The following is a 72,089-nucleotide window of genomic DNA, read 5'->3' as shown; positions in this document are numbered from 1 at the left end:
CTGATTTCGCAATGCTTACATGACAGCTGAGGTTCATACTGAGTCGAAACCTTTTTCATAATTAATGAACGCTAAATTTAAGGGCTCGTTATATTCTGAGCACTTTTTTTAACACCAGGTCGATGGTATATGAATATGATCGATAGTAAAGTACCCTTTCCGAAAAGCTGTTTGATATTGCTTGATTGAACTTTAAGGTTGTCCTGATTCTTTTATCGATTACCTTATTAAACACCTTACATGTAATTGACTGTTGATTGGATTGTAATTTTTCAAGTCCTTAGCGCCCCTTTCTTAAGCATTAAGATAATGTTAGCGTTCTTCCATTACTCCGGTACCATCGATTACTCCGGTACCATCGTGGCCAGTTTTTCTACCATGATACCCTCCCCCCCCCCCCCCCCCCCGTCCCGTCCCTCAACAAATATGTAGTTACCTGATCCTCCCCAGCTGTTTTCCTCCTTTTCATAGTTTCTAAAACTTTCTTACCCTCGCCATTCATCACTTGTGGAACGTCTGACTGCTTTTCACTACTGCCTATCTCATAATTCTCCTGACTACTTCGGCTACTATATAGATCAGTATAGATCTCTTCGGCTGCTTTAACTATCCTGTCTATATTCGTGATGACATTGCCCGCCTTATCCCTTAGCACATACATCTGGTTTCTGCCAATGCCCAGTTTTCGCTTCACCGCTTTTTAGGCTGTTTCCGCTCTGAAGAGCATGCTCAATTTTCTCCAAGTTATACTTCCTTAAGTCGGCCACTTACGCTTATTGATTAGCTTTGATCATTAATAGTTGAGACTTCCTCTATATTACTAGCTATATCCTTACTGATAAGGAACCCTACCTCTCGTTCTCGTCTTTTCGGTAAATCTCGATAACAATATTGTAGCGTGTGCAACAGCAGCCGCTAGGCGGCAGCTCATCGAGAGTCTCGTGCGCGGACTGGAAGAAGTGGTCTCGTGGCGTTTTGAGAAGAAGCTGAAGTCGGCTGCTGTCTCTCAGTGCTCTCTGGACCTACTCTTCTGTGCCTTCTAGGTCAACCCCCCTATTAAAACCAACCTTCTGGTTACGGGCCTAAACGGCTACGTGACACTGGTGGAGGTGAGGCCTTGAATTACATGTCTCGGGCCTCTCGCAGCCGCTCATCGAGTCCCAACCGGCTTCCGCTCGTGTCGACACCCGTTCATCGCTGCAGCCGTCGCCTCCGAGGTCTGGCGCCGGAGTTCGCTCCTCTACCTGAACCGACGCCAGCTGATCAGCAGTTCGAGACTTCTGTAATGGCACAGGCAAGTCAGCACCAGTTGCTGCTTCAGCAGCCTCGTACGCCCCCCAGTTTCCATGGCGCTACTGGGGAAGATGTCGACGACTGGATCGAACAGTTCGAGCGAGTGGCGCAATTCAATCAGTGGAGCCCTGCTCAGAAGCTGCACAATGTGTATTTCGCCCTTGAGGACTGCGCAAAAACATGGTATGAGAATAGGGAAGCCAGTCTTCAAAGCTGGGATTCCTTTCGCCAGCAGCTGCGGGACACTTTTTCCAGCCATGACCGCCGTGACCGCGCACGCCGCCTCCCAGAAGCTCGTGTGCAACTACCAAACGAGAGCGTGGCCATGTTCGCTGAGGACGTGACGCGTCTTTGCCGACGGGCTGATCCCGACATGACGGAATCAGCGAAGTTGCGCCACCTGATGCAGGGCGTAAAAGAACCCCTCTTCGCTGGTCTGGTTCGGAGTCCACCTCAAACCGTCGCGGACTTCATCAATGAAGCTACCCTCATTGAGCGAGCCCTGCAGCAAAGATACCGGCGCACGGAGTCTGTCTGTGGTCAGCCCTTCAGTAGTGTGGCCACATTGAACGGATCCACTGACGATCACTCTCTGCGTGAGCTGATCCGCGAGGTAGTTCGCGAGGAGCTCCTCAAGTTCAACCTTGGATCACCTAACCCGACTGCCGTGGCTGTCACCGAAGCCGTGCGGGAAGAAATACGTCAGACATTGTCCCCGCCTGAGTCACCGTCGGAGCCACGTTCTATGAACTACGCAGCGGCTCTTCGTCGGCCTGCAGTGCCTCCTGCGCAACAGCTTCGATTCGAAGCACAACCGCCACCCACTTTGCAGCCACCGTTCTACCAACCGTCCTTCCAGCCGCCATACCAGCAGAGCCTCGTCATACAGCCGTCCGCTCCTCAGCCACTATACTACCAGCCTTCCTACCAGCCACCGCCCCAGCAGAGCCCCGTCATGCAGCCACCGGTTCGGAAGGCAGACGTCTGGCGCACTCCTCGCCAACGGCCGCTGTGCTACCACTGTCGAGAACCCGGCCACTTGTACCGTCGTTGTCCATACCGTGAGCTCGGTCTTCGGGGTTTTTCTCGGGATTCCCCACGTCCCCGGGTCGGCGAACGCCCTCCAGAAATCGAGGAATACCTCGCAACCCGTTCAACCTCTTCAAGCAGCCGTACACAGTCTTCTCCCGCGCGCTACTCGTCACCTAGCCGCCGTGATTTTAATGATGCGCCGAGGAGCCGGTCGCCAAGCCCACACCGGAGAAACTGAAGGCGGCGACCTCAGGGGGGCAGGTTGCTGACGAACGGAACCGATATCCCGAAGACCCCCCCGTGACGACTCAGTCCGATGCTGTGACCAGGATACCGCCGCCGCCACATGAATCCGAAACTCCCAATCAACCTCAAGCCGATCAAGTTGTTAGCGCCGACCTTTCCGTTCTCGTCGACGGACACCCAGTAACAGCTTTGGTAGACACCGGAGCAGACTTCTCAATAATAAGCAAAAATTTCGCAGATCGGCTCTCTAAGGTAAAACTGAATGGCTGGGGCCGCAAATTCGTACTGCTGGCGGTCACCTTATGACGCCGATCGGACGATGCACTGCCCGAGTAACCATCGCCGATTCAGCCTTTGTAGCCGTTTTTGTTATCCTGCCACACTGCTGCAAGGATCTCATACTCGGCATGGACTTTTTACGTGAGCATGGGGCGATTATTAATGTTCCTCGCCGTACTGTAACGTTTTCGACGCCTGAAACGATGACCGCTGACTCAGAAAGACGCCACGCACCTATACGCATCGTTGACGCGGAAGTATTCATGCCGCCGCGTTCGTCTGCTCTCGTCGCAGTCAGGTGCGACGATCAGTCCTGTGCTGCCGGTGTTGCCGAACAGAACACAGAGCTTCTGTTACATCATGGAGTCTGTGTTGCACGCGGTATAGTTCATCTGACTAATGGTCTAGCTCACGTACTGATTACGAACTTCGGGAACGAACGGCAACGCATCGCTAAAGGCACCACGGTAGCTTACTTTGAAGGTGTCGCAGAAGCAGCCCACGGCTGCTTTGTTCTTGAGACCAACACGTCTGCCAGCCAAACGCCCAACTTCAACCCTGATGTGAATCCCGCTCTATCACCGGCAGAGAAGGACAGACTCGTTGGGCTACTCTTTCAGTTTCAAGACTGCTTCTCATCCGCCTCCGCGGTTAAACAGACGCCCGTGACCAAGCACCGCATAATAACCGACGACCGCACCCGACCAGTCCGACAGAACCCCTACCGAGTGTCACCGCGGGAACGCGAAGTCATTGCTCAACATGTAGACGAGATGTTAAATGACGGTGTCATACAACCATCGAGGAGTCCCTGGGCTTCGCCTGTTGTCCTCGTTAAGAAGAAAGACGGAAGTTTAAGGTTCTGGGTGGACTACCGTAAGCTCAATCAGGTCACAAAAAAAGACGTCTACCCGCTGCCACGCATTGATGACTCATTAGACCGGTTGCGCCACGCGCGCTACTTTTCATCGCTTGATCTCAAGAGCGGTTACTGGCAGATCGAAGTCGATGAACGTGATCGCGAGAAGACAGCGTTTGTCACGCCCGATGGACTTTATGAATTCAAAGTCCTACCTTTCGGATTGTGCTCCGCTCCAGCGACATTTCAGCGAATGATGGACGCAGTTCTATCTGGTCTTAAATGGCAGATGTGTCTAGTCTACCTGGACGACGTTGTTGTGTTTTCACCAACGTTCGAGGAACACCTCCAACGTCTCTCCGCTGTGCTACGGGCTATCAGATCTGCCGGCCTCACGTTAAAACCACAAAAGTGTCACTTTGGCTATGAAGAGCTCATGTTCTTGGGCCACGTCGTCAGCCATCGAGGAGTTCGTCCCGATCCCGCTAAAACAGCTGCCGTCACCAAATTCCCTACTCCATGTAACAAGAAGACAGTTCGCCGTTTCTTGGGCCTCTGCGCCTATTACCGCAGATTTATTGAAAACTTTTCACGCATTGCCGCTCCGTTGACACGTCTCACCCGGGATGATGTCACCTTCACCTGGACGGACGAACAGCAAAAGACATTCGACGAGTTACGGCACCGCTTGCAGACAACACCTGTACTTGCCCATTTCGATGCGAATGCCGAGACTCTGGTCCACACAGATGCCAGCAACGTGGGTCTAGGCGCTGTACTCGTCCAGTGGCAAGACGGTGCCGAGCGAGTTATCGCATACGCAAGCCGGACTTTGTCCCGTGCCGAATCAAACTATTCAACCACCGAAAAAGAATGTCTGGCCGTTGTATGGGCGGTGATGAAATTTCGACCCTATCTTTATGGCCGGCACTTTCGGGTTGTGAGTGACCACCACTCTCTGTGCTGGTTAACAAACTTGCGAGACCCCTCCGAACGCCTTGCACGATGGAGCTTACGGCTACAGGAGTTCGACATGACCATCGTGTATAAGTCTGGACGTCAGCACAACGACGCTGACTGCTTGTCCCGTTCACCTGTCGAGGCTGCGCGGGAAGACGAAGAACCAGACTTTCCCCTTATCGCAGCCGTCGACGCGCTCATTGTTTCGCAGCAGCAACGTAATGATCCGGCTCTCGCACCACTTATTGATCTTCTAGAAGAGCGCACTACAGAAATTCCCCGTCTCTTCACCAGAACGCATTCGTCGTTTTGCATGCGAAACAATGTTTTATACAAGATCAACTTCGCTCCGACGGGAAGAGATTATCTCCTCGTCGTACCAGAGTCTCTTCGCGAAGAAATCTTACAGGCATGATGTCATGACGAGCCCACCGCGGGTCACCTGGGGTATGCTCGAACTCTGGCCCGAATTAAGAAGAGTTATTATTGGCCAAACCTTGCGGCCGCAGTACGCCATTACGTGAGAACATGCCATGATTGCCAGCGACGAAAAACACCGCCTGTGAAACCGGCCGGTTTACTACATCCTGTTCAAGTGCCAAGATACCCATTCGAACAAGTTGGCATGGATTTGTTGGGTCCTTTTCCAATTTCTGATTCCGGCAACAGGTGGATAATTGTCGCTACAGATTACCTTACGCGTTACGCTGAAACGAAGGCCCTCCAGCGTGGTACGGCAATCGAGGCAGCGAAATTTTTCATCGAACGCATAGTCCTCAGGCACGGCGCCCCGAGAGTTATAATAACGGACCGAGGCACTGCTTTCACTGCCAAGCTACTGGGATCTGTCATGCAGCTAAGCGGCACTACCCATCGCAGGTCAACAGCCTACCATCCACAAACTAATGGCTTGACAGAACGTCTGAACAAAACTCTCGCCGACATGATGTCCATGTACGTGGATGTTGAACATCGGTCTTGGGATGACGTCCTCCCGTACGTCACGTTCGCGTACAACACGGCGCAGCAGGAAACAACGCAAATGACGCCTTTCTCCTTATTGTATGGCCGTGAAGTTTCGACAATGCTCGAAGCCATGTTGCCCCACGACGGCCTTGACCTCGAAGTTGGCGCCGAGGAGTTCACTCAACGCGCAGAACAAGCGCGACAGCTGGCGAGGGCACGCATCCGGAACCAGCAAGGTCGAGACGCCCAGCGGTACGATCACCGCCACCGTGTAGTGACTTTCGAACCGGGCGACAGGGTGTGGCTCTGGACTCCGATTCGACGTCGGGGACTATCCGAAAAACTTCTGAAACAGTACTTTGGCCCATACAAAGTGCTCCGTCAGCTGAGCGACGTGACTTACGAAGTGCTTCCGGACGGCTTTTCTTCTACTCGTCGTCAGCAGAAATCCGAGGTTGCTCATGTCGTGCGCATGAAACCGTACTTTTCGCGAGAAAATTAGCGCACCGCCTACCGCATGTTTCTTGCTTTATTTTTTTTTTCTTTCTGCTTTTGAATTCATCAAACTCGCATTTATTTTTTTAGAGAGGGGGGTAATGTAGCGTGTGCAACAGCAGCCGCTAGGCGGCAGCTCATCGAGAGTCTCGTGCGCGGACTGAAAGAAGTGGTCTCGTGGCGTTTTGAGAAGAAGCTGAAGTCGGCTGCTGTCTCTCAGTGCTCTCTGGACCTACTCTTCTGTGCCTTCTAGGTCAACCCCCCTATTAAAACCAACCTTCTGGTTACGGGCCTAAACGGCTACGTGACAATATACATGTGTACCGTTCAGTATAGTAAATGCCTCATTCGGCCTCCTAACGTGCCTAAGACATATGATATCCCATTTCATGCTTTCTAGTTCCTCTAACAGCACTGCTAAACTAGCCTAACAAGCTATGGTTCTAGCATTAAACGTTGCCAGGGTCAGTTTGCAATGGCGGCCTCTTCAGAGCCAGAAATTCTTAGCACCCCCTCCTGCTTCACAGTTCTGACCGGCGCCGTGGTCTGTTGCTCCGCAACCACTGGTGACTGAGGGCCGGGGTTTTGTAGGACTAATCATGGGAGGTTGCGGCCAATTACTGCACCAGGGTGGCCATTACCTGCTCTGGTGAGGGAGTGCGTTACCACAGGTGTTGACCGCCATCAGGTTGTACCCTAAACCTGTTTATGCAATTAAATCGACACGCGGATTTTTTTTTTTTTATCCGGCGGGGATTTGCGTGGCACCGGGATTCGAACCACGGTCCTCTTGCACGCGAGGCGGCTGTTCCACCTCTACTCCACCGCTGCGTGCCTTACCTTACTGCAATCATCCCAAACTACGACCAGTGGGCTTAATCCCTCATCGCTACTATGAATGAGTACTCTGAAGCACTACAAACAGACGGCCAGCCTGCGATGAGCACTCATCTTTTCTACTCCTGGGAAGCTGGTCGTCTCACCAGGTGCTGGTGTCGCCAACAGCATAATAGCAAATTCAAGCTCAAAATCACTAAGTTCACGCAACAATTAAACCGAAAACCGCGCATCGACCCTTTCCACAGAGAAGGCTCTGCGCGTGTGGTTTCTTATGCGGAAACCTCTTACTGCACCCGTCACAAACTATGGTCATGCATCATGACTACGATGAAAAAATCATTGCTTCTGTCTGCACCTGGCGAATCCCCCTCTGTGGGTATGGACCGTGTCATCTTGGACAACAACTATAGGAGCGGGTGTGCCAGGTGTTCGTACTGTTTAACACTGCGCTCTGTATCGTCTCTGTCCTTCCAATTTTTAGCTCAAGTTTATTGCGTTTCCACTAAGGCATTATCGTTCGCATGCACGTACCGTTTGATATCAAGGATGAACAAGAATATCACGCATTAGTAAGTTAAAAAGTATTGGAGACAAAACCGATTCCCAAGGCACTCGATTAGTTCGGTAATAAGTTTCCGAAGTAACAGGTCAAGTTATTAATTTTGTCAAGCTTGTTCAAGAGTATGAAACGTTTACACTGTCATATGCTTTAGCGATGTCCGGAGTGATTATAAAATTTTTTAGAGTGTCGTATGCTTTAGCGATATTCCGAGTGACCTATGGAATGCACTAATCTTTCTTGTGCTTTCGCGATATCCAGAGTGACCATTACCGAGACCTCGGCCTTCCTGATTGCGACAGTAATTCTGCGCTCTAATTCCGAGCTATCCAGATCGAGCACTCTTGAGAAAATCCAATCGGCACATCACTGAAGACTCCTTCATAGCCATGATATGATATGTTAGGTATGTGTGTGCGTGTGTGTGTGTTTGTGTGTGGGGGGGGGGGTGCATGTGTGTGTGTGTTCCAAGGCTAATAAAACGCTCCAAGGTCAATATCGTGGGTAAACACTGATGTTACTGTGGTTCGACTGCAAAGGTTTGACCTTGATGTTGACTGAAGGTCAAATTGCCACATAGACCTGAAGCTCGACTTTTGCATTGAGTAGAGTCTCAAAATCTCTGCTGCCATTGTTTATGCTAGCTAATGCAACCGGAATCTAAAACAGTTTTAAAAAATTTGTTAGCACATCTCAAATTGTCCAAATGAGCAACTCGAAGACATCAAATGAAGTCGAAGGCACAGGTACGCTGGACCCGTTTTTATCCTACCCGTTTTTATCCTTTTTTTCTTGAACCAACATTTTTGGTTCATGGCCCCTTTCCCCAAGCATTTCAACCCAGAAGAGCCGAGCACCAGGCCGGGGGAAATCTCGTACCCATTGGAAACCGGTGGGTACCCGGCGGTACTGGGGATCGAACCCCGTACCTCCCGAATGCGAGGCGGATGCTCTACCACAAGGCTACAGCTATATATTCGGGCGGAAAAAGTTCTCAGAAAATGAAAGAGGAGGTTCTAGTAGCCGGGTATATATTTTTTTTCTTTCACGCCAGCTATAGGTGCTGGATACTAAAAAAAAAAACACACAAAAAAAAGACAAAATGACACGCTTCGAAAAAATGTCGACAACGTACAACAATTGGAACGATCCTTGTTATATTTATTACATACAGCGTAATAACGGTTCATCGCTGACTCGTAGAACTGTGCTTTAAAGGGCCATGTACTACAAGCGCACCTGCGGCAGAGTGCATAGGTCTTTGCCCCGCTTCTAGCGGCATAGAGAGAAGCAGAGCCACCTTTAATCAGCTTCGTGCACCTGAGCGCAGCAGTCTCATCTTGTGCCCCCAGATGGCGCTGCTTCGCTAGCAACTTTAGGGTGCTAATCAACTCTCTAAGCAACTTTGAGCAGCGCATGGGAATCTGCCGATGCTTGCGGGTTGCGCTCTAATAAATGTCAGCACCGCCACCATCACCAGCGACTGCACGGAAAGCACCACTTCGCAATGGATATAAATGCACGCTTAGAGCCAAACAGGCAAGGAAGTTTTACAGGAAGAGACTAGAAAAAATGAAATTTTCATTGAAGTGGTTAAATAAGGAACGTAATAAGGTTGCTGAGTGAGTTTTGCAGTTGAAGACAATAAATACTTAGCAACAAGTGTGGCTTTCTCTGGAAAAAAAAATATATATACATGCAATATCCTCAGCAGAGTTTCACGGTCTTGAAAAGCGCTTGTGAAGTTTTTCTGACGATTCAGCGAATTATTTCTTCGTCATTCATAATCGAAAGCATACATTCGGGATGCCTGCATTCTGATCAAGTAGCGTGTGCGTGGAGCCATTCGCCTGGTGCACGCACATTCTCACGAATGGCGCATGGACTTACCGGTTTTCGTGACTGCATTAAAATATTTTTCTCCGCGCCCCCATTCCGTAATCGTTTATTCCACACCGCATGTGTTATAAATGTCTCTTTAGTTTTACCGCATACAGCTGATTATAGAGACATTAGGGGAATTTAAAATAACCTAATACCACCAGACAACGAAGAAAAAATGGGTGAATTAACACTTTACTTTAAGGTGAGAGTTTCGGAAGGATAGAGCAATTGACCTTCATCTGCCCACCTTCTTATGCACGGGGACAACTTTCTCGGGCTATACAGCGAAAGTTACACAGCCGAAACACGTCAGCTAGCTGACTCCACAGCAAAAAATAAAAGATCGCAACTGTTTCACGTGGTTATACAGGCAACTGGCGCGAAAGCACACTGCGCTCGATGCATTTATGTTTGCCAGTTTCCCCAGTACTATTCGCAGCTTGCTTAGAGGAAGTATTCAGAGACTTAGAATGGGAGCAGTTAGGGATAAGGGCAGATGGAGAATACCTTAGTAATCTGCGATTTGCTGATGGCATTGCCTTGCTAAGCAACGCGGAGGATCAACTACAAATAATGATTGATGACCTAGACAGGAAAAGTAGAAAGGTAGGCTTGAAAATCAATCTGCAGAAGACTAAGGCAATGTTCAATAGCCTCGGGAAGGAACAGCAGTTTACATTAGGTAGCGAAGTACTGGAAGTAGTAGGCGAATATGTCTACTTAGGACAGGTAGTAACCGCAGATCCGGACCATGAAAAGGAAACAAGAAGAAGAATAAGATTGGGATGGAGCTCATTTGGCAAGCACTCGCAGATTATGACTAGCAGCTTACCGATATCGCTTAGGAAAGTATACAACAGTTGCATCTTACCTGTGCTCACCTATGGGGCTGAAATGTGGAGGAACGAAAAATGGTAGGAGTAACATGAAGAGATAGGAAGCGTGCAGATTGGGTCAGAGAAATAATTCAAGTTACTGGGCATGGGCAGGGCATGTAGTGCGAGGAGAAGATAACCGATGGTCGCTCAGGGTAACAAACTGTATTCCAAGGGAAGGAAAGCGTAGCAGGGGGCGGCAGAAAGTTAGGTGGGCGGATGAGGTTAAGAAGTTCGCAGGGGTCAAGTGGATGCAGCTAGCACAGAACCGGGTTAACTGGAGAAATATGGGAAAGGTCTTCGCCCGGCAGTGGGTATAGTCAGGCTGATGGTGATGATGATGATGATGAGATTTCGGGTGACCATGCGAAATTTCGTGGTGGCACCGGGCCAAAGTTGAGTGCAATTCTCGAACTAAACTCAGTACTGGAGCAACAATTCTGGCTCATTTTGGCCAAGGCCAATTTTTGGGTGACCCGAGCCATATTTCGGCGGTAGCTCAGGCCAACTAATTGGTGGCAGCCATCGAAATTGGCGTGGTCAATTATACTTGGATATCAGTTTGGTCCGATTTGGCGGAGATGAATTTTCAGGTGAACCAGGCCCAAATTTCGGTGGCGGCCCGGGACAACTTTGGTGGTTACCATCGAACTCCGTAAGGCAAGTTATACCTGATTATACATTTTATCCCGATTTATTCGGGGGCCTAATCCAATGTTGCTCAACCTTAAATTAACTTTAATTAATTAAATAACGTAACCAACGTGTTGCGTTTTTTTTTTTTTTATCATCTGTTTCGAAGTTCAAGCCGGTTGCGGTTTGGTTTCCTGGGTAAAGACATCAGAGTGCTGTTCGTTCAATCTTAATCTCTCCACAAGATTGACAAGAACCTTGCCAGCAACGAAAGCATACACAGTGCCAGTGCCCATTTTGTGCCATGCTAGTAGAACGTTAAAACTTTACGCGACTAACCCATCTGCGTCCCTCCCTTTTAGGGTTGCCCGCACATTTCGCAATATTCTTTTTTATGCGCGTCAATTCATACTTTCATCCTTCCCACCATACCTGACCCGACTCTTCTTATCTATCCGGTCCTCCCCTTTCTAAGGCATGGTCCAGTTGCAGCTTAAACTAGGAGGTAATTTCTAGATTACGTCGCACTTTGCCACAGTTATTCAACAACCCCACATCCATAGCATCTCCTTCCTAATAATTAGTCACTTCCCAAGGTAGTTACGGCTGGATGCATGCTTGAACTCTAAAAGAAAAGAAACCGTCCCATATTCAGCTTGCGATTACGGAACTTTTTTTTTTTTTTTTTTGAATTCTCATGCTAGCTCAGACATGCACGCTACAAGCCCGTTACGCTGAAAAGTGGTTTTGACATAGTACGTCGAAGGTACCCGATACATTATTATTATCTTTTTTTTTCTTTTTTTTTTTTTACGGGCACGTCCATTTTCAAAGTCGACGCATCTCTCAATAAGACTAGGTTCCTAGTAGGTTCCGTTTATACCTGCTTTTTACATGCATTTTCCCATGTCTGCCAACCTTCCGCAATATGGCGATTGGCATTCGATGCGCCTACTTCGAGTGTGACAGCAAAATGGTGCTACGTACGAAGGCACGTTTCACTAGTTTACCTGTTCGCGCATGTCGTCAAGTGAAGGCATAACCACACTTACTTTTGGCTCTTTCCACGCAAACGTGAGGCACATATGCGACTTTCTGCCGTTTATACCGAAGGGCAGCGCTGCGTCTTTCAGGCGGTTCACTGTAATCCCCAAACTACAGGGTCTTAAACTCCATGTACATGACTTTCCTAAGGAGTGAATTCTTCAGCATTAACCTTACCTAATCTTCAGCTAAATACAGAAGAAACGTTGCTGTTTATCCGGAAGCGGATCGCTCACGCTTTCGGCTTCTAGTTTTACACGCGTTGTAGTGCAGCACGCTTTCGCCTCGTCAGGCTTGTCGGCAGGTCATCGCCCCTGTATTCGCGATTCCAGCGATACATGTGGCCCCTGGCGACGCAGCCAGGAACGAGCTAAAGATGTCCAATTAACAGCGCCCCGCGCTCGCGTTATAGCAACCCGCTATAGCACAGCGCTCGTAGCACTCCGAAAAAGAAAAACAACCACAGACAGGCAACCGGAATTGCAGCATTCCGCAATACGTGTCTGCAAAATGACACTTTTTTCATGTATTTCCTTCGTGCTCGGCTCCGGATAAAAGATGCTTTTCGATTTATGAAGGTGTCGTGGGCAATTCATCTCTCTTTTGTCCACTTTGTGTTGTACGATTTCTTGCGTGGTATAAACTGCCTTACTTACTTTCCTAAGGTAAGGAACACCTACACATAAGTTCGTGTAACAACAATACCAACTACGCAGTTCGATTTCTCGCGTCGCGTACAAGGTCGATCGGCGCACGCATAATTATAAAACTAACTCCCAGCTGCGACAGCTTGATGATAGCTCTTTCAGCTAAGAACGCACTCAACAAAAGATCTCAAATGCGAAGCCCGCGTTGGCAGGCGCTGGCATGTCACGAGGTCTCGTGACGTCACTAAACCTGATGACCAGCGATTGTACGGACATGACACCTGCCAAGAATTTCGGGCCAAAGTCCCTGATTTTCCGCTAACAACGCTGAAGCCAAAGTCAGAAAATTGCCATTTGTCAAGGAATCGCGAATTGCGACAACGCGCTGTTGTTGATATATCCCACAGCAGCACTCATTTTTTTACTCTGTGTCTGTCGTCGTATTTTGCGTGTTCTTTCGCCCCGCTACACAATTTACAAGCAGTTGATATTATAGGTCTGGGGAACGAAATGGCGGCGCAGTGCCATCTCTGTTCTCTCCCCTAAAGCGTATAGCTATAGCCGCCCGCAGCTGAAATTTAGCCCCGCCGGGGTGATGCAGTGGTAAGACGCCCGACTACTGTGCCGGAGTACCCGGGTTCGAACCCGGCCTTCGCGGCTGCGTTTCGATGGAGGCGAAACGAAGAGGCGTCCTTGTGCTGTACGATGTCAGCGCACGTTAAAGATCCCCAGGTGGTCGAAATCTAGCCCTCCACTATGGCTGGCTCCTCTTTCTCTCTTTCCACTTCCACTCCCACCTTCCTCCCTTCCCTTACGGTGCGGTTCAGGTGTCCACAGAAAGCAAGTGATACAGTTACCGCGCCTTTCTCTTCCTATAAATGAATCAAATCAATCAGTCAGCTCATATTTACCGATCGGATGTAAGCGTTGCTTCACATTTATTGTTAATTTTAATTAAAGTTTTCTCTACAGTTTGCGACTACTGATTTACCCTGACCCTGCTCTTACGCGGCATGTTTGTGGAGGTGATTGTTTTTGTTGTTTTTAATACTGCGACTTTACGCAGTGTCATAGTGCGGATTAAGTTAGAAAAATACACAAAGTTTCCAGCTAATTTTACACGCTTTCGAGTCAATTGATCTTGATAAATAAGATACAGAGATAAAATTATGATTACTGTATTGTATGCAGGCTCCTCGTGTTTGATTCGTAGCGTGTATAGCAGTTCGTATTCATTTAGATGGCACAACAACATGTAATATTTACCTAACTTGAGATTTGTTCCCTTAAGGCCAGAACACTGAGGAGGACTTCAGTGTATCTGCTCGTGTTTTCACAAGGAAACGCGGAAGAGATACTGACGGCCCCTAAGAAAAATTGGTGGGGTTCAACATGGTCTAACCTTGTTTATCCAGCGCAAGCTCTGTTGCGCATGGTTTGGCAATAACTAAGCAAAGGTGTAACTATAACGTGCTCGTCAGTAGCTATCAGCGATATACTGCACAATGAATCATATTTGAATGTCAAATAATTGCATTAATATCGCTAATCAATAATAATAATGGTTTACAGAAAGTAAAGGCGCAGTATCTGTCACACGTTTTCTGTGGACACCTGACCCGCGCTGTAAAGGAAGGGAGGATGGTGGGAGTGAAAGTGAAAAAAAAAGAGGTGCCGCAGTGGAGGACTGCGGGAAGATAGCGACTACCTGGGTTAATTGGCTAAACTGTCATATTATAGTAGCTATATAGTAGCTATACAATTACATACTACACTACTGATTTTAGACTGCACAATTTGGCACTAATTATTAACTGTCAGATTACCGTAATATTCCAAGCAAGCGCCCTCCTGTTACGCAGCGGAATCGCAGGAAACGGCGTGGAAATGTGCAATTAGCAGTGGAGTAAGAAAGAGGGAGGGAGGGAGGGAGGGAGGGAGGGAGGCGGGGGGGGGGGGCGCATACACGGATGGTGACGCCTGCTTGGAATTTTACTTGCTGTCAATACCAGCTATCCAGGGATATATCACATGCTTCAATAATTATATTTTACATCTTTAGATATACTTGATTGCCTTGTCGCTATCTAAATATGCTTGCACTCAACGTTAAATATACACAAATATATACCTACAACACATCTGACAGACACTAAGTCCGATTGGACATCTCCGGGCTTCAAGATCACAGCAGGATAAGGATTCCATTTCCGAGTTTACCCGTGAAGCAGTAGTGCTTGCGCTATAAAAACAACTGGTGAAAATTAACAACGTCCATATGCACCAGACAACAGATCAAGAAGGCCGTATGGGTTCTTGCTATTATCTGTCTAGTTGTATTAGGCAAGAAGAGTTGGAGGGAAACCTACTAGCAATCTATTATTCTTGTGTAATGGTTCAGTTAATTTCTGTGCATTAACTGACCACTGAAGTGAGTTATATCTCTGGTAAAGTAATTGTAATTGCAAGCAGTGAATTTCCTTGCCCATCGTCTACTCACAAAGGCCACCGCTTCAAGTTCACGCTTTTTGTAACAAGTGACTATTACTGCAATACGAGCTGCAATATCTGCTTGTATTGTTCATTGCAGTAAAATAAGCTATGAAACAGTGATACAGAAAGGTTAGCATCACTACCTGATTTAAAGAGGTAGGATAGCTGAATGCAAACGAAAAAATAACATGACTAAACAACGTACTCGAGCTGTCAGGCAGGCGGTGATGCAATTCAATAAAGCTTTCTGCTCCGAAGCCGGCGAGTGTTGCAAAGTTCCCGCAAAAATGCAAGGTTTCTGTTGCCAGCAATAGAAAACGAATTATGATTCCACCGTTACCTGTGATCCTTTGGCTATAGGCCCACGTACTGGAGCAACCACATGGTGACCTCCCGATCCCTGTTTCTCAGCACGGTTATGTGACCCCTTTCTTCGCACTGGGCACTTCACCCGCTCGAAACTATTTTCGGCGTCTGGAGTGTGGTCACTGCGCAGCGTGTCGTAAATCACGACATAGCCCACGTGTCCAGCTTCAGTTCCCACGGACAGCATGCTCAAAACTAGATACACTCACCGAGTGAGATGCCGTGGACCAGCAAGCGCGGCGGTTGTGAAGCAGTAATAACCCCTGCCTCAAAGCGACACTCAAACGATAGCAACCTGGCTACAACTATTGCTCACGCGGCACGCATCTGGAGCTCTAAAAATACCCGTATAGAGCTTCTTTCGTCAGCATAACGAGCACGACTGCCCAGCGAGCTGCTGCATAACTCGCTGATTCAATAGCTTGTCAGCGAGGCAATCTGTTTCGTGTTGGTGCCCTGACTGAGTGATTGCCGCGAGAGTCATCATCGCGGCGAAACTTGGGCGGTGAAAGGCAGGTTTCGGGTTTGCTTTGTGTTCCTGGTTCGCGTCTGCCATTGTGCTCCATGGATCTCAAGGGTAACCCAGTTTGGCAAGGTCAAGAGTGGAAACGGCAATGATGACCTAGGACGGGCTTTTACGGCCGTTATAATGCGCTCCGCCTGTGTTTGTTGAAGACCCGTCTGGAGTATGAGGGTTGCGCGAGCGCCTTCTGGATCGGTCATGGTCTCGGAAGATACAGCGCCGCCTAGTTCCACGCTATAAGCCCTAGAGCTTTCACAGCCTAATAAGATACTGGGAGGATTGATCGATTAGATTCGAGTATATTCTGGTCAAGAGGAGAAATGGGACAGTCAATATTGTTTTGAAGCCTGTGCCGTAAATCAACGTCGCCAAAGCTTGCAACTCAAAGTACGTTTGTGACGTCTATAACAGAGGCTATAGCGACAAATCTTTTTGTTAGAGCTATGAGCTCACTAAACAGATGTGTACATGCCCAACGGCTGCTTTTCAAGCAGGTGCTCAAAGCGATATAAACAATGTTATATCCTTTCTGTCCCTGTCAATTTGTTTCTTCTAGTTTCTCCCTGATCCCGAAAATTCTGCCGTACTACAGACGCTTCATGAGGTGCCAATATTGCTCGGTCATAGGACGCATCTCAGACATCGTTGCCAGAAATCATCCACGAGAATGCCAATTAAGGTAGTGCCATGCGCGTTTAAAGCAAATGACAAGTCCAGCTTTCTCGGACATCCTTTAATTGTGATGCAATTGGGGGATGTTATACGAAAAATTTATTTTTTTATTGCTTTAAACCGGTATCTAGTTACTTATGGCAACTTGCGTATTTTATAATAATTAGAACAATAAATAGAGCGGCAATGGAAATAAAATGTATTGATCACAAGCTTTACTCCGCTAGAGAACTTCAACAGTGACCTTTGCTCGCGTGTTCACATAACTCGTGCGTGCCTCTCGGTCTTGTTATTTCTACGGCAGCCGATGCGCTGGCGGTTCTAAGAACAAAAAGCGGTGTTCCGCCTTTCAGCATGTTATGGCTTGGGGGGTTTAATGTCCCAAAGCGACTCAGGCTATGAGAGATGACGTAGTGGAGGGCTCCGGAAATTTCAATCACCTGAGGATCTTTAACGTGCACTGACATCGCACAGCACACGGGCGCCTAGCTTTTCGCCTCTATCGAAAAGTGGCCGCCGTAGCCGGGATTTGATCCCGTATCCTTGGGCACAGTAGTCGAGCGCCCTAACCACTGCACCACCATGACGGTGCTTCCCGTTCCGTATTTCGCAGTATATATATACTAGCTTGAGGGTTAGACAACTACGTTGTACAAATACAGATAAAAGTGTCAAAATATTTTATTTGACCTCCTCGTTTACTCCTTTCCTGCTTGCAAACACCATCATCATTATCAGCTGGACTATACCCACTGCAGAGCTTAAGCCTGTCCAGTATTCCTCCAATTTACCCGTTCCTAGGCTAACTGCGTCTACTAGACCCCTGCACGTGCGAACTTTTTAACCTCATCCGCTCACCTGACTTTCTTCGCCCCCTGCTACGCTATGCTTCCCTTCGTAACCAATTTGTTGCCCTTAGCGACCACCGGTTATCCTTCGTACTACATGTCCTGCTCATGTGAATTTTTTATTGATTTCCACGAGAATATAATTAACTCGAGTTTTCTGATCCACTCTGCGTGCTTCTTATCTCTAAACTACACCTATGGTTTGTCGTCCTACAGCTTTCTGTGTTCTCATAAGGCTCGTCTACTCCCTGATTTCGCAGTGCCTGCATCACTGCCGAGATTTCGACTAAGTCAAATGCTTTTTCGTAATCAATGAATGCTATGTATAAGGGCTGGTTGCATTCCGAGAATTTTTCTATGACTTCTTTGGTAGTATGGATATGGTTGATAGTAGAGTACCCTTTCCAAAAACCGGCTTGATCTTTTGTTCGATTTCAGCCTAAGGTTCTCCTAATTCTACTAGCGGTTACCTTGGTAAATACTTTATATGTAACAGACAGTTGGCTCAGAAACAAGGATTTACTGATGCGATCGCAAGTTATTTCTACTTTTCTTCGTGTCTGTCTTTTGGATTTTAGTTACGAAGCGCACCTTTACAGCACACTCCACTAACAAAGGATGTTCTGTCACGTCCAGCATCAGTGCATTGCTTTTGTAGCCTCCCGCTCACGCATGTATTCGGGTTAGTCTGTGGACACTGAAGCCCCGCAACAGCGCTGTCGAGAATCAGTTCTCTAAAACTAGTGTCTGGACGAGAGCTTGCATTGCCCGGTATGGCTCGACGTTTGCGCCAGGCCTGCGGTCTTCAATGTATCCTCTGCCGTCCAACTCCGTCTGCCTGGGCACGCGTACGCACACCATCTTGGAGCTGAAACCAGCGAGGAACTCGCGCCTGGGAGTCGCGTTAAGACCGCGCTGCAGCCTATCATCGTTTGACTGATCATTTCTGGGATCGTAGGCGGCAAGGTGTTGTTCGTGCCGGAGCTCGAGCTTATGCAAAGCTTTCTTGATCCACCTGAAAAAAAAAAGCGCGAAAAATAGTTACATCAGGAAACAACAGACGGGCGCCCTCACATCCGGGCTGAGGGCAATCAATAAATAAATCAATTAATTTGATAATTTAAGCAATCACTCAGTCAATCGACGAGTCGAACAATCTATCAGGCCAATGTAAGAGATCGCGATTCGCAAAACACGAAGTTAAATTAGTTATGCGAGAATTCACTATTCCTTTTTCCCCTTTAAAACAAATCTTTGTGCACAGACTGTTCTAAAGCTGTGAAAAACGGTACTATTCACCCTGCTCAACTGGGAGAGCGTCTACCACCCCATTAATATGAAGTGCACATTAAAGATCCCCAGGTGGTCGAAATGGCTCTATCGCCCTCTACTACCGGCTCCTGTTTCTCTCTTTCCACTTTCACTCCCTCCATCCTCCCTTGGTGCCCAGAGAAACAAGTTTTACAGATACTGCGCCCTTCTCTTCCTGTAGATTTCTACTCCGAATGGAGCAGAAATCAAATGCGGATTCATAGCTGAGGATAGGGTGCCATTAGGCTCCTGCTTAGAAACATTTAAAGCAGACGAGTAAGGAGGTGGGGTAAATACTGCACCATAGGGATGTGTTTAGGCGGTTCCTTCGGTATTGGCTACGATTTAAATGCAGTCTACAGCGATCAGTCAGTGAAAGTAATCTGGTTCCCTGAAATTCTTGTATGACACACTACCGAGTGAAATCGCGCTTTTTTTTTTTTGCCAATTATCAGCCTAAATGACTATGATTCTCGTTGATTCCTATATCTATTAACTTTTTTTTTATTTAAATCTAGGCCGGTACGGTGATCCGTTGCCTACGTTTACCATTGGGGGACTAATAAACCACCGTGCAAGGAGCATGAATAGCGTTCTTCTGCTGGCACGACGACATGTGATCACAGTGGGCAACGTATGAACTCTTTAAGACGGGAAAATAAATTTCATAGCGTGACCTTCGGCTTTTAAAACGGCGCAATGTTTTCCAACATCCACTGCTTTTCTAGCAAGAACAGCGCCATAATCCCCCTAGCGGCACAAGATCGACGCTAGCGCCGTGCGCTACAGACCCAGTAGCTGTATGAGTGCTCGGAGCTACGGACTTCTTAGCCGTACTTGTCACCTTCTTCACCATGCATAAAATAAAGTTAGTTAAAACGGCAGCACCACACTGCATGTTACAAAATGGAGCAGGCTTGTAAGAAAGAAGCTCGTAGTGATGAAACAGAATAAAAGGGTCCAGGTTACCGCTGCAGCTCGGCTCTCGATCACCGTTGTACCATCTGCTCCATGTTACCAACCTTGCCATATACTCTGAAGCATGAGCTGAGGAAAAGAGAACTTGCGCCCAACAAAGTCGGAACTTCAAGGCACCTGGAATTTTACAGATCCTCAGCTCTCAGAACCTTAACCACGACACCTACGGCATATTGGATCCCTCCGTCATCGACATCAGCCCCGGAGAGTCCACCACTTGATCTCACAACCAAAGTTCACCTGCAGAAACATGCCTCACCAACCTGCATGTCTAGCTTTCCTGGACGTACATATTTTAATCGCGAGGCAACAGCAGATTACTAAAGACACGTATTTATGCATACTGCTAGAAATGGTCTAAGCTTCTGATGCGAAGCCGCAGCTTGCTTGTGAGGTTCGTCCTGCACTCACAACGAGTAATTAAGAATGTCAGTGAAAACCAATGAGGTGCAGTTTACAAATAAACATAAAAATCTGCAATACTATAGAAGGAGTATCTGCGAATACATTTAATGTTATGGTGCAGTTGTACAATATTACAAATAATTACTTTTACAAACTGTTTCACAGAATATGTCCAAAATTTTCCGGCATGATGAAACCAACGCTATCACAGTGCCAATAACAAGAACAATTAAAAACTTGTTTGAATCGGCGCACCCACATGCGTCTCCTTCTGGAATGGGTCTCCGGTCATACGGCCACAGAGAGGTGTCCTGTTGCTACACTTCCTTGAGTACGTTGTAAAACAAGCCTATTTCTCGACACCCCTGACTTTTCCCCTCGGTCAGAATATTACACTCCCTAATTATAGCAATCCATGCGAACCCTAAGAAATTAAGAAACGAAAAGCGGCGCCATTCTCATTGCTTTCCTCCTTCCATTCATAGATGGTACATTGAGTTCGTTCTATGAGTTACTTAACAAGGCAGTGCTATCGGCGAATCAGCGATTGCAAAGGTATTCGCCATTAAGTCTTATCCCCGACTGTTCTTAATCCAGGTCTCCGAATACCTCTTATGAACACGCAGTGAATGGCATACCAGAGTACCTATAGCAATAGCATGTATACTTCGAGTGTCCGAATCGCTACTTGTTGTGCTGATCATTTCCGGCCATGTTAAGCATTACTTTGGTTTTCTGTATGTTCATTGTTAGACCGATCCTTCTGATCTGCCTGTCAATGTCATCGATCATGCTTTGCAAATCGTCCCCTTAGTTGCTGAGATAGGCAATACATCCACGAATATTTTATTATGAATGTATTGTCCATCGACTCTAATCCCCGACTATTTCCAACCGAGATCTCTGAATATCTCCTCCTTCATCTCTAAGCACGCGTTTATAGCATTGGAGGGATTACGTCTCCATGTCTGACACTCTACTATTGGGACTTTATAAGTGTCGTTATGAAGGACAACGCTGGCTTTGCAGCCGATATAGATGTCTGGCAGTATATTTACGCGTGACTCTTCTACAACCATGTTCCTTAATTTCCGCACGACTGCTGAGGATTTGACTGAGCCAAATGCTTCGTCGTAATATATGAAGGCTGTAGGCTGTGTGCGGCCAGTTACTGCTATTATAGTCACCTAAATTCCAAGTCACACACGGGTCAAGTAACGATTGCATATTACCCTAATCTCCAGCCTCCACCTGATCGCTTGAACAGTTGCCCGAACCGACGAACAATACTATGGTTTTCTGTCTCACTCTCGCAAACGAATACGCGCACGAAGCGAACAATGCCAAGTCGCTTAACGTGCGAAGCGTGTTGCTTCCGAGAAATTGACAGCAGTAAGAGATCGAGAACTGGCAGCCACGGCACGCAGTATGAAGAGGGCGTCGTGCGTCTAGATAGCGGGTCATTTCGATGTTGCCAAAAGGATATGCGGAGAAGGGGGAAGTTGTTGATAATACATCTCTGTCACCGCAACAGCCGAAAGAAAACCGGCAATTTTTAGATGTTCTTGAAAATCCGCTTCGTCCGAGCAGGTTTGTAACCAGCAATCACCTGACAGCAGGCTAGTGAAGTGACGCGCAAATGACCGCTACTTTGCAGTGCGTTCTTATGTAAGTCTTACTCGAGGCCGCCTTCACAGCGCGATGTCTTGGTGCTGAAGTTGATGTGACCCGAGCCGCCAGGCAGAGGGTCGATCTTGAAGGGCACCGGCTCGAGGCTGATCGTCACGTCGAAGTCTTCGGCCACTCGCTGAAGGATATACCGGGAGATCCAAAGATGGTCGCCCGCTTCGACCCCTGGCAGTGGGCCAATCTGGTATTCCCACTAGAAAAAAGACAAGTCCCAAACAGAATGACCTCCACGCCAGCTATGGCTGACAAAACGAGATATCATATTATTCACATAATTTTAAACTCTCTCCAAAGTCTCAGGCATAGGGCACAACAAGAAGAATTGTGAGTTAGGTGGGTCATGAGAGAGTTAGGGTGGATCATCATAAATCACGCAGCCTCGTGAGGTAAGCCTAAACCTGTTCATGAACTATATCTCGGCGAGTACTGGTTATCTTTCCAATTATTCTCGTCTGAAGTGATCTTTATGTAAAATAGCCATTAATTCTCTTCTTAATTAGCAAGAACGTAAAATGCTGCGTTACCCCATTATTTTATTTTCTTTTTTTTTTTTTGGTTCCAGACTGCTAGCTTCTTTCGTAAGTATATCCAGATTATAGCATCTAAGCTCCCCTTAGCCCATCAGCTGAAGGGAAAGAAGTTATTTGAGGTCTCTTGTATTCCTTAATTACCCTTATTACCTGTGAGAGGAAAGCTTCAGGGTTCGAACCGTAAAGCTTGACGCCGGCGTAGGCACAGGCTTTGATGTGAGCATCGGCTATCATGCGGCCGGCGATGTTGTCTGGTCCCACGGCATAGAAGTAGTCTCCTGAAAGGTACAGAATGCAACGTTAAAGAGAGGCAATGATTCCAAACAAGGTAGAAAGAAAAGCCTACATTAAGGAAAACATTATATAGAATCCGAAACCAAGCGTATCCTGTCGTTTCCGACTTCCTCGGTATTTTATGCGAATGCATTAGGAGAGCTACGAACGCGCAAAATGTACGATGTGTGTTTAAAGCCTTTAGTTTGCCTATATGAACCTACCACATTTGGCATACGGCTATCCACCTACCACCCGGCAGATTAAAAAAAAATCTCCCCCTTACTGTAAGAAGGGAGGGAAGATTTTGCTCCCTGAACTAAATGGTAGAGGTGACATAGAGGAACGACGAAAGTCCAGGTTTATAAATAAAAACTACGATGCACCAAAAGATTTGAATACAATGAAACGCTCGAATACAATGACTCGGATATAACGAAAGTCCTTCATGCATTCCTCATCACTGCATAAGCGGAGTCGAAAAGGTGCATGCTTCCATATTTCCTCCGCAGCAATCAAACTGGTGGCCCCTGAATTTGATTTTTTTTTCTTTTCGCCAGGCAGTACGATGTCTTGTGGCAACAACGATCAGCCAATGAGGATAGACTCCACAACAAAAACACACTTCATTCGGCTGACTGCTTGCACTTTCCGGGTTTCAAGCGCATCTATTGACGCCGTCACAAAACCTCGATCCACGTTGCAAGTTTTCGACGCGTCTAGATAAGATATTTATTTCGGCCTGGCCACGCTAGCATTGAAAGCATGCCTTCAGATTATTTTTGTGTTTCCGAGTGTACGATGTAACGAATAAAAGGCATGGGATGGGGTTACTTAGCTTGATATAAGGATTGATAAAATTGATCCTAAGGGATGCAACTTAAGTCAAACTAAACGGGGCATGGTGTCTCATAAAAAATAGTCATTAGCTTCCTGGTCAAGCGACTCGACGGGCATCTCTGCAGGCTATATTAGCGAGATCCCCCTGTATCACTCAGGCCAGTTTTGTGACTGGCGTTCCACAGAACGCAATGACAATGACACACTAAACAATATATCATCCTTAAAGGTGTAACACTGTCCCCGGGCCAGCACCCTATGGGCAGAGCAGCACTGCTTCAGCGTTGGACATCCTTCGTTGTGCTCATTTGTTCGGCGTCGAAAAACGGATGCTATGTTTGGTTGAGGCAGCACAGAGCGGCAACCCTCACAGTGCTCAGGACACTGCTGCAGCGGTGAGGCGAAACGAAGAGGCGTCCGGGTGCTGTGCGATGTCAGCGCACGTTAAAGATCGCCAGGTGGTCGAAATTATTCCGTAGCCCTCCACTACGGCTCCTCTTTCTCTCTGTCCACTTTCGCTCCCACCTTCCTCCCTTCCCTTACGGCGCGGTTGAGGTGTCCACAGAAAACAAGTGAGAACGTTACCGCGCCTTTCCCTTCCTATAAATAAATCAGTTTTTTTTTTAACCGAATTTCTCTCTCTCGCTTTTTCTTATATGCCCCTCTTCCACATTACACCGCTCAGGGTAACCAACCGAAAAAACCTTGATTGTTAATTCCGCCGTGCCTTACTCCTGCCTTGCCACGTATGGTGTTAGCCCAGGGAAAGCGTTACACTTTAAAGGGCGACAAATTGTTTAGTCTGTGACGACAGGTGGCTAATCATCACCAGCAGCAGCTTGACTACGTCTGCTGTACAACAAAGGACTGTCCGACATGCCTCCAATTAGCTATTTCCTAGCTGTGCCAGCTATGTAAATTATATCATCGCAAACTTCCCAACCTCATCCGCACACATGGCCCCCTGACGCCGCTCTGCTACGCTCTTCTGTGTTCGCTATTTTCAATTTAGTTTAATTATTTGTTTTTTACAGCGACATAAAATACAATAACTGAATACAAAAGTTAGTGCAGCAAGAGGTGCCGAAGCGCATGGCTGCAGTGGGACCTCTCAAGACAAACTTACACAATGGAAAGCACGAGCGCAGGATAAGAGGCTGCATAGCAAATCATAATAATTAGCACGGGCTAAATAAATTGATGATTGAATGATATAAGTACCAGCAAACATAGTTTCATACAACAACTATACGTACTTAGGAATTGACGACAGGTGAAAGAAAAGAATTGAGAAGAGTAAACTGTAGCTATCATCCGCTTCCAAGTTGCTTCCTCGTAGTGATGCCTGCTTTGTCAGACAGCAGACACAGTCACGCCGCCATTAACATTCTCCACTCTTACTGGAAATCATGTCCACCCAAAATACCCCGATGTCGCGCGCACGCGCTGTGGGACTTCTCGCGCAGCCTCCAATCCCGCCAACAGAACATGACTCTCCCCCACAGTTACCGACCTCGATGTTTTCAAAAATGGCTCGCCCCACCAGAGGAGGCAACCGCGGTGGCATGTCTAAGATTATGGTGGGCCATATCAGCCAGATCCTCCCGAACGCATGAAAATTTTGCTCTCTTTTTTGGGTCCCTGGACACAAATATTTTGGGCCGCTTAATTTCATTTATTTTAATAGAGTTTGCTCACTCACTCAAACAGCAATTGAGCAATACGTCCTATCTGAAGGACAAGAAAGAAAAGAAATCACTAAAAGCGTTGGCTATTCCTGAAGCAAAGTGCAATCAACTCCGATCCTGCAAGTGTCCATCGGCTATCTTAGCCTCGAATTTCGCCCCCTGCCCACTCCGCTTTTTTCGTGATTTCGCCAAGGATATCTTAAATTCACGTTTATTTCTTGACATATTCTGCTTACTTTCGGAGTTTAGAACCATCATTTTCCTTTCCATATATCACTCACTGATGCGTCATCAGTTAAAGTTGAATACGTTTTGTCAGTCTCCACATGTCTGCCCCATAGTCGACTACGATTACGATTCATACTCAAAGTTCAATACTTTCTACTTGAGATGAAACTGAAACACAAAAACGTCTCTTCCGGTCTGATGACGTCACTTCTTTCCAGCCAATGAGCGAATTTTATCACTGACGGCACATTTTATTTTATCTGGTGGTGCTTCAAAGGACGTTAATATAATGCGTTTGTATTTAGAAGAATTTATGTGCCTTTTTTGGTGAATAGAAAGTATAGGATTGAATTATTAAATCGATGGAGATTGTCGGTTCGGTGATAAGTGTTGACACTCCGGTACATCAATAGTTCTTTATCATTTTTTTTTTTTAAGCGACCCCTGTCACTAGAGTGGCATGCTGCAAAACATGTAGAACCATATTTCCATATACGCGCAGTCGTATAAACTCCGTATCATACGAAGTCCGTACTATTTCTGTATCGTAAGAAATCTGTATGATTTCTGTATCATACGAAGTCCGTACGATTTCTGTATCATACATAGTTCCGTATTCCAATAATTGCGTGTGATCGGAAAATACGGATTCCATATATGCGGATTTTTTCAATAGGGACATTAAATATCTAAGGTTCTAACGTGAAGTACATAACTCGTAAACCATAGTTCACAGTTTCTTTCCTATGAGTACGTTGGAACAGATTGAGTGCTCCGGGGAAAGTGACGAAACTGCCAGGGCACGGGGAGTCTGGCCTGCTTAAAAAGAAATTATGAAAATTCATGCCAGTATAGGCGGAAAGGCAGACTCACGGCCACGTTTCAAAGCCTGCTTGTCTTCTGGCCAACCGATCGGCACTCCATTCCGCTCCAGTATCACGTACTCCTGCTCAATGCCGAACCAGGGATCCTCATCTTTGGCCGCTTCCATCGCCTTCTTGCAGGGACGGCGTGTGTTCGTCTCTGAAAAAAATACAGAACGCGTTAACTTCCCCGTGAAGGCGTTAGGAGTGCCACGGAAGCGAGAACAAGTCGCAGTACATCTGAAATCTCTGTCACCTATCGGAGGTGGTACACACAAGAACCACCTTTCACGATTTCCAGGTGGAAAAAATAAGAAAAAAAAAAACAGGAAATCTCCCCTTTTCCAACCTTCAAATCTCGGTTAGAACGAAAAACTCGGATACAGTATAGACACGGATATCACGAATGACTTGCATACAAAGGAAAACTGGGATATGCCGAAAGCCATTATGAAAGACTCATATGTGATGAAAATCTTTATTTAATGTGTTCCTGATCACTATAAGCGGAGTCGAAAAAACATATGATGTCGCATTTACTCCACATGAATGAAATTAATCGCCGTGAATATTTTCTAAAACCTCTTTTCAGAGCAAATACCCCTCCTCCGAACGCGCACGCAACCGTTTTCCAGTAAAAAAAAAAAAAAAAAAAAAAAACTACAAAACATTTTCTGTTGTTACGACAGAATTTCTGAGTAGTTTCTGACAGGAAACTTGTTGTGAAAACAGAAATTTCTGCAGTAACGTCTGAATTTTCTGTAGTTACAACAGAAAAGTACTATAGAAATACAGACCACAGAATCATACTACAGAAAGAAAACTAGAGAACTTCAGAAAAATCTCCCGTTAACGACAGAACTACAGAATACTTTCTCTTACATGTGACATGGTTCTGTATTTTTTTCGACTCGGTTTTTGGCACTTTCATTGGTTACTCTACTTCGAGTTAAAAAAAAAAAAAGGATATTTAGAGAGCGACTCAGGGCTTCCACGTACGATGTGAAACGAAGCTGATGAAAAGAGAAAGACCAAAGCAAGCCCAAGTATCATTCTAGAAATGCAACAAAAAGCGATGAAAAAGGAGTCACTAACATAGCAGAAGTCGTCCAAAAAAGGCCAGCAATTATAGAAGGCGCAAGGTAAATTTTTAATTTTCTTTTTGTAGGAGAACAAGTAGGATCAACATGCGAATATATAAGTATCCTAAAGCTAAATGCAAGAAATGGAAATCTGATAGGCACATAGATGCCTATAGTTGGAGTATGAGGGTGCCACCAAGGCATGAAACGCGTTCTGGGTGGTCGAATACATGAAAGGGAAAATGATAAGAGATAGTTTAGTCAATAAAGGCGTATGATAATAAATAACACTTGATTCACAGGAAACCAAAAACCCAATATCTTTCAAGCTTGCTCTGTGGACACACGAGCCCTGCCGTAAAGGGAGGAAGGTGGGAGTGAAAGTGGAAAGAGAGAAAGAGGAGCCGTAGCGGAGGGATATGGAGCAATTTCGATCACCTGGGGATCTTTAACATGCACTGACATCGCACAGCACACGGACGACTCTTCGTTTCGCCTCCATCGAAACGCAGCCGCCGGAGGTCGGGATCGAACCCGGGTACTCCGGCAGAGTAGTCGGGCATCTTAACCACTGCACCCTCGCGTTGAGGCGCAGGTGCATGATAAAGGGGCAATTGTGATCTTTTTCTCTTTTTCCGACTGTGCATCTTTGTGTACGTATGGCGTATAGCCAGGATATAAGAATGAGTACGTGAACGAGATAGAAATACGTTTTTACTGACGATTTTGAGTGAAACGCTAAAGAATAAATGCAACGGATAGAAAGAAAACCACATTCGTCCGTCCGTATACAACGCTGCTTGCCTGTCATTCGGCAGCGAGTGAACCTCGATTTCTGCTGCTGCAATCGTCGTGACCGTGTCATATATGCTGTTCCTACGTAGTTTACGTCTACTCATTTTATGTTTCATTCGTGCTGCCTTTCATGCACGTGTGCACAGGCTTGCATGCCAAGGCTGGTTGCGCATGACAAGCGCGCCAAAAAGCAGCTTGTTTCAGCCCATTTCACGTAGTCGCCGTTTTAGCCAATGTAACAATACTACTAGCTGCGGACTAACCAACGAAAGGCGACACAGCGCCTACGTCGCGCTTCGCCTTGTTTGCTCACTGTTCATCTCTGTTTTAGCAAATATTCGTTGGAGTGAACTTGCTATAGGAAGAGCCGAGTTATAGCATTCTATTTGCAAGTGAATTGCATTCGTGTGTATTGTGTGCGACAGCGCTGTGCTCTCACGAGAAAAACTTCCAAGCGAGTTGCGTTCACTGAGTGACTAAATGTGTACTCTGCATATCTCCAAACCGGTGCCAGCTCAGCTGAGCTGTTATGTATAGTTTGCTTTGTTTATAATGAGTTCGCGCTTAGAAGTTCCGGGCATTCTTCTCGCCTTCAGAGTGGCGCAATATTATCTCCCTGTCGCTAATGTTCCATTTCATCGCTGCTAAACTCTCTTGCTCGTAGTGTTCAGGTCTACTATCAAGGGTTTCCGTGACATTCTGTCCTCCGCAAAATTGCCGTCAAACTGGATGAAGCTTTTTATTTCAGGTCACCACGCACATGCAAATACGCTCAAAGCATTTAAAACAAATGACTTTGAGCCATGAATGGCAAAATTAGCGTTAAAGTGGCAATACAGTTCGATTTGGTTACCGTTGGGCTGATGGTCTGAGTTGAGAACCTCGCAGAGAACCAACTTGTTGCGACCTCCGAGAAAAGGGTCCCTGAATAGAGCGACAGGCGCCAGAAATAGCTCCGAGTCGACGTCTGCGTCTGGCCATTGAAAGGTGCCCATGCCGCAAAATGTAGACATCGGACACTCTAAATCAGAACAGAAAAAAAAAATGCATTGCAGTTTCAGCGAATGTGTCGTATCAGAGAGAGAGAGAAAAAAAAACTGCCTATATAGAAAACAGCACAACAGAGTAAATAAAAAAAAAAAAGGCAGTGCGAACTGAAACGAAATACCAGCTGTAAATCTGCACACTGTACGCGTTTTCTCCCATGGTTTATTCAGCGTTCACGGCTTCTGCATGTACGCGTTTTGCCAGCGTCTTGAAAGGAACATAAGCTCCTCCACGAGCCACCCCAACTTCCAAAACACACGCTTGTCGACATCTTCTTTCATCATATTGATTTCGTGCCCTTTTTCTTCCTAGAACACTATTCTCCGTAAACATACACATCAACGCTAAGCACTGCAAGTTGGGTGATGAACTATCCTCTTTTTCAATAAAGGGACACTTAGGAATGGCCTGCATCGACAGGATATCGCTTCTCGTCAGGAAGAGAACACCACTCCCACTGAGGACGAAGTTTTATTACGCGGGGATTCCGATCCCACGTTGCTTTGGGATCATGCACGCCTTACCACGCCACACTACATGCACCGCACTATATATATATCATATCATACCGCAACAAACCATACCATACCACACATGACCCCACATGTAGCTTTCGCCGCAGCCAATCATCCCGCGTGTCTAACTGCCACTCTTCCTCGCCGTGCACTCCCTGTCATCAGCATCTTTATCAGTTCCATCCGTGCGCAATTGATCCAAACGCATCGCTATCGCATCGTCCTCTTATGTTGCGTTGAAAATGAGAGACGGTTTAACCATATAAACTTGGCCCATACTCAGAAGTGTCTTTGCGCAATTCAAAAATTGAAATTAGAAATTCGAGCTGACATGTGTTCAAGGCTGGGGGCTTTGCGCGCCCCTAAAATAGAATTGGGCTACCCCGAAATTTGGGTGGCGCATCCAACAAATTAGGTCGCAGAAATCCTTAAATGTTGACCGAAAGTAGATATTCGGATGCTTTGTCACGACACTAAGTGGATGGAAAAGCCATTTTCTCAGTATCTTATTTACTGGACTTCCTTTGCCGTGTACAGCTGTCATTTGTCAAGCGTGTTCGAAAACAACACTGCTTCAACGGTATACAGATGTTGGGCTGGTCTTAGTAGTACGTAACGTTGGTAGCACGTTGATGGCTCAGAGAACTCGCTGGGCGACCTACACAACATTCCCTGCTGAGCTTTAACGGTTTAACTTGAAGTAGTTGAGGTAGTCATGATGAGCTAATACTATATAGTCTTAGTTGGGAAAGCCACATGTGAGATTCGAGTCTCATTTACGTTCTTATTTCTTTTGTTTTATTGAAGTAGTGAAGTCTAACTGAATGGAGCTTCAAATGCAATTTTTGACTGATTACGTGACCACATGGCCTTACACGGGAATAGCTGCCAAGTTTCTTGATGGGTCACTCTTCTTGAGGAAGGTGATAGAGCTCGGAAAGAAGAAAACAACACAAACATATACCGGAGACAGGAAACAATAACGCCAACACAGACGGACACCAATTAAACGACACAGGACAAGGCTAACATCCCCTTCATTCGCTGAGAAGCCAGCCAACATAAGAAATCAATAGGCAAGCGCGGAAAGAAAGACCACAGATCATCAACGACACTGTTAAAGATCAAACATTTCGGTTTTAATAATAGTAATAGAATTATCGCTTACAGACTATTTACCCCTCTTTTTTATGTAAAATGTTTCCAAAACTCATTGTCTGTACTTCAGTTTCTCTGCACCTGCCCAGAATCGTTATCTCCAGAAATCGCGGTTCACACTTTTTCAATTGATGGATTTTTCACGTCACGAAGGTTATTTCGCTCGGCGACACAAATGCATCCAGGGCAATGTGGCGCCAATTACGCCTCCTACATATTTTCACCATCGCGCGTGTTCTGCTGTAAGAAATCCACACAGCGCTCCTTTTGGCTCCTTCATAGACCTTCGCGCGAGTGTGTGCTATGTCATATGCCACCCCCCTGTGCAGCACTTATAAATTGATTCCCAGGCTTTTACCGCGAGAGCCGCTTTTCCCCTTAGTTCGCAATGCGTACCCTGAGCTGTGCAATCTACCGGGGTGCCGAGAACACGACTGGCGCTCCAGGTTTGTTTGCCACCTTTTCGACATTGGTGGCAATCCTGTGAACGTAAAGAATTACTTTCGGCTTCTCAGCTTTCTTTATTCGCTCACTCGGCTTTTGAAATGTGGAACACACAATTTTGCGTAAGAGATCGTCAGCAACGGCTGTGAGAACGGAGCATGGAAACCCTGCTGGAACAAACCGTTCCACTCGCCTCCATAGCGACAATATCTCATGAGAATGTACCAGAGAAAATGGCTTGAAATTGTGCATTTTACTGTTTCTGAATGACCTGGCGCGTAAGTCGCGTCTTCTGCGCTTTTTCAGTCTAAGCTTAAGATCTAAGAACCGCAAAGACCCCCCAAGAGAGGGTGAGTTATAAATAGACCCCACCCATTCTCTTAAAGTTGTTTAATACCATGCGTACAGCATCCGTGTAGGTCAAGTACTTTTTTTTTTTAATATATAAAACTCATCTACATATTTATGCACTTTCAGTACCCCCTTTCCGGCTAGACTATGTTCCAGGACGCAGCCAATAAAGGCTAAAAGTATATGTCACTAAGCGCCGGGACTATGTAGGAGTCAATGCAAATCCCCGTGTTCGACGATAAAATTCGTTTTGAAAAGAGACGTGTCACACTCAGGTAAAATTCGAGTCGTCCATAAAATTCTCTATTGACGCTCCAGGAGAGTTCTGGAAAATAACCGCACCGCTAACTTTTTATAGCGACCCTTGTGGTGCTTCGTACGCCACCGCGATGCAGCACTTCAAAAAATTTCCAAAAAACACAAACAAAAACACAAACACAAATAAACAGATACATCGAGTATTACTTCAAGCAAAAACTCCAATTTGGTTTTCAATAATCCTAGATAAAAGCACCGATAAATGAGAAAGTACTACGTGGAGATACATAGGGATTTTTCAAGTAACTGCAGGAAAACAATGCTCGCAATGGGGATTTTTAGCGCTTAAGAAAAAAAGCTTTCACTTTCGGCACGGGCAGCATGACTATGGTGCATTGCTAGTGCAACGTTTTTTGCATTTTATTACCTTGTTGTATAAAAGGTGTACGTGCCTGAAAAAAAAAAGAAAGAACTATACGCAGCACACTTGTGTTCACGTCTGTCCATTTCTTGTTAGAATATCGTGACATGCCTCGGAACGCACAACATTTTGCACATTTTCAACAAGATTTTTTTTTTTTTCCAATGGTACATTTCATACTAAAATACGCAAGAAAATGTTTCTCATCCCACGTCATAAAGAGCTCGATTTTAATCAACCGCAGGAGGAATGAACAGCTTTTCTATTTACAATGCACAATCAATTGTTTAATTGATTATATTGCCGAGAGAGCCACTAATGTTCAATCGCTTAAATTATCGAAACCTTAAGGAACATAAAACAGCACCCACAACTCCAAAAATTCAGCCATTACTATGCGAATTCTTAACGCAGTGAAAACTGCTCTCTCGCTAGTTCATGAAAGCCACATAAGAACCAAATATCACTTGTTATTTTTTTTTTTTTCACATGAATTCTCGCCTCTTTCACTTATCACATTAGAATATCGCAGTACCCTGGTTAAAAGCAGATTTGTCTTGTTTACCGCAAAAATTATATTTAGTGTAGAAAAGCCCTCGAATCTTTTCAAAAGCATGTACATTCAAATAGGCCGCAGCCACAGGAAGAAGTCGGGTTAACGAATCGCAATAAATGAAAATCAGTAGGTCTGCCAAATAAAAAAATCAATACACAGAACATAGCTAACCCTTCTTAGTTAAGCACATAACTAAGAGTTAAACTCTACCTTGCAACTGCCGTCTTATATAACTTGAGAGACTTGACTGAGCAGCAAATTGTTTCAGCATTTCTATACGTGGAGGACAACACTGAGAGCCATGAACGGAAAATGGTAAGTGTAACGTTAAGAAATAAAAAAACATGCACAGTGAGTCAGAACAATGACTCGGGTTAGTGACATCCTACTGTAAATCAAGAAGAAGAAATTGACATGGGCAGGGCACGTATTGCGAAAAGAGGATAAGCGATGGTTCCTAACAATAACAAATTGAATTCCAAGGAAGGGAAATCATAGCAGGGAGCAGCAGAAAGTTAGGTGGGCGGATGAGGTTAAGAAGTTCGCAGGGGTCAAGTGGCTGCAGCTAGCACAGGACCTGGTTAGTTGGAGGAATACGGGAGAGGCCTTCATCCTGCAGTGGGCATAATCCGGCTGATGCATGCTGATGGTGATACGGTGAAGCTGAAGGCATGAATGCAAACTGCACTATATGGGTATCACAGATCTGTACTATGACAAAATCCTACCTTCGGGTGTTTTCGGTTCGTAACTCAACACCCTCATCTTCGATCGCAGGTTCTCCAGTAAGCCGTCGACGAAAATGTACGTGCAAAAAACTTGGTCGTCGGGTTGGTCGAGTTTCAGGTATTTTTTGAAGACTTGCTGCCGCGCAGTTGCCATCGTCGACATTTGTTCCCACTTAATAGTACACAGAGAAACTTTGTAGCCAGCGACTATACTTGCTGCTATAACACGTGGAGCTTCCTGTGCGACTCGCTACATGGGCGCGAAATAAATGTGGATATCAGCGACAGGGATAAATTATATACCGAACAAAGCAGCAAGCTTCGGCGACGTTTTAATCGCAGAGATTGAGCATTCAACGTTTTTAAAACAGCTGCGGTACACAGGCATCCCGACGTCACAGGTTCAGACACCTGGGGCGTATACGATAGCAGCTACAAAGAACATTCTTGCTTAGTTTGCGAAGTTGTATTGCTTCGCGACTTGTTTTTGTCTGTGTCATACGCTTGAGAATACAAGCCATATCTGAGCGTATATATCTTCAGGAAAAATAGATACAGCAGCTCAGGTAATAGATAAGGGCTACAGTGAGAGGACGGGACCAGCGCTATACTATGATATCGATGTTCAGATTCCTCCTTATCGGTTGCTGTCTTTTTTTGTTTTGTTTTGTTTTAGCGTCAAGGGCCTCGTGTCGCAGAAAAGCCGGTATCAGCGTGCTGTATTTGCTTCTTCCGAGAATTTTGTCACTGGACCGAGAGTAAACCTCCCCCGAAACTCAGTTGTCTGGGCTGCGATGTTTTCCTCCCGCGAACCGCTTAAATGCTTGGCGTAACATGCCGCACGTATAAGTTCCCGAAGTAGCCTCACATGAGGGACACTTCTCAGAGCGGATTGACCGATTGAATTCTTTATTAATTTATTGACCGACTTATTGATTGCAAAAAAAAAAAATGCAGGTGGGAAGGAATGCCTTGCATATTCGTGTATTGTGGTCAAATGATTGTTTAAAAAGATCGGACAGTGGATGTTCGCGACGAGCAGGAAAACATGGGAAGGGAAGGTGACACAAGGCTCGTGTCATTCAGTTACATTTCTCTTACATCAGGCTTTTTGACGAGACCCTGACAAGTCGGTTACGAAATTCTCCGATTAGTCGATACGTTGACGACGTCACGTGGTACCACCTGAGCTCTGTGATCAGGTCACGTGATTTTGTGACCTTATCGCCGAGCGTTGATTGGTCTAGACGTTGATGACGTCACGAGGTTGCGCGACCGCTCACGACCAAGCAAGAGTTTTTTGGCACACATGGGTAATGATGTGGTGTGACTACAACGCTAATGATGTTGTACTAAAACCAGTTCGTAATCGCCAAAAAAGAATACGAAAACGGGGCAGATATTGGGCCGCGATCCCAAGACGGATGACGCCATGCGCACATGTTATAGGTTTGGTTTGGTTTGTGGGGTTTAACGTCCCAAAGCAACTCAGGCTATGAGAGACGCCGTAGTGGAGGACTCCGGAAATTTCGACCACCTGGGGTTCTTTAACGTGCACTGACATCGCACAGCACACGGGCGCTAAGAACAATTCTTGTATACGTTGAGCGGCCGAAATAGCAGTTGCAGATAAGGACGGGTGCCATGAAATGTATGAAGTTACAAAAAAAAAATCACGCATTCTTCCATGTAATTTTAGAGGACGGGTAATGATTCATGTGCAACGCAACGCCAAATAGCGGAGCAGCCTTTAAAAGTCATACCAGTTGACTCAGTCTCCTTTGAAGCAAGATGGATCATGGTTGAGCGTTTTCACGAAAACTAAACTTCCTGTATGATGCTATGGAACTCTGAAGTGAAATCCCTGTCTAACTTTGAAACTTGAGAAATTGGTTAAACTTCATAAGTTCCGTGGACAGCTGCAACGTTGACATGGGACATGTGAGGCGCACGTGTAAGCTCGTCCGATACCGAGACATAAGTTCGGGGAACGGACTGGCGGCATTCCTATAGTCTCATTATGCCAACCAGGGCTTCGATCCAGGCGAGGCTGCTCTAAATTTCTTTTAAGGCGACAACTTCAAAGATCCCTTGTCGCAGAAAACCCGGTGCCGACGTAGGCTTTGAGCGAAAGGTCCTGATTGGTCGATATGATCATGGCGTGAAGGTAATATGACTCCACGAGGAATTAAAACATCTAATAAGGCTCACGCTGAACGTGACGTCACGCCTGGAATGAAAGCGATTAAGTGCAATATATCCACTTAGCAATCCACGCAGGGCGTAGCTTATGACTATGCGTAATCACACTATGTGTAATTAGAGAGATAACAATTATGGCATTGGTAATTGAGTGAACAGCAAATTATACGTTGGCGTTGGACATCTGCTTTGCTTTACGTGGTGTAGTGTCGCTGACATGCCGCGGCCACTGAAACCCGACAGATAGCTTTATTTTTTTTTTTTTTCAGTGCGCTGTAACTGTGTCCAGTTACGACGTAACTTTGTGGGTTCAGATTTTGTGAAGGCGAACGCCTCTATATATATTGCACGTGTCTAACTTTTTAGTAACGAAGCACCCACTATATGCTGCTGTCGCGTTGTGACGCAACCAAAAGCGACATTGAAGGGAGATAGCAAGCCAAGCAAGACGGATAGTTTGTTCTTCTGGAACACTGCAGGAAGGGTGGCTTCATTGCAGAGAAAATCAACGATGAATGCCTCGAAACCCTTCTACACCGAAAGCATCTACGAAATAGGTGAAGTTATTGAGCTCAGCCGTAAACAGCACAACGACCTGGTGATTGCGCTCATACACGTATACATTCAGCAGCAATGACAATTATGAGTGGCCGTCGGGGCATATCTGTTGTCATGAAATTTTCTCGGGCACGTTGAGAGGTCTTCAAAAGAGCGAGTAGCAGTCGCGCTCACTGTATTTCATTCAACAACGGATATAACGGAACGATTGGACAGTCATTGATCATCACACGGCCAATTGTCCAATTGTATTGGCGGTTATCGCACGTTTGTTCACTACCTACGCAGTAAGTATATGTTTGCGGGTATTCCGCATGACTGACTCTGCTGCTGTCGTTAGTTCCTACGTCGGTGAATTGAAACCTGTGGTTTATAGGCAGAAATGAATCAGAGCAGTTTACGATTAACTGTATCCTGCCGTCTTCCGGCTGCGTCGGTCCTCAGGGAATGCAGGCACAATCCAGACAATGACGCATCAGCTGACAATAATTTTCTCACCGAAAGCCTCGTGTAGTGCATGTGGGGTTACCAGTGCTGGAAGGGGCTGTTTAACAGGCACTACAAGAGGTGATGCTGCATGCGTGTGGTATTTCTCAGATAATCTTCGCCATATCTAAAAGTATAATTACCTTTTTGCTGCTCAAAAACATGAGGGAGGCCATTCATCGCTTCGCGATTCGTACGTTGACGACGTTATATATATGCACGTGTCTGCATATGCGTATACTAGACCAAAAATTTGACTACTACATTTTGGTACCTCATCAAGCATGCACTCTATAAAAAGTAGGCCTATATAAACAATTGGAAAGGCTCAGGTGAGACCGAAACCGCTTCACCGACCGCCTGGCGAGAATATCAGAGCGTAAATGCCGTTGAGAACTTGTGCTCCTGAACATGCTTATTGCACCAACACACGGAAAAGGATACAGCGAAAGTGTTTCCGTCATAGCCTTTATTTCCGTCATCGGACTGGCGCTATTTTAAATATCAGAGTTCGAATTCTTGACCACATTCTCCGCTTTGCTCTATTGATGTTGTTCACTAAGAGGGTCAAAACAGTGTCCCTTGAGAGCTCTCATGTGTTTGTGTCACTCATGGCTTCTGCTGGAATCCGCAAGGGAAAGTGCCACTGGCACTTCATTTTACGTAATATTCTTGCTTGGAAAAGCTTTTCTTTTTTATTTTTCTGGCAAAAATGCTTTGTTCTCATTTCACGCTAACCTTCCAGTCGAACTTGACTTAAAATTTCCCTTCAGTGTCCTCCTAATTTTTTATACGGATGGAGGGCAAAAACACCACGGCGAGCGCACATAAAAAGAAAACTTGCCTCACAGCATTTCTCTGCAACAGATCCGTGCTGTTCAAATCTTTGTTTAAAAGGAACCCGCGGAGTATATCATTCATTCTAGAGTAAAAGGCAAAGTTTGAAACAAAAACGTACAAGCCAAACGTTAAGACGTTTTAATATTAGAACTCTTTCCTTTAGCTGCGACTTGTCCCATTAGCTCATAAATATTCATTTTTTAAATGGGTGCCGTGAGTAAGAATGTAATAAAAATTATAGGCACTGAAACACCCTCGAGAGCTAATGGGATAGCATTGGTGTTATGTACATTTATGCTGCTGTTTAGGGTTAGTATCAATCAATAGCACTAATAAGTAGTGTTTTGTTGGTTTTGTTAAGTATTGGGACTAAATGTTAGTTGTAATTAGTAGCGCAGAGTAGTTGGGGCAAATAGCAGTGGTTATCCTTTGGGATAATTGGCAGTCTTAATTTCAACTGTATGTTGCGGTAATGCAGTGTGTGAATTCGGTTCGTTATAATTAAGGTACGAGGTTGTCGCAGAAGACTTCTAAAGTATCGCAGTGAGCGAATCCTACTCAGTGGTAAAATATATTGCGTCTGAAGTACAGCGGTTCGTTTCCTGCTTGACCTCGTTTTGTTTTTCAGCAAGAACGTTTTTGTTTTTTCTTAGAAGGTATTTCACAACGGTTGTTGAATGACGTAACGACTTCCAATGTCATCGCTGTATTGAGTAATCAAGGAATTTTGTTGTAACTCCAGAGTTTTTCCGGGAACTAGCGCTATTGGGTTAATAATTATTGAATCTTTTATGCGAAAGACTTTATAGCTCATGGGTGTACGCAGAAAGTGCCCTCTCGCGATGGTGTCACACAAACCCTGTCGACGAATGACGTAATTTGTGAGTAAAATATTGTTTGTAAATATAGAGGGGGACATATTGTCTCTATGTGAAAAATTTTGTTAATTTCGAGAAATTGTTTTAATGAATTAAAGGCAAAATTAGACGTCGAAATATCCATTTACGTTGATATAGTGCGCAGACGTCAAAACAGCCACGTTCGTAGAAATGGTGCAAAATATGTCAAAATTTCTCAAAAAATATCCAAAAACGTTGCAAAGTTTAATGTCGGGCCTAGTCACTGCGTTACAAAAGATAAAACATCGAAACAGTCGCACTTAGAAAGGTGTATGTGCTTGCAACGAATTTTCTGCACGCCAGAGGTGAACATGCAAGCAATGAGACGCGCCAGCGTCGAGTCCTACTGATTCATTTCGATCACCTGGGGCCCTCTTAAGATCACCGAAATCACACAGAAGAAACATATTCACATTTTGTCTGCGTTGAACAAGGCCGCCGCCGTCACTGCCATCGGGTTTGAACCAGCGACCTTATGCTGAGTAGCAGAAATATCGCAGTCACAAAGCTACCGCGATTTTATTGATTGGAAGCTCATTCCTGGAAAGCAGGAACAGTTTTTCAACACCTCCACGTATTGTCAAAATGATTTAGTGGCCTGAAATATAAGCTGACTTAAGAACCATAGCATTGACCTCGTAATTTCGGTGTGAAGTTCTATTCAAAGTACCACCGAGCGCCCTCCGGCTTCCAACGGGCACAGTGTTTGTCCTGGCCTTGTACTCGGTTCTCTGCACTTATGTTCTCGGTAGATGGGTCCCTAATACCTTTTTGGATATACAACGCCTCGTGTTCCGGCACCGTCTCGCCAAATCAACCTTTGTGCCAATTAAGTTCTTTACGCCAAAAGTCAGGATCGCTTAAAATAATAAACATTAAAACTACAGCTAATGGAGTTCGACACCTCTAGCAATATTCAGGTAATTCGAACAAGAGCTGTCATTAATAATTCATATAATCCAGTGTAGTTTTATAACACTCATGGTAAAAGATGCCCAGAATACGGGCCCGTTATGGCATTAAGTGCTCAATACCGGAACATATATCGTTTCTTTTGGTATCTGTAGCACATGTCTTCTTTTTTTTTTTTTCACTAATACCTTCGAAATGTTGATGTTGGCATGTTTTTTCAATTTTATTTGTACCTTCATAGCTAGCATATTCCTGTTGCTTTTTTTTTTCTTTGGGTATCATGTATGTACAACACTTGAATTGATGTCTGTGCCTGGTTTCGATTTCCGCAAACTGGCATGAGGGCCGCATTTAGGCCCTCTACAACCAATTTTTGGCGCTTGGATATTGCACAATAAAGGAAAATAAAAATGAATAAGTGTCTGGATTGGGGGGGGGGGGGGGCGAAGTTGTCCCCCCCCCCTCCTTCCCTCAATAAAAAAAAAGTGAAGGTTATGAAGGTGTGGTAAATGAACTTCTTGGGGCCTCATCCATGACACCCGATTTCGATTAAAGCAGTACGCAAAGCCGCACCTGAACAATAGGATTTCGACACGTGCTCTTAGCTTGCAGGGATACTGTATCGTGCACGCTGTAGTCTGCGTGTGAAATATTCAGGAAAAAGAAAAAGCATTTACAGAACTCGATCCAGCGCAACATGTGTGCTGAGCCCATGCTGCGCACGTGAACGTAACATACGCGAAAGACCCGTGCCATGTTTTTGAGGACACTCTGGTTGTCTCTAATTACTCTAAAGGATATCTGCGAAGGCAGCCGAAGCTGAACCTCACTACACTAGCGATCCGGGAAGTAGAAATATCTGTAGGGGCTCTACTTCGGGCCAACAGCTACGCAAGAAAAATAAAAAGAGAATAAAAAGGGCCGAACAAAACCAAATAGGTTTCTTCACCGCCTCTTTATTGCAACAGAAGAATAATTAAAGGGGTTAACCAATTATATCTATTTTGCCGAATATGTTTAACTGTAACTTTAACTATGACATCATGGCCTCTCCTTAACAAAACTACCTCATCACGAAACGCATGACCACGACCGAGTTACAACACGGGACTACAAAGGCGGAATTTAAGTGATATGCATGAATTGGTATACTTGTAACCAGCCACAACTGACAGCAAGGTAGAGATTCTCGGCCTTTCATATCCTTATATTTGCAGCAATATTCAAAACAAAGCGTTCCTTATCTCTTGCTTTTATACGTAGAATATTAGGGAAGTTTCGGTAAAAATTTAATTTGTACTTGAAAAACTACGCGCCTCCGTGCAAATATTTCAGTATATTAAAGTTAGTTGGCGCCTTTCGCGATCTAAAGGAGGTGCAGCCAGTAGCCAAGAATTGCGGCGCTACAGAGGACTCCTGTCAGCAGTCTCAGTCCGTAGTGCCAATAGCCGGTGCGGGCTAGGTAATTTTATTTTTCTTTATTTATATCTGCCCACCATAACATTTATTAGCAGTCATGGCGGAATCGCCTGTGTTTACAACTTTTATGACAAACCAGTGAATGTCGAAACTATAAACTAAACTAAAAGGTACATTAACCTACGTAAACTATAAACGAGGTGCTCGTGTGCTGCGTGAAATTATCCAGAGTCCTTCATTATGATATGCGCCATAACCTGAGTCGAGTTGAGATGCCAATATCAAGACTCGCAACTATATTTCAAGTAGTAGGGATCACAGAAAAAAATAAAAAAAAGTTACAGGTAACGTGTTGCATAAACTGCATGAAATCGCCTTTTTTCCACAATTTTACTCTATATGAATCAGTTTTCATACAGATTAAAACAAGCTGCATAGTCTTTTTCCGCACAGGGAGTATCTAAATGAATATCTTAACCAGAACATGCAGTCACAGTAGATGGCATCCTCTTCGCTCAAATGATCAATAATTCGCAACAGTCATTCTTGCACGGTGATGTGGTCATGAGTTGCATAACACACTTTTAATTTGCAAACGCTAGTTTTTATATCCGTTATGTCTTCAATTCTGGTATGTTTCCTTGTTCACATATGTTTTTAATATACTTCTCTTTCTACTGATTCGGCGCCGTAGATTATGCAGTAAATAAAATATAAAGGTAATTTTGTTCTTTAAACGGTGTACGGAAAGCACAATATATATGTAAGGCCGCTATGGCACCGTTCTTATAATTCAAGTTTATCCTATTTTTTTCGTCTGCTCGTCACACAGACAACGAGCATGTCGTAATAAGGACTATTATTCCAGAAACAGCTTTATTAAAAAATTATGACTGCACATAATGTCATGCACATTTAATACTGTGCATGACTGCACAGTATTAAATACTTTGCAGTCATGAACCCGCAAGCGTTCTAGTACAAGTAAGAAGCTTCCTTTCCCCATGGTTCCTTATTGCGGGCGTCCGAAATATATATATGCAATCTCGTTAGTTGGCAAACATTCACTTAACCGCACTCCTATGGTTTACTTTTACCGGATATCTTCGATAAAACGTCTGGGTGTACTAATGAAGCGATCCGAAAGGAGCACGCGACGTGGTTCCACCCACGTTAATCCTAAATAGACTAGTTAGCGTTACCGCCGAAGCACGTCGTCTGCTTCGTGAAAATCGTCAATCGGCTCTAAAATTTTTTGGCTCCCTATTTTCAACTTAGTAATGATTCCTAAGGTGTCAGAATGAAAGTTCTGCATGAAATTGCCCCGCAATTGCTTGCATATTCTTTTTTATACCTTTATTTCGTTTCGGTTTCAAGTGATGGGTCTCAGGTCAAAGTTTATTGCATATATAAGTCAGGTGAGGCATAAAAAGATGGCGATGTTTTCCCCGGTTCGTCGTTTCAATCTACCCCAACGTTTATGCTAGCCTGTCTTCCAGGTCGAAAATGAGAGCGAGTGAAGAATAAGCGGTTATATCGCAGTCTTTTCACTCCTGATGTGACCTATACTAAACATTACAGACACTACTGATTTGATGAAACCGAGAGCGGAACGGCCAGAGAGACAAAAGTTATTAATTTGTTTTACCGATGTCAAGCGAATGCCCAGTTTCGATTAATGTAGGCTCGTCTCTTCAGCGGCATTTCAAAGAAACAATAATAAGCAACCAAAATTTGGTCTCTGCATATTCCTTTCAGGCACCATGCAACCTTTCGAATGCTGCGCTACTCTCGTTCCCACTTTCGTATGCTGGAGTGAAAATACTCCACTGCACTGCCGAAACACTTTACGCGCACGCATTGAAGCTATTTCGAGAGGCAACCTTTTTCTCGTTCAACCGATGTTTAAAAGCATTATAATATACTCGAATACAATATAAAGTCTGCAGTAATCGCAAAGCACAATTTATTCGTGGCGCAAAATAGTCTGAAAAATAGTTTTCCTTCTTACCTAAATAAAAAGGCAACCATCAAACCAAATTTTACGTTCAAGACTCAATGCCCCAGGCTTGTTTAGCGCAGTCGAATATATATAAAAAAAAAACTGCTTTTATTTGCGGATCAGCGGAATAACACACGTCGCGTAGCACGATCCCTACGATAACTACTATTTTTTAAAGCTATACCTACTATACTGTGTAGACAGGTGTACAGAATGCAATGGCACTAGGCGGATACGTCCATATGTTTCGCTATTTCCTTCTCCCGACGTCTCACAGCATCCGTTCGCAAATTCCTGTAATAAAAAAGGCGCCCGCTTTGCTGTCGATGACATTGAGAGTAAGTGCACAACAATGGCAGAGTAGTATGGGTCAGTGCTCCAACTCCATCTGCGGTTTCCGGTTTTCATTTTATTCATGAATCGATGGGCTTTGACTGGCCAGCGAAAGAAATACAGGCAAAAGATCGAAAGCGCACAGTGTCGACTTATATTATTTATTGTCCATGAGAGTTGTTCTTAACGAAATTAACGATTGTAGGGCTCGTAAGGTACTTCCGGTGTTTGGCAGCACCCAGTATGGCTCACAGTGCACCGCTGCAGTGCACTGACACTAGGCTGACGACACTGGAAAGCCACAATCTATAAGAGACGGATGATTGCAATAAATGATTTTCCCAGCACCAGGTATTATGGTGAGTGCATGCGAGGGCGCATACTGGCAAAAAAAAAAAAACAATAAAAAACTGGACGGCTTGATTAGGTTATGAGGCGAAGATAGTAAGAGAGAGGGAAAAAAAAGAAAAACTTTGCGGAGGTTTGGGCCGGTTAAACCTATTTATCCGAACGTAAAATTCGGTCAGGTACGCATTTCATCTATAACAAGACTGAGCAACGAAGCGCTGGCAAAGCAGTTGCTAAACCTCCCGCTAGTCAATATAACGGAGAGCTTCCGAGCGAGCGTCGCAACTGCTCCTGCCAGCGGTGGGTCACGTGGAATGCCGTAGCTGACTGCCACTCCGGGAACTCAAGGTCAAATGCGTAAGTTGAATGACCTTGGGAGTTGCAGTGCGAAGAGTAGAGCACATTCTCAAAAAAAGACGCCTCTCTAATAAAAAAATTTAGAAGATTAAGATTGTCGCCCTGATACGAGGCAGAGACACAGAGAGGCAGAAAAAAACCTCTTAATAGGTTTTGGTTTGGGGCTTAACGTCCCAGGCGACTCAGGCTATGAGGGATGCCATGGTGGAGGGCTCCGGATATTTCGACCGCCTGGAGTTCTGTAGTAGGCACTCATATCGCACAGTACGCGGGCGTCTTGCTTCTCGCCTCCATCGAAAGAACAGCCGCCGAGGCCGGGATTCGATCCCGCAGCCTTGGGCCCAGCATTCGAACGCTGTAACAGCTGAGCCCCCGCGGCGGGGGCTCACGTGCGTAACGATTTAATCATATTTCCACAGAACAGTTTTGAGGGTAGCCTAAGGTAACTTAGAAACATAGATAAATTTCACTGTTGGAGACTCTTTTGCAATAAACTATATGTTTAATTTACACATTTATGTCGAGAAAAAAGTTCGCATACGGCATGCTTTCGTAAATATTGATTAAATTCATCCCACCCAGCGACTCTTATAGCTTCAGTTGGCGCTGTAGCCAAAATAACATGCGACCAGTTGTCTTTAAGGTGCTGGCTTTATTTAGTAAGAATCCCCTCCAAGCAACCGAGTTCGCTGCCCTGACACCTATTCTGAGGGCATTTACGCATCCTTAATGAGAACTCGCTGTCCGGACAATGGACAGAGTGAAAATGCAGACAGACCATTGAAAACCATGAATTTTTGTATTGTTAATATGGAGAGTGATCAGAACAAAATCTTCCCTTCTCTAACCAGATGTTTCATTCCTTGAATTTTAAGTGAAGGGTGCCAGAAGAATTCAGTGAGAAAGTGCACAACAAAACAAAGCGGGTGATTGTTGGAAGGGGGGGGGGGGGGGGGGGCAGATAATTGTATTAACGATGGTCAAAGTGCGTCAACTTCAAGCATATTCGCCCGATCGCCCAGCAAAATTTTGCTGGTTGGATAGCAGACTTCTTCAACAAAGCGTTTTATTGGCGACAGGACTATGTACAAGGCTGCAAATGAAAGAAGGCCGACCAGGCGTAATCGAGAATCAGCGCTCTCTCCCCTTTTGACGTCATTACATCTCCTTAAATCCGCTTGTCCAGGATTCGGTGGCACATTTTACATGTAGGGGGGTCTAGAAATGAATGTACAGAATTACATGGCAATAGGATAAGAGTAAGTACTAATCAACTCGATGCAAGGGAAATGCGAAATAAGAAAAGTATAGTTATCATGACGAAATAATCAAAATCAGGTATGTGGAACATGATCAAAAACTGGTTGGGGTTCAAGCATGGCTTGAAACTGATGATACGAGAGAGTGTAGCCACGATATCCCAATTAATACTGGCTGTCAATCCGGGTTTCTTTTTCATATGATATAAACACGGGAATGGGAAAGTGCAGTGCCTGCCACACGTTTTCTGTGGGCACCTGAACCGCACTGTATGGGAAGAAAGGAAGGCGGAAGTGAAAGTGGAGAGAGAAAAAGAGGTGGCGTAATGGAGGGCTTCAGAGTAATTTCGACCACCATACATGGCTTACCCTCGTCAGTTCTCTTTCGGGATAGAATCTTTCATGTTTTGGCGCTTTGCAAAGAGCTTTTTTGTTTTTTGACAGTCAATGCGAGTTCCGTGCCCATATAGATATCACACCTCTCGAATCTCTATGATTACATCCCCGAGGTCTACAGGAATCCCCTTGAAGCTCATTATGAGAGGCCTAAATAATTTTGTTTAGAGCACGGGAACGCCAAGTAATTCTGAAACAATAAAGCTTTCAATGCGACAGTTAAATGTAGGACAAAAAACCAAACGGTATGTTGAGGTTCAGCACAAGAATATTCTTGCTGAATATGAATCTCCACGTAAACCCTCTCGCCTTTTCTTGACCCGCTTTTTCTTTTCATTCAAATTTTGAGAATGGGGCACACTGCATTCTGGCAAGGTCTTACAAACACGAAGCATCGCATATCATAACACTGGAAGAAACAAAAGTCAGATCGAAGCCACAAGAAAACACGCAAAGGAAAAAACGGTGCATTGCTTCGAAGCGAGTTCAGTAACACGCATATCTCGCCGGCACAGGTTAGTGAAACATCGGCGTACTGAACACCGCTCTTTCCTGCATTAACGACTCTCCATACGTGACCGCATTGGATATTTTCCTTTTACCGAGACGGGAACGTTGCCCCACTACAAAACCTGCGCAGTGCATATATCTGGCGTTCCCGTAAAGCGCGGCCTTCATCCAACCTTGTTCGCGAGAGTCGGGAGTAAGCGTACGAATAACTTGAACGCCCTTCCCAACCCGTCGGGATCATCATCATCGCGGTCCGCTCAAACGCGCCATGAGCGCTGTGTACAGCGTATACGCCAGGCATGTGGAATCGTGGCTGCAGGTTCAACAGGGCATGGTCTATTCCATATGCATTCCGGGAGAAAAAATAGGCAAGCACGGTCACGAATCACCCGCCCCCAACTCGACGCAGCCGGGGACAAAGAAAGTGCACTCACCAAGCTGGCCCTAATACACACTCTCTCATACTTGCGGTTGTGCGTGCGTGTGCGCTTACGTTGGTGCGTGATAGCGAAATTGTGGGTTACGTGCGCTCCCCGCGCAGGTGATCCCGGCGGTTCAAGGTCATAACCGTTAACCTTTACCTCATCACTGGCTGTCTTCGGTAACGCCTTTTTCTTCGCTGTCGAGGTCTAAGGTAATCTCGGACTGCGCCATCCTCAGTCTCTCCTCTCCTGTTCTTTTTTTGCTGCTTTCCTGAGCTGCACCGTTTCCCCGCGCAAATTGATGCCTCACAGGACGGCGCGGTGTACAGGATGGTTCTCACACTTAAAAGGGGTGCGGGGAACGGAGAGAGGGTCGTCTTTCTCGAATCGGGTCGCCAGTGACACTGTTTATAGCAAATGATTTTATATTTTGACACTCTTGTGTAAGCTCGAATTGAAGATCCGAGAAACGTATACACTATATACACTATACTTCCAATGTCCGCCACGTTCAGTTGCAAAATCTGATCTGGATAAAGAAAAAAAAATGCACAGGTTTAACGTGGTTGAATCTAGTAGTTCATCTTGGTAGATGGTAGACGCATACGACCTCAACACTGTCTCCTCCTCATCAGCTCTCAGAGGCGCGATCGTGAAAAGGACCGTGATATGTGTTGAGGACCAAGGTTGCCAGAAGCGATGCAAATATAAAGCCCCTCGTTAATCCCGCCGTACAAACGTCCCTGCGTTGATTATATAGGGCAGTGTGTCTAACTAGGGATCCAAGGTTCGTGGAAAGCTGCATTCTGATGTCACCTTATACCGACTTAACGGCGAAGCCCGAGCTGCCAACGCCTGCCATATAGATTATGAGCCGGTTAACCTTCGAGACGTGGAGATATCGCAATAAAACAAAGCTTTGACTGGCAGGATGGTATAAAAGAAGAAAAGTCATCATTTACTTCTCCCTTCTGATTTTCTTTTTCAAAAATTATTTTAATTGCGTTTAAGTTAATGAGGATCAGTTTCTGAGTAGAGTGCTCGTAGCACTCAATATGCGTAAGCTTTGTTTTTCTCTGCGTGCATAAGTGCGTGTCTCAGTTAGACTAAGTGAAGATTTTGGGTCAGAGGGAGACGAGTTTGGAGGGGGTGGGAGGGAGGTAACTTCATTAGCCTTCTACAAGTGAAGGCCTCCACTGAGCACCTTCGCTTTAATTGCGCAGAAAATTTTGCTTCGTTTCGCGCTATTTGGATGCATACCTTTCCGTGTATTCTATGTGCCGTATGTGCGTGTACCTGTATTTAACGGACACCGTATCTTGCACATTTTGTCTTCCTTTGTTCGAATATATCAATCGTGAGTGGAGCTGTATGTGCGTATGTGTGCTGTGAGATGTCAGTGCATCTTGAAGTAGCTCTGGTAGCCGAAATATCCGGAACCGTGCACTACGGCGTCTGTCATAGCCTGAGTCGCTTTGCGACGTTAAACCCTACAAACCAAACCAAAATTTAATTTTTGCACAAAGCCTACTGGAGTAATGAAAATACAAAACGCTTATGGTTTTACGAAACAAAAGTCACCATAGCACTTTTCATGACAGGTGGAAAGCTTGGGAACGGGCGTGGCTGCACTGGAATTCAGAAGAGTAATAACCGCGTTAGAGTAATTAAGATGAAGAGCAACTGAGCAGTATATTAAATGACGTTAAAGATGTTCGGAAATATATGATTACAACATTGAATGAAAGAACTCAATATTGCGAGCATAAATATCCTGTGCGGCATTGGACCAAATGAAACTAGCTAGAGTGGAACAGATAAGTGGTATGATCAGTAATATCGGTAGCATCCTTTCACTAAACGGCGTTCTCATATTAAAGGTCCACAGTCTCTAACACACGTCGTGGGAGACCCGACACCGCTACTGTGTGCCCCACAAATTAAGGGGTAATCTGTAGAGGCCATTTTCTTCTAGAACCTCAATACGACGCTTATAAATGGCCAAGGAAATGCGTCTGGGAAATCCCAGTTACCTTATGTCCCCGGCCCCACTGGCCTTCAGTAGTGCTGACTATTGCTGGGAGCAACCTGTGGAACCGGTCCTAATAAAAACATTTTTCACCACACCCAGGTTTCACTTCTGTCTTTCCTGATGTATTACACCCACTTGTGATAACGAAGGCAGGTGTACAAAATGGATATCTGCTATACGGCACAAACAAGACTGCGCCTCACGTCGGAAGCAAAACACAGCTGAAACAGATAGCGAAGACCTTAAACACGATAAAACCAGCCGGTAAACCTCCGGTACCCTTAGATGCCTCCGCACTAATCCCGTACTTGCGCCTCGCTGCCGTCTGCGCAGCTCATGAATAATGGAGCGAAAGACGTTGCACTCAGCTCGAGGCGTCGGGAAGTGCGGCTTATTGCAGGCAGTAAAAATCGCACCTCGCCAAAATTCCCGACTCGCACCACGCCCATTTCAGTTCCTCCTTTCTTAATGAAATATAAAACATTCCGGCTTCCCTATGCTCTCTCGACTAGACAGCGCCAGCCTAGGCGCGCACCAACCCAAGTTCGGAGGTGTCGATCCGCGGCGGAGACGTCGATGGCCCTTCTGTACACATGCCTTGCCCGCCTGCGGCGCCGAGCATCAGAGCGGCGGGGCGCTGCAGCCAAGGGAGTGTGCGGAGAACCGCGAGGAAATCCAAGTGGACCGCCGTTGTCAGAGGCGAAATACTGTTATTACGGATATCGATCGATAAATTACTTTGATCATTAACATCGGCCTCGCTGCGTACGAGAGAATCAAGGCGGAGAAAAGCGCCAGCCTTGCGCGTCGTGGACCACTAAAGGAAAAGAGAACAGCCACTGCGAGTGAAATCACAACAACAACAACATTCAGCGGGGTTTGCAAGGGCAATTATTGCCCCGAGTTTTTGGGTACGTGCGAGTGTGAGCCTGTTCAATGCTAACGGAGCGGACAGCGACCGATGTCTGTGTGGGTGCATAACACTGCCGAGAAAGTCGCGAAGGGCCATTAGCTCCGTTTTCTATCCCCCCTCGCCGTTTATTTTCTGGTACGGGGGTTTTCGTGTTCCGCGGACCTTGACCCTCATCTGTGGCGCCTTCGTAGCTTTGTGCACCACCGTTACTTAGCGAGATGCCAGATTTTGCGGTTCGGCTCACGCAAGAACGAGGGATGCGGCCGAGCCGTGCACGCTCATTAATCGTTACAAGGTCCAGTGGCGTATAAGATGGAGGGACACTGATACTGAGCGGGCAGCCGGGACCCAAATTATGAAGCGCGTAATTGTACGTAGCATATACGTGACGTGAGAAAGTGCATTTCACTGCTTGTGTATACCCAGGGTGCGCCAATGTTTGTTCTGTACTGGGTAACAAGGGGTCTAGTGTTTCTTTACTCTTACTTTTCTCACCAGAGTACCGTTTAGAAGCAGACTGAAGTTACTAAACTCGAAAGGAGAGACTGCTTTGGTAATGAGCTAGAATAGCATCTGCGGGCGAGTATGAGTTAAAAATAAAGCGAGCACAATACGTAAAAAAAACAAAAAAGCTTCAAATAAAAAGACACAACGTTCTTAGCTCGTGCTAATGCAAATAGCTCTATCAAAGCCAGTAAGCACTAAATAGGACTGGAGTCTGAAAAAAATAATAATAAAGCGAAGAGCTGCACGTGCATGGATGAAACTGGTCTCAGTTCGCAAACTATTTTTATACGTTTGCAGTCTCAAACTTTAGAAATGAGCGCCTGTGATCACAGTTCCTTCTCTTGTTGTCTTGACCCCGTTCGCAGGCCATGCGGGATCTTTAAAAAAAGTCTGGTACGAGAACCTACCCTGCAGAATGTAGAGGCTGTAGAATGAGATAGTATACAAATAATTTCTTTTTTTTTCTTCTTTGCGTGAAGCTTTAATTCCTGCGCTTTGCAGGGAATAGATAGACACCGAGGTTGAAGAAGACACGAAACCATATCAACCTCGCGACCAAACTCATAAAAATACCATATTCCGAGTGACGTGACCAACAGTATACCGATGCGACAGATGCGTGCCCTTGCCTTCACAGCCCTTGAACTGGCTGTTAGTGTGAGCTTAATCTTGTTGGGGAACGGAGTGCAGCCGAAGGCTGTCTGCCTTCACTACCTCTATATATCTTGACCCCGTTTGAAGCTAACCTAGCCTTCGAATATTTGTTATTGTTTCCCCTTGCGTAGCGCCTTAAGCTCCCTTCCCCTCGTGGATCAAGTTCAATGGCCCAGCATACTAACCACTTCCCAGCGTTGTGGAGTGGCTGCTGATAACGAGCGGGATAAAAAGATCGAACTTTCTGCTCGATCAACAAGGCGAGGAAAATGTTCACATGAGAAGAAGCACTCAGCCAGTCAGCGAAAAAGGCAACCTAGCGATCTCCGACTACTATACGTGCACGCAACCGAAGTTGAACATGCATGGGCGGCTGCGGGGCCCGGGAGATGGGAATAGATGCGGGCGAGCCGGCCAGGATCTCGCCCCTGCTTCTGTCTATGGCGTGCGGGCCATGGGAGGAGTAGCACGCTCGTCGGGGCAGACGCTGGATGTTCGATATTTGCATACGGAACAAAGGCGCTGCTTGCACGCCTACACGCCCGGCCGAAGAGAAGGCCTCACGGGCTGCGCGGTTAAATCTTGCTCCTTCTGAACAGTGGTACGAAATCGTGCCGGCGCTAAAGAAGTCGCCATATCAAGATTATCTCTGTTCTTGAGGTGAGAGATAAATATGGGCGACATCTCCTGGTGTTTTTTTTTTTTTTCTTTTTTTTTTCTTTTTTTTTTTTTTTTGAAGGGGCACCTTCGTGTATTCCAAGGGAAGGCGAACTTTGCAGGGGCCGACATATTCAGGTGTTCAGGTGTTTTGCATGGGATCAGGACGCTTGCACGAGTAAGGCGAGACAAGGTGGACGGAGAAGACGTAGGACGGTGTTAATTGACAGCGATATGCAACGGGGGCAAGAGTCTGATTGATGATAATATAATGATGCCGTGGTACAAATCTGCTCGCGTACTCAGTATTCGGAACGAATCGCGACCCAGCAACGTTCGACGGATAGTCGACCATCCTTTTAAATATGTAATAATCAACATATCGCGTGCAATGGCGTAACCTGCTAGCAAAAGAAAGAAAGAAAGAAAGAAAGAAAGAAAGAAAGAAAGAAAGAAAGAAAGAAAGAAAGAAAGAAAGAAAGAAAGAAAGAAAGAAAGAAAGAAAGAAAGAAAGAAAGAAAGAAAGAAAGAAAGAAAGAAAGAAAGAAAGACTGTGGATTGAGGCTGTTGGAAGAAAAAACAGAAAGAAAAACAGACAAGGAGAGAAAGACAAAAGGGTTGGCAGTGAGATGCACTGAAGAAACAATAGCCGTCCTCAATGCCATAAGCTGTATCCTAATCCAATATACACGAACGCGAACACAAGGCAACAAGATTTAGAAAACAAATTTACGCACCGTCCATTCTGCAGTGTATAGAGTGATTTTAGAGCAACGTATATACATCGACGCAGGTGCTCTAACTCTGCGCACCCAATACAGGAAGTGGTTGTAATTTCGACGCAGTAAAGTGGTGGAAAATCCTATTGTGACAAATTCGAAGTGTTGTACGCTCGCACGAGGGAGAGAGAGAATGAGGAAGAGAAAAAACAGAAATGCTATAGAGAGCAGTTTGAAAACGTCAAGAAGAAGAAGGAGAAGACGTCAATTGCTCCGTTGTTGTCTTCAGTCCCACTTATGATAGAAAATATTTTGGCGGCGTGGATGTTAGCTTAAAACAGGACCTTGAAGTTGAATCCTGACCGTCAGTCATGAACGTTTCGGATATTAGCCGCCGCCTTTCTTCCTGCCGACCCATCGTCCTGCCCTTCCATGGAAGCAATGGAAGCTGGCGTCCGGGGCCTCCACACTGTGTGCGGACCGGCGAATTAGGCCATCCTGCTGCACTGCTTGCGACTTGAAGGTTATCGCAGTGGTTCTCTTCAGGAGGGGTGGAGGGGGGGGGGGGGGGGTCGGCGAGGGCTCAAGCGGGACTGCGCCTTTTACGAATAGCGTTAGAGACATTGCTTAAAGAGCACGTGTCCTTCAAAAGCGCGCGTCTTACGGCTTGAGACAAGGGACAATGGTGATGGCGTTCCCGAGATTCTAAAAACTGATGAGGCTTAAACTAACGGCCGGCAATAAATCTTGAAATGCAACCACACGCTTCTGTAACAGTAGTGAAAAATACTTGCTAGAAATTAGTTACCCACACTATTCAGCTCTTTTTTAATGCCCGCCAGCATTCGTAATGTTGTGGCCGAGCCGCGTTAAGACTCCAGAAAGCTTGTATTTAAAGTTAGTGGCTGGCGCATTGAGACACTTGGTGCATGCAAAACTTTCCACAGAAGTGTACATGCTTTTTCAAAAGTAAGAGGAGGCTTTGCGTTACAGCGCATGTAGAGCATTCTTGCAGCACCAGTGAAATCCCTAATCATTGAAGGTGAAGGACCAGATGTTCCCCCGAGCTTGAATAGATTCAAAACAATGGAGAGCCATTCAAATATCAAGCCAGCGCTGCTCATTAGTCACCCTTTCTGGTCTAAACTTTTGTCAAAGGGTGCACTTTACGCAATTCACAATGGACACGGCAGCAAATTGTTTGTACGCTGATAATAACCATGCAAAAAGTATTTCCAAAAACGTATGGAAAGAAACCCGTGCTTGTCTTCATGTTTTTAAATATTCCTCCAAGCATGTTTGCGTCACTGAGCCTCACTGCGTGGTTACGTTCCCAATATGACTACCCAGTCAAAATGCCACTGCAAGAGCATTTCATGCTAAGAAAAGAGGCGTTTGTCCGAGCTCTCTTGCCAGCTTTTATTTGGTTACTGGTTCATGTTCCCTTGACTACACGCTGCCGCTGGTAGTTTTCAATGGTTGCCCCTCCGTTTCTGATTAGGCTGTCCAGTACCGTACCACATGGTGCGCGCATGTTACAAGCCTTTTAATGGCACATAATACGATAAAATTGAAAAACAAAATTTCGATTTTGGTATTCTGTCTAAAACATATACTGAAATATTCCTTAACATTTTCACTGGCAACGTTATTCATTTTATGCTTTCAGCCTCTTTCCCTTTTAACGGGGCCAGAGCGGTCCGTCTTGAAAAGCTGAGTGGCAAGAGGCACGCACACACGCACATACACACACGCGCGCGCGTGCACACTCTCTCTTTCTCTCAAAAAATAAAAGTGAAAATTTTTAAATCTTAGCCGATGCTTTAACACCAGTAAACATAAAAAAAAATAATTGTTTCCAACCATGTAGTGAAGCATTCAAGGTAGAACTTGAAGGACAAAATCACTGCGAAGATATTACACAATACGGGTGCAAAGCAAACCGCGTTGCCGATGATTTGGCAAAAACTGCACCTTTATTCTGTGCTCGTCCTGCGCCGTGTGTGGGGCGCAGTCAAATCCTTTCCTTACCAATTTTTCAGTTTCCTTTTGCTTTCGCCTGTAGACATAGAAAACGTGCGCAAGGATGTTTGGTCCCCATATTTTCGTACGTTTGTTGCCGACGCTGGCCCCTGTCACTGACTATATTTCAGTTAACATGCGTGCAAAAACCATACGACAAACGAGAATTTGCTGCTAGAACGCACACTAAATCAAGTCTTGTATTCACAACGCCTGTTTGTTAGCAACAAGCTCAGCCAGGGATTGCAAGCTATGTCTACATGGGTGAACCCCAACAATCACGAGTTATTTAACCACACTGTCTAGAAGCGCGCCCCAAAAAATGATTGGATTTAAATGCACATCTCCAAATTTGCATTTCATAGTCATTCCCAGACACAAACAGCATGGCTGGACCTAACGTCCTGTGACAATCCCGGTCATATTCGAAGAAAGTTGGCATGTCACCGGCGTGGTACATTATGATGTAGTTGCATGATGACTGTTGGTGACAGTACTTGCCTGGCAAGAGGCAGAACAGATCACGAACGGGCCAAAGAACTGAACTCACACGTGAAGAAGTTTGTAGCAATGGTACAAACTACATGGCTAGTGGCTATTTGTAAATGTTTCATTGCGTGTTAGAGGAAGAAAAATAAAGTAAATGCATGTTTCCTATATATGTCACTTTTTGCTAAATTTAGAAATACTATTAGACATACTCGAACACATAGTTCGTTTTCCTTCGGGTCCATTTCGATAGCTATTGATATTTGCAACAAGGACTACCTACGTGCTGCAATATTGTTCACTGGACTGCCAGTGCGCTAGCACTGTGGAAGCTGCAGCGAAACCGGTTTCCGACAGTCCAGTGAGGAAGAATTTCGACATCTTTCCCGCCCGATCCAAACAAAGGTCCTTACAGCTTTGCTGAGCTTTAACCGTATACACCAAAGATACCGTTTTGTTCTTCTAGAAGAGTATATTGATTCAAAAAAGAAAAAAAAAAGAATTATATTGGAGATGAAATTGCAAAACCGGGAATCTGTAGAAAGCAGTAATTTTAGTGCATTTAAAATGTGGTGCGGTGCGGTGTTGTGTTTTGTGATGTGGTGCGATGTTGTGCTAGGTGATATGGTATGGTATGGTATGGTATGGTATGGTATGGCACAGTAAGACATGGTACGGTACGGTACGGTATGGTATGGTATGGTATGGTATGGTATGGTATGGTATGGTATGGTATGGTATGGTATGGTATGGTATGGTATGGTATGGTATGGTATGGTATGGTGTTGTGTGGTATTGCACGCTAAGGTATGGTTTAGTATGATGCGGTGTGACATGGGATGATATGTATGGTAATAGGATTCTGTTTACAAGGGTTAACGTCGCAAAGTGACTCAGGCTATGAGACGCCGTCGTGTAGGGCTCCGGAAATTGAGGCCACCTGTGGTTCTCAGAAAGCTCGCAAAGTACTTGGGCGCATTGCTTTTCACCTCGATACCTCCACTCCCCTGACGCATCTTTCCTAAACTGCACCCACATCTGGCTCCCGGCCATCAAGGACTCCCGGGCAATGATAAGGTCAGGTGGCCCGCGCGCTCTCTCCCCGGGCACTCAAACTTGTTCTGGAAGCCTACTCCGAGCCCATCCGATATCTAATTACATTCAAAGACATAACTGCGTATAAGGACACCACCGCCCCTTTCCGGAACCCTGTAAGGGTCTCGAGATAGCGGACGTAAGGCTCCTTCTCAAAATTTGTACGAGTACAATGTTGATCCCAGCAGTATTGAAACACTTCAACAGAGGAGTTTGATGGAGGATGCAGCCGGTTTGGAGCGAACTTCTCGGGCGTTTTCCACATGGTCTGGCACGGCCTTTCCAATCCTCACTCTTCCGAATCCTTCATCGCCCACTCTTCAAGCGGACCTGGGATGCGGCGCTACTCAGTTGCCATGACCTATACTAACGAACATTGGTCGCCAGGGCGCAAGAGGCATTAGGTGCCATTGGGACTCCGGAATAGGAGCTCCACCTAGATTTTGTGAGGATCTGGGCCAGTAGGGCTTGGGTCCAAACACGACCTTGGACAAAATAACTAATAAATAATTACCACCACCACCATCTTCAAAAAGCGGCCGCCGCGGCTGGGATTTTATCCTGCGTCCTGGGTTTAAACAGTCGAATACTGTAGCCACTGAGTCACCTCATCGGTGCGGTATATAGCATGATATGGTAACGTACGGTAGGGTATAAAATAGAATATGGTGTGATATGGTGACATATGGTATGGTATGGTACGGTACGGTGTGACATGGCATGGTATAGATGTGGGGTTAATGTCTGAAAGCGACATTTGCCATGCGGAGCGCGAAGACAGTAAGGGAGTCAGAAAAAAACATCCAGAGTGAGCTATGTAGAGTAGTTTCTCTTGAAACTTATCATAAGTATGCCCGAATGTATGATATAAAGAGAGGTTTACAGGGAAGCAAATAGTCTATCATGTAGGACACAGTGTAGGCCCTATACTTTCCCTGAATTTGAAGGCTTGCATAGGATAAGTACTCCAGATAGGTAAATCTAATTTCCTTTAATTACTGATTTCTCTCCCTTTCAAGCTAAACTGCAAATATTGTTTTGTAGCAAATATTTACAGTTTCGTGACATTTGTTTGGAACTACAATTTGCCTGCTGCTTTCGCAAAATAAAACCCTAGTCAAAGAAGCCTATTATGTAGATGCGTTCCGTTCAAGAGTAAGCGGAGAGAGATCAGCTTCTACCTTTTCTTGGTTTTCTTCACTCACCAAATGTAAAAAACTGTCGCTTTTACATTCATTCATTCATTCCTGTGCGCTCCGCGACGATGTGCGCAAATGACTCGTTGATATTTTATGCTCCCCAGAGTTGACATTTCTTGAAACATCGTTGGATTAGCTAGCGGCTGAAAAACAGACTCTTTCTTTTGCTGATGGGGGGAGGGGGTATTGAAATAATAAGCAAAAAAAAAAAGGAAAATGGTGTTTTTAGCCGCGGCAATGGCTTATTAATATCTAAAGCACCCGAACTGCGTCCGGCTGGAAAGAAAAGGGATAGGGAGAGGAGAGCGAAAATAAGTACAGAGGGGAGCGATAGCAACAAAGTATAGTGGGAGATTCGAACATTATCTACAAAATACAAAAATTGAACGACTTAGACTTTTTGGCATAAGCGAATTACCTGAGTGTTTCAGTACACTCTTTTGTCATTTGGATACCTTAGCACGCCGGGTGCAGGGGCTTTGAACGCAGCTCGTAGCAGAGATCGCTAGTGGTATAATTTATAAAAAATCTGTGGCCCAAAAAGCTTCAACCTCATCTCCTGTCTTCTACTAAGAGCAAAATAAACCTTTCAAAATAACCGCGCAGGATTAAAGAGATCGGTCTCCTCACAAGAAGTAATCAAATAGCATAGTGCCCTTTCCAGTGTTCAGTAAACATAATCCGACTTCTCGTTTTCTCTGACATGCAGTCAAATAATCAGCTGAGTTTATAGAAAACACCAGTTTAGCTTTCAAATACCTTTCTGTAGGGCAGGAATGTGAGTGAGTGTATGCTAATAAAGCGACATTCGTTCACTCTCACCATTGGTTCCTTTGTTCTCGTCCTAGCTAAATCGCGAAGTATGGAAGTCAATGAATAATGCCCAGGAACGTTTTGACACACCAAATACGTAGGAAACCTATTTAGTTTTACCTTAGTCTCTGCCTCAAAGAGCCCCTCAGCAGGTGTTTGCAAGAGTTTGCACCAATCGCACCAATCGCATTCGCTGTTGTTCCCTTTCCGCGCTGCAGCTCAGCAAACCGTTTTTCAAGATACCCAGTAGAAGCATTTTAAAACAACTAAAACAGAAACACAGATACGGATACCAGCAGCAAGCAGCGTGCATTGCCAGAATACCTTCTCGCCACATGTCTGCTATTGCTTTACAGCATCCGTTCCACAACAGTTGGCATGAGGTGCATCATGCATAAAGTTTCAGTGAACCTCGTGCGCTCAAACATAAACCAGGTGTATTTCGCAATTAAATTTAGGTGTGACGTTATTCTTTTTTGCATATGTGACAACGATCACTATTTTGAGAAATACCTCTCCAACTATCCTACTTTTGTGTCTGCTTGCCATACCGGAGTCATCAGGATACGTTACTGTCTGTTCACGGTGACGTGATGAACGCGAAGTCTTCTATATATAACGATGTTAGAGAATGTGCAGCTGAAAACGGTGGTTGAAAATGTAGCTGATATATTTCACCAGAAATATAATATTTCTGGTGAATATTTCACCAGAAACCACAGTACCTGAAGTGGAAATGAAGCGAACGTGGAAATGCTAGGTGCTTATGAGCGCAATCAGGAATTTATATGCATGATGTCCAATAGCCATTAATTTTGGCAAGGTAATGCGTGAGAAGTGTTTTACTATCGACTCAGACAACACACCAACTCCCAGGGACGTCCCGTTTAAGTCCCTACCTCCTACATCCTAACAGAGTAGACCGCAGGACGTCCCTGCGAGCTCCCTTCTGGGATATGTTCGAACCTGCAAAGAAGGATCTCCGTGGGATGTCCCGCTTACTTGTCCTTTTATAAGACCCTGCTAATATATTCCAGGGCAGCTGTAATTAAGGGATCATGCACCCTGTCGCACGAAAGCGAGTGAACAAGAACCACACAAATTCGCTTGAAATGTCAAAAACAAAAGGCACCATCACTATAACTAGAAATTGGCGCCGTCCCTGCTACGATACGCAAAAGTTGCTAGCTAAATTTCAGTTGTGTTTTTCCAAGAGTCTGTGTTGGGTGGTTGCCACTGATTGTACATTGTGTTTTTTCAGAGCATAAGAACAGCCAATGTAAGCTCATAACTACATTAGCTGATGCATGGGAATTGGTTCCTTTGGAAAATATATAAAAGGCGGTGACGAAATATGCTGCATTACATGCAGCCTACCATGATGCCACCGACAGGCAACCGACAGAGGTGACGTTCAGTATGAATCGTGTTCGCAAAAAGGGCACATGCCAATTGCAAGTTAGACGTGGCGCTCAGCTATCACTGGGTACAACTTCGTGGAGCCCAACTTCTCCAAAGAACACAAACCAGCTCTAACTAATGGCTTTATTTTTATTGTTGACAAAGAAATGAAGTGGGCTCAATTAACAGAATGTGGCATGGGACCTTGGTTAACTGTACAGCTAACAAAATATATATCTATCCAAGGGATTATTTTATATAGCTTTGCACATATGCAGTTTATTGCTTGCACATATATCAGACACTCTTGTTGTGGAAAATATATAGACGTGCTTGAGACGTGTGGTAATCTCAAAATTGTGACTTCTCTGTTATTTGCAAAATGTGAGTATGCGCGCAAGTTCTGTGTGTGAAATTTCTCAAGGACCGCAAAGTTTCCGCTGTGTGTATATTATGCATAATATGCGACACCCGGTATATAGGCAAATGCAGAAAACGCATGCAGTGTTCAACGCCCCCGAATATTGCTTTGCACGTGGGCGTTCATCGAGTAAATGAAATGTTTTTTAGCTACATATTACTGTATATGTTTTGAATCGTTAGTTGAACACAAAATAATTATAACAAATTTGGGAATGGTCACCTCCAGCATAGTGGTCTTTCCCATTGAAATTCAACTCTTCCTCCAATTTTTCCCGAATCATTCCTGCCCTAACTGTCCCAATACAAATTAAAGATGGCAACTTGAGTCTGCTCATAACACCAAAATGAGGTGAGATTCATATAACTGCATGCTTCTTACGAGGCCTCGAAAAGACAGGGCCTAGAATAACAAGCAGAGGAAAATCTAAACAATGTCCCAATAAGTTCCTAAAGTATCCCAAACATGTTCCCCCTCTGTATTGTTTGGGACGTCCTGAGGAAGTCACTTGTTTCATTTGGGATGTTTTCGGGATTTCTGTGGGACTTCCCGGACTTCCCTAGGACATCCGAATCTCCCATAATAGGAATCCGCGGGAAGTCCCTGGGACGTATGTGCGTTGTCGGGGGAATTTTTCTTATCCTGTCCACGGCCGTACATCTTGTCAAGTTTACAAGCTGTAGGATGCGTATAGTTTACAAAATTTGCACTTGTTTTCTTTTTTTTTCTTTACAAACTCAAGAGGACAAAAAGACCGTGGAACGCAAGCATAACAATTCTTGTTCAGGTTTAGTAACTGAGAATCGAGAGCGTTTAATAAGCATCCTGCAGCCTAACATCCGTAAACATTTACTTTCTTTTACACGCAGATAGTTCCATCTTCACTGCCCCGCCCGTAATAAGACGTTCTTTCCACCCAACATACATTCGTATCGAACCACAGTTTTCTCGAAGTAAAATGTTGCTTCAGTGTTAGGCAGCCCGTGTGTGTACAAACGGGTCACTTTTCTCCTAACGATACAAAAACGCGCCAAGCGGTGCGACAACCAGACCGATGTTCCGCACGCGCCTCCGGCGCCAAAAAGAATTGAAACAACGCGAGACCGAGGTTTACGTGAAGTGTGCACGCTTTAACGCGCTGTAATGATCAGTAATTTCCCCTTCTTGTTCCTCTCACATGGACGCGCCAATCGCGTCCCACCGAAGTTAAAGCTCGACCAAAACGAAAAGCTGCGAAGAGGCACAGGCTTCGCGAATTCGACCACCGCTGGATCCTGTCAGTCGCGGTACCGTCGCAAGTACGCGACGTGTGTGCGCTGGGTGGACAAGCGGAGCTAAGAAAAGAAAGTCGCTCGAAGCCATCATGCCGGCGCCGTTCGCATAGCGGGAGCAGCGGTGCGCCGCGGGGTCAGCACAGGATAAGCGCAAGATGCGTACAGCGCGAGACTCGAAACGACTGGTTCGCAAGCGGCCACGTTCGTTCGTGTTTGCTCAAAGCCACGCGTGCGCATTTACGACCGCGTGCGTAACTCCTGCAACGCCACCAATCATCGCGTCCACGAGAGCCGTTACGAGAACCGAAAAGAGAGAAGCAGCAATGACGGGAGAACGACGCGCGCACTCAATGGGACCCGCGTAACGACATTTGCGCGCACGAGAGAGAAAGAGAGAGAGGCACACGGGCAGCCCATGATTACGCTTCGAAGAGGCTGTAAGCATTTATTGCCAGGACGCAACCGTGTTTACTTGTAATGCCTCTAATTATTCGCAGTCGGCAGCAGGAGACAAATTCTCACGCACCACTGATAATAAAATGCTACCATTACGGAGCTTTCGCAGGCAAGGTATGCTATCACATCACCGCAACGCCAGTGGAGCCTCATTTTATCCCCTCCACGTAGAGAAAGAAAATCTTCTGCTCCGCTTACACCTATTAAGGCGTCCGAAAGCGCTGCATGCTGGTGCATGGATTGGTATGGCATGGCTATAGTTGGCGATTTAGCCTCGAGAGACTGACAGAATTTTACCATGTGTTAAACGTGTTTATTGCACGGCATACAAATTGAGGTACATACGCTGTTCAAGTTTTTATCAGACACCTAGCCTCAAACTGACTAACAGATGTATGTTAAGTGGGAAGTGAAATTGTTTGGCACCACATCGAACGCTGTGCTTAGAAAACGGTTGCTTCACGATGTTGATACGAAACAGGAAAAATCTGGCGCCACATTAAGGTTAGTCAGTGATGCCGGATGAGCAAACGGCCCGCCAGAAACAATAGGGGGGCATCTATTGCGCATGTCGTTGTCCCACTCGCCACTTCGGTGGCTCCACAACGGCTGGCGCCAGAATTGTCATGGCAACCAGCGAACTCGAAGCGCTTTCGCAAAAACGTCAGCAGACACCGATAACGCACGACTGGCTCAGAAATGCGCCTACAAGTCACGTTGCGGGGAGTTCTTCCACTATGTGCCTTCACCAAAGATTTGTAATGAGCTAACAACGAAGCAAGGAATCCGTCCGTCATGGAAAGGCGAACGACTGCTCTCGTCTATTCTTTCTGGATCCCTCCCCTCTGAACTTCTCGCTGTACTCTCCCTGGCTTTTCTATTCCTGTCAGCTTTTCTATTCCCAACCACAGCTCGAGTGTTCGAGGTATTAGATAGCAATCGATGTAGCCGCAAAAATATATTCCTTCCTTTTTATTTTTTGTTGTATTAAGCTACAAATAACTCTAGTACTGTTCATACTTTTGCAGCTACTTCTACTACTGCCACCGCCATTACCCTAAAGAAATGTTATATTGGTAATAAGTCCGGGTTTCTAGAACAGCAGACATGTCTGCGGAAGAAGCGCGGTATATACAAACAGGAAGAAGCTAGGGATCAATTTTCATGGTGATGAATACGATGTGGGAAGAATATAACTGACATATAAAAGTTATCGAAGTCGTATCTGGCGGTATTGACCAATAGCTTGTCGTCTTTTTATATGGCCGGGCTGTTACTACATGAGATGAATGTCGTATAAAATAGCTCACTCTTTATAAGGATGAGGGAAGCGAAGGTTAATTACTGCCCGTGCAAAGCCTGTGTTCGTCATAGTTGTTTGCAGAAGTAGCAAAAAAGGTGTGCGTCTCCGAGCATAGCCCATATCCCGATATTCGGATTAACTTTGCAAAAAGAAGCAACTAATAACCCCGCTGATGCGCGTGTCTTGGTTCGTGGTCATTGTGAGTCCGTGCAGCGGAGTGTGACATGAAGGGAAGCAGGGGCGAAGAAGGGGAGTTGGAGGTGAAGCATAGGCTACAGCACGTAGGGCTGCATCTTTCCGTGTGTAGTGGTTACCGAATGCCAGCTAGCACTGATTTTCCGCATTTCGAGTTGTGTAATCGCCTATCACGCTGTCTTTTTTTCCCCCTGCTTTTGTCTCCTTACATTTCGGATTACCGAGTGTAGTATCCCGAGTACGTGCGAGTGGTATACCGTGTCCCGTACACCATTAGCTATTTTATGTTTATGTGCTTCTTTTGCTTTCTTACATCTCGGCCATTGTACAAAATGCGGTACAGAACGGCATACCGAGCGTTCTACCCTCATTGGGTGCGCCTATTCGTACCCCGAACGAGTTGCCAGCAGAACACAAGAAACACGAAACCTGCCAGACCATGGAAATTAATGCATATTACTCGATTTGGGGCCCCTGATTTGGGGAAATGAAACCGAGGGCCAACTATGCCGGGGAAATTAAGAGTGATGTAATGTGCAACGACTTTTATGGGGTTACTTGGATGTCTTAATCGCCCTGACTGATTTCTTTCTAGATTAGCGGCTTTCGGGCCCCATTCGGGCACAACAACGATTGTTAGGCGAGATTTGCCTGAAAAAGAAAACATTCAGGATGTTGGGCTAAATGTTAAACAATGTAATGTAAGGCTCGCTTTGCTGGATTTTTGACGGACACGTGTCAACATTCCTTTTACTTTCGTCGCACATCTCCATTACGCCTTTAAGCTCATGGCACACACTTTGGGTAATTAGAACACAATTCTTACAAGTGTGCACGACATACATGACAGTGCAGGAGAGAGCAAACAGCAGTCGTAGAGGAAGAGGATAGTAGCCGAGTGCTCACGCGAGCCTAGCGAAACATGCGCTCGCCCTATAGAGCATAACTCTAGTGGCAGCAGTGCAAGCTTTAGATTGCTATATGCATTCCTGTCGGAGTAGTATGGCGTGAACGCGAGAACGACAGCAAATTTACTCTTTTCTCTGCAGTTAGTGCGCATTTCCGCTGCGTCCAACCGACATGTTGTTTCCTTACGTCGTACACGCAACACTTTTTTAAAGCTCCACGCGCCAACCCTTTCAAAACTGCTTTCTCCGAACGTGCTAAAGGAAGCAGTGACATACAAAGATCGGATGAATGCCTGCCGTGGGATGCTAGTGCGTGAGAAAGTGTTCGAAAGCCCGTGACTGACCACGGCTTTCCCCGTCGCGGCCGAGAGCAACCTTCGAGAGACGATGCTCCACGTACGCGCAGGTCTCTGAACAGCCTCGCGTGACTCGCTTTCACGTCGCGTGACAACCCCGTTAGAGCAGGCCAAATCAAAACAAAGGGAGGAGGGAAGACCGCAGAAACGACGACGACGCGCGTAATTGACCGTCGAAGGGGCCACCGGCAACTCGTGGATCAGGTTTCTGCGTTCGGTCTTACGCGACCGAGGAACGGAGTTTCGGGAGGCGGAGGAGTTGCAATGGATTCAAGACGAAGGGTCCCAGGAGGGAATGCGGTGCATTACGTTTGTATATGGGTGTAGTGCGCGTTCGAGGTTAGTCTCGGCCCAGCGAACCTTCGCTCCTCGTCTAGGGTGGACGACCTCGACAGCACTGCGTCAACACGAAACTTATGCGGAACGCGATGTGAAAAACGGGTGCTGTTGCCTTTGCTCTTTGCTGTCCTTTTCCTTATTCAGATGGGGTCGCAGTTTGTGGTCGCAGCTGCTCGAGAACGCGCAACCTGTGTGTCCCACGGTTACGCTTCAGTGTTGCACACGTGCGCTGATTTGAAAGATGACCCATACTAAGGAGGTATACCCAGTGTTTAATTCAGGCTGGTCTCGGCATACCTCAATCCCTTCACCAGTATTAGACTGCAATGACTGTATAAATCTAAAGCAGACAACCATTTTCATTCTTGTTTTAGATGGTCAGAATATTGCTTCTGTATATTTGGTTATTTCACTGTGATATTGGTAAGAATGACTAACGTGTCTAAAAAAATCAAGAGACGGAAAAAACGAAAACTTAACATCACTATACAACGGCTGGGAGAAAAGGGAGCCAGTGCTCTTAAATCATGAGTTCGTCCGCTTTATTCTTTTTATTTCAATTTGTTTCACCTTTTTGTTTTGTTTCCACTTCGCATTCAATAATTTTCTTTTTTTACAGCTAAATATGTAACTGAAAAGCTGTCTCCAACCCAAATTCTTCACCGATCCTCTTGTGTGGGTATGTGGAACCTGTTCTAAGGTCAGCAGCATCATGCAGAAACGACCGCAATACTGCACGACAGTGGAAAACACAGCTGAAACCTGCATTTGTAAACCTTCACGAGTAAAGAATGCTTGCAGCTTCCTCACGTCTAAAATGGCTTCGAGCTAATCTATTCTTTTTTTCTTTTTGCTACCTCCTAGAGAAGAGTGGTGATGTTTTTTTTTTTTTATAAAATAGACATTTCGTGACTAATATCACATAAGTCATGAGTGCTGACGCTTTGTTTATCTGTGAGGTGTTTAGAGCACACAGGTAGAGAAAACAGATTATTCATTCAGGCCAGTCTCATAAAAATGAGAAAAGAAATTAATCTCTTCTAACATAATTTTTCCCTGTTGTACAGAACCGAGCATAAACAGCCCGCCAGCGGCTTTATCTTTCTCCTATTTTATTTCCCTTTCCTCTTGCGCTCGTCAAAATAGAGATCCTCCTTGACTGCAGCCAGACTTTAAGCACTGGGTATAGCCGAAGGGAAAGCAATCAAACAGGTCTTCTCCTCTATGTCCTGAAAATGAGTATCCTCGCAATCGATTTGACGTAGACGAAAAAAAAAAATACTATGTAGAACATTATTTATTCGTCACGTTCACACTAACTTGCGATAGTCATGCTCGAAGAAATTGACTGAATGATATGTACTTCGGCACATAGAGTGCTGCTTGTGTGACCCTCTTTCTTTACCAAACCTCCACCGTCGTGTCGGCAAAAACCACAGAGATTTTTCTCCGTAACCAAAGAGAAACAAGAAAGCTGAGCGACGAGCCGGAACGACACTATACATCGCAGCGTCAAATGAACAGCTCTACTTCAATTTGCCATTTTACTAGTAGCTGCGTATACTTGCGCCGACCCGTGGTTTTCGCTGACTGCAAGGTAATTATGGTTTTTGACGCAAAGGACGCCGGAGTCACTAGCACAAATCCCATTTTCGCACCGGCCGTGCTAGAGGTGGACAATACAGCCGCCCTGAACGAACCGCCCTCTGAATGAACCCGCCTGTAATATGTCTCAATTTTTTTGCTCACTTCTTTCGTCATTATATTTTCTTCATGCAACCACTTTTTCTGATTTGCTGCCAGAACATCGCGGGGGTATGCCTGCTGTGCTGTTATTAGAGAACTAAGCTAACAATAACGCAAAGTAGGCCGTGAGTTGCACTACACGTTACTGACTCAAGAAAAAGAACAAGGGCCGCTCTTCACGCCCTTCTCGTCTGCTGTGTTTTTTATACCATGCCAAAGTATTGCTCAATCTGCGGACGGTGTCAGAGATATAGAGACCGATGTTTATAGCTGAAGCCAAGGTGAACTCACCAGGCAAAGTTGACAGAAGGGTCGATAAATGTAGATTTAAGAATCACACAACGGAGGTGGCTAAAATTGGAGCCATCTTACATGCATGCACAAATCCGACATTCTCTCAAAAACAACTCGTTCACTGGCGGAGGAAACACAACTTTAGTTCTCGAAAAACTAGCCGTTCGTCTTTCAAGTGAGGACACCGCAAGCATTTTAAGTTAAATGAAAAATGTCTGCTCTGCGTGGACTGAACGGACTAATTGCAGACAAAAATTCTAACGAGAGGACGAACCGCAACACACGAAAATAGGACCCCCTTATGTGCGAGGGCGTGCAGAAGGAAAAAAGAAAAACAATTCGCGGTTGCAGAACAACAGCAAGAACAACAACCTTGCGTCAAGTACACATGCGATTGAATAAAGTCATGCTACTCTTTCTATCAAGTGATTTAGTATAAAGTAAGGCCAATGTTGAGTGATCAAAATTGCTAAAAATGTTTCGGCAGTTAAGTTTATACATTAGCTCACACACTGAAGTTTGCTGTAAGAGCACTTAACCAAGCGCCATTTATTTCTGGAAACATCCTAACATTGGCGCACTTTGTTTACCAGTACGGCTGTTCATTACTAATCTTTGCCATCGACTATGATGTCTTAGTCTAATTCGAGCTCCACTCAAAACCTAAAGGTCGTGGTCTAGAGCCAAAGTGTTTATTTTTCGCTGCTATGATGCCGCTTGTCTGGTAAGTGCTACCATACGGAACAAGAATTGCTCCGGCAATCATTGAAGTGGATATGTTTTCTAGGTACAGCTTCCGCGAATTCTCTGTTGCTACCTTTTTTTTAGGGGCTGAACGGTTTAAATCCTTGCAGTTAATCCCGAAAAGTACAAATGGTTGTGGCAAATCAGCCCCGTAAAATGAGCAACCTCTCACTACCAGTTAGTCCCTTGTTTTTCATTTTTCTTTAGAGTGTGATATGCGATGATAGAAACCTATTCCTTATTTTGATGCTAGCTTTAAACAAAAATCCAGAATGTTAATTTTCTTTCGTTAAAGCACATTTTTGCTGCGGACAAAACAGGAGAATTTCACTGTTAAATTCGCAGGACCTGAGGGACCAAATCGAGGTGAGGCTGATCTAGGTTTCTTGTTTTAGCTTCTTTAGAACACTGTGAAAACTACTGCGAAGCGTGGCATTGAAAATGGTTCTCCAATTGTACAATTTTGGCTTATTGTTTCACGACTCACATAGAAGGGGGTGCTTGTACTGAGGGCACCTGGAGCGTTCGTACGCTATCTGCAATTCAGCGAGAAGGCGTCTGCCAAATTTCAGTGTGTAACACAGCTGCAGTCATTAACATCTTCGTGAGCTTCATAAGGCACGTTAGCATGTCCGTCCTCGAGACAGCAGGTATAGTAAGCTTGCCATAAGCCTACATGCCCGAATGCCGGCGTGGCGCCGAAGGCACGGGACTCATGCTCAACTATACTTGAACACATATGCATGGAAGCCAATTCTTGACGCTTAAAAGCATGTGCAGCCCCTACGGAACTCTGACAGCTTGACCTTAATTTTCCCCAAGCTACTCATTGGACTATGCTATTATGGCAATCGATTAGTTCTCTCATTTTACTTACCCCTTCCTCAGTGTGGAAGCGCCAGGGTCACCTTACCTTTAGGCGACCTGTCGACCTTTCCTTTCATTAAATTACTCTATTTCTCCGTTCTGAACTATTGGCTAAATTTTTTTTTAGGAATTTGGGGTTTATACGGGCATGACTTCTTTAAGCATGCAATACGCGCAGGTTATTATTTGGTTAGTTAAGATTCTGAAACGGTTGTTGTTATTGTTGTTATGGTTGTATTGCGGCCAAACAGTTCGTTTTTCTCGCAGTTCTCACAGGTCAATAAACCAGTAATGAAATATTCTGTTCGGCTCATGAAAAGGAGAGTGATTTCGTCTGTTCGGTAAATGTGGAGTAAACTGTGTCGCTAGGCTGCTTGGAGAGGCCTCAACACACTCTAATTATTTACCCTATACAACAGTGCATTGATGCCAACGTCACGTTTAGCACTTCTTGCTGCAGCAGTGCAAAATAAGAACTATATTACTGCCATCCGTGTTGGCAGTACTACCTGTAGGGAGTATGTAACTAGGTCACAGTGACGGCCGGTTAATGTAGCACGGAGAAAAGGTGCAATCATATCTAATATCCTTATCATCTGCTACGGATTGCACTTCTAAAGCTGATCTCTGCGTTACAAAATGGCGCCAGTGACGTCACTTGCATACCACTATGCTAGAACGACTACCATTCGCACACACTGATACCGCCACAGATACAACTTCTTGTTGCTGCTACGACTTGCAGGTTACTAATAATACTGTTTTAATATGCCACTACTATTGCTGCCATCGAGTACTAATCATCGGCTCATGAAAACAAATAAAAAGTAACCCGCTGCACAGAAGAGGTGTGTCGCCAAACCGGGCCGCAACGCGTGCAGATGCCGCAGGAAAAAGAAGCAAGAAGGGGCATTGAAAAGGTGGCTCCCTGGAACAGGAGTCAACGGCCGCGATATAACGCATCGCCCGCAAAGCCGCATCACGCGCTATGTATACCAACGCACAAGGTTACACGCACGCAAACGGAGCAGCCGACCGCGTGCTGGCGTCGTCGAAAAGGAAAGCGTCGCTCATACAAACACACACACTGGCTCGCCTCCACAGAGACGAGGGTGCCAAACGCACGCACAGCGAGTGCGGCTTTCGCTTTAAACGTATGCGCGTATATGTTCGGTGTTGCTGCTGCTGAGCTTGACCGTGATATCTCGGGCCCCCATCTGAATGAAAGCGCAAGGATATCCAGACTGGTAAGAGCGGTCTGAAAGAATAAAAATGGACGAAAGAAAAACGCTTCTCTCTCTGCTCCGCTTGTACAGGTAGAGAGACCGACCCACCACTTTGCAACGGCGAACGCGTGCATAGACACCGCTCCGGGGAGCGCGCGGTTGCTTGGAAAGGGCGGTGACTTAGGCTCCACGGTCTGCCTTCTCCGCAGCTGACTCTGCTGCTACTGCTGTCGTGTTTGCTGCCCGTGAGCGGCGATGCAAAGCGAGGAGGATTGCCCGGAGGCTTCGCGCTGCAGAAGGACGCCTTCGGCCTCCGTGATGTAAAGAGAAGAGCACAATTTTTTTTTTCGTATTTTCAAGGGCGAATAGTGCTTTCTTCTGCTTTGTTGGTTCGCTTCCTCGCAACACACATAACGAAACGGTCCGGCGACTAGGCTGCAGCATCGGGCAGTTGGGACTAGCCACATAAAAAAATAGCAAGAAATGCATCTACGGAGAAGACGCCGCTCGAGGAAGAGAGAGGGGGGGGGAGATTATCACGCTTCCTCGTAAGAGACCGTGCAGATGCGTGCATACGTAGTTCTTAGTGTGGTTCCGCTGCCGTGTGCTCAGCAAATTTGCGCCTTCGACCAGCTGGGAGGAGCTGTCATTAGGGGAAAATGCATCACACGGCAACGAAGACACCGATGAGGAAAGAGAGAGAGCGAAGGGGTGGCGGAATGATAGAACAGAAAGAAGGAACGGCGCTGCGACAACGAACCGCAAAGAAAGCAAAGCGGAATCCTCTGCCAACTGCTCAGCTCAATTTGATCATCGCCAGTGCAGTCGTACACGTGCACAGGAGCAGGGACAAACCCGCGAGGTGAGCCTGCGGTGGAATAAATCCGCTTCGATAGAGAGAGTGCGGTCTCCATTCCGGGTTCGATGTTTGAAAGGGTCCCGAAACAAAACAGAAAAAGAAAACGAAGTTGAGGTCAGTTTGTTGAAACACGCTTCCAAAAGATAGCCGGGCGCGGCGGCTCTAGGCGGGCGTGTGTTGTGTTCGTTGCGCGAGTGCAGAAGAGGTAGTAATCCCGCAGGGCGGGACAACGAACTGGCCAGCGCGGCGGGCGTCGCATGTCTTGACTATTTTTAGCTGTTGGCCGTCCTTGTGTTCCTTGTTTCGTTGTAACGTTTTGTTTTTTGTTTTTGTTTTTCTTACGCGTGCTCTTACACGTTCGCGCAAGCATGCTATGCGAAGACGAGTTGAGCTCGTTTTTATGCGCTTTCGTCGAACAGAAGGTCATCAATAAGCGATGCAATCTCGACAGCCGAGCGCGCTCGTTGGCGCTTTGCGAACGTGTCTATACAGAAGCCTCGCGGCCCTAGACGTCAAGGGAAGGGGACGACAAGCCCGCTGGCTCTTTGGCGAACAATGGCTCTTCGTGGAGTAAACCAAGCTCTCGCCGGTCACTTTTCTTCGGACATGAAGGTAAAAAAGAAGGAAGAATGAGCGAGCGAGAGCAGACGCTTGACACCAACTTGACCTCGTTTCCAGGAGTTCGAAGAGGAGACGCAGTGATCGGTTCGACCGCGGTGGTGGCGTTTCGTATTTGTACATCTATTTCTGCATCTTGTTTTGCTGCTTGGCTTTCTTTTTTTTTTCTCTCTCTCTAGAAACAACGCACGCTGCGTTCGCGTGCTCAGGCAACATTTAATGCGGCGTAACGGACTGCTTCGACGCGCCTTCGACTCCTTTGAGAGCCCCTTCATTATAACGCAACACGAAGGTAAACACACGAGGAGAACGAAGAGTTTGTTAGCGAACAAAAACGAGGCCTCCTTTGGTGAGGAGGAGGGTTAGAGGGAGTGAAAGAGGCGCACTGGAATTCTATTGATGAAGGTATTCAGGAGCCTGAGACGGCTCGTGCATGAAAAAGGCCGGTTGAGGTGAGATTAGCATGTGCTTAACGACAAAGATCCCCAGACGATGCGGGTAGCGTCTTGTGCTGGCCTACTTACCTGCTGCTCGGCAGGCATAATTACGACGTTAGAAAAAGGAAGGAATTAAGAGACGAATTACATGCGAGAAGCACCGACGATGAGTGTGTGCGCACTAAAGTAGACAAAGAAATTTTCTGCTTCTCCTTTAACTTTGTGAACGCTTGAGCACACGGCGGTGTAAAGGAAAACCGCACATGGTGAGCCTTCCTTGTTTCCTAAAACGTCGGTGTCGCCGTTACATGAACTAGCGTTGTCACGCTCGTAGTCACACTTGGGCTAAATTTAGCACTAAAAAAAATAAGACGGCAAAAAATCACTGATCCTCTACTCTTTTTGTGCCTAGACACCGGACACACTTTCCTCCAGTAAGGTGCCTTGCCTTCCATGCAGGTGACACGTTGTATGACTTTCCGGGCTGCTCTCCGACATCAACACCTTTTGATGTACTCAAGGGAGGCGCGTGGAAGCTGTTATCGCGGATGCGTAATTTAAAGGTGGAGCTCAACTGTCCCTCACACTCTAATGTTTTTCTGCGTAAAATATATTTGACGGTTGCTCGCGTTACTGATATTTGGAAATCAAGAAGGAGAACTGGGTATGGCCAGGGCATGTAGTGCGAAGAGAAGGTAACTGATGGTCACTTAGGGTAACAAATTGGGTTCCGAGGGAATGAAAGCCTAGCAGGGTGCGGCAGAAAGTTAGGTAGGCGGATGGGGTTAAGAAGCTCGCGGGGGTCGAGTGGATGCAGGTATAGCACAAAACCGGGTAAATTGGAAGAATATGGGAGAGGCCTTCGCTGTGCAGTGGGTATAGTCAGGCTGATGATGATGATAATGATGGTGACGATGATGATGACGTT

General features: G+C 45.6%; 1 protein-coding gene across 1 annotated transcript; it reads right to left on the bottom strand.

Moving 5' to 3' along the window:
• Positions 1 to 17,310: 17,310 nt before the first annotated feature.
• Positions 17,311 to 33,998, bottom strand: LOC146186556 (glutamine synthetase-like). The gene is made up of 6 exons (XM_084607261.1): positions 33,675 to 33,998; positions 29,050 to 29,217; positions 26,330 to 26,479; positions 22,578 to 22,705; positions 21,888 to 22,090; positions 17,311 to 18,529 (listed from the first exon to the last, which is right to left on the bottom strand). The coding sequence occupies exons 1-6, from the start codon at positions 33,835 to 33,837 to the stop codon at positions 18,241 to 18,243; spliced, it is 1,101 nt and encodes a 366-aa protein (XP_084463387.1). The 5' UTR covers positions 33,838 to 33,998; the 3' UTR covers positions 17,311 to 18,240.
• Positions 33,999 to 72,089: the final 38,091 nt, after the last annotated feature.

The sequence above is a fragment of the Amblyomma maculatum genome, chromosome 6 (genome assembly GCF_055883805.1).
Source record: "Amblyomma maculatum isolate TAMU_Amacu chromosome 6, ASM5588380v1, whole genome shotgun sequence".
In the NCBI taxonomy this organism is placed as follows: Eukaryota; Metazoa; Arthropoda; class Arachnida; order Ixodida; family Ixodidae; genus Amblyomma; species Amblyomma maculatum.
Note: the sequence above shows the minus strand (reverse complement) of the source record. Positions and strands in the feature narration are given on the sequence as shown.

What these genes read in the sequence shown, in the direction of transcription:
- LOC146186556 (XM_084607261.1), bottom strand. Translation starts at nt 33,837, where the DNA reads ATGTCGACGATGGCAACTGCGCGGCAGCAAGTCTTCAAAAAATACCTG. An exon ending in CTCAGACCATCAGCCCAACG is followed by an intron (nt 26,480 to 29,049) that starts GTAACCAAATCG and finishes TATTTTTTTCAG; the next exon opens with AGACGAACACACGCCGTCCC. An exon ending in GCAGGCTTTGAAACGTGGCC is followed by an intron (nt 22,706 to 26,329) that starts GTGAGTCTGCCT and finishes TGTACCTTTCAG; the next exon opens with GAGACTACTTCTATGCCGTG.